The 72,089-nt window shown below is 32.8% G+C and overlaps 1 protein-coding gene across 3 annotated transcripts; it reads right to left on the bottom strand.

Moving 5' to 3' along the window:
* Positions 1-29,150: 29,150 nt before the first annotated feature.
* On the bottom strand, positions 29,151-60,191 carry LOC145292197 (uncharacterized). 3 transcript variants are annotated; one of them, XM_080138506.1, is made up of 5 exons: positions 60,019-60,191; positions 38,337-38,363; positions 36,439-36,756; positions 35,240-35,321; positions 29,151-30,186 (listed from the first exon to the last, which is right to left on the bottom strand). In XM_080138506.1, the coding sequence occupies exons 3-5, from the start codon at positions 36,741-36,743 to the stop codon at positions 29,545-29,547; spliced, it is 1,029 nt and encodes a 342-aa protein (XP_079994632.1). In that variant the 5' UTR covers positions 36,744-36,756; positions 38,337-38,363; positions 60,019-60,191; the 3' UTR covers positions 29,151-29,544. The 3 variants fall into 3 exon arrangements, with proteins under 3 accessions (XP_079994632.1, XP_079994631.1, XP_079994633.1); XM_080138505.1 differs by lacking the exon at positions 60,019-60,191 and adding an exon at positions 58,785-58,924; XM_080138507.1 differs by lacking the exon at positions 60,019-60,191 and adding an exon at positions 58,785-58,916 and having other exon boundaries at positions 29,419-30,186; positions 38,337-38,360.
* Between the last annotated feature and the right edge of the window lie 11,898 nt (positions 60,192-72,089).

The following is a 72,089-nucleotide window of genomic DNA, read 5'->3' as shown; positions in this document are numbered from 1 at the left end:
ACAATTTTACAAAAAAGACCTACCACCTTAAGGGGGGTAAAGGTAAGGCTCCCCACATAACCATAAAAGAAAGCCGCCCCCCCCCCCCATACAGTGGGAAAGAGCTCCCTTCCCATTCTGGGGCAGAGAAGGGGCAAGGAAAACTCTTAAACATAAATGGTCAACGGAGGGTATACACCCTGGGAAACTAAAAGTCTATATGGAATCTGCATAAATTAAAATATCCTGTTTAAGCGTATTGTATGACAGGGAGGGAAGGTCAACAGGTGGAAGAAAAATGGTCTACGCAGAGCATACCGCCTGACAAGCTAAAATCGCCTTTTTATATACGGCAGACAATCAGACTCTGATTGCCTGGACGGCGGGCTGAGCAATGAATGTGGAAGCCGGGGAACTTCTCTCAGAAGGAGGATGGGAGGCCCAGGGAGCCTTCGCTCTCCTCCTAAGAGAGGGATATCCTCTTACTCCCTTTGGAAAGAGATCAACCTTACACAAAACAAAAAATATGGGAAGAGAAGCCTTCCCGGGCCCCCCTCCCCCTTCTGGGAGGAGAAGTTCCCTGGCTCCAACGTTTTTTTTTTGGGGGGGGGCCTAAGCCTGTCCTCCAGGCAACCAAATGAAAAAGAAATTTACCCATCCCACCTTTGTAGGAAGTGTGCTCAGCCCACCTTCTGAGCCACTGTGAAAGTTTCCTTCCACCAAAAGGGAAGGGAACGAGGAAGGAAAAGTCTCTGAGAATCTTCATGCAATTTCTTTGACAAAGAAACTGTTTTCACTTGATTCCACACAAAATTTTTATTGCTTTTTCATCTATTGTCTTATATTAGGATTTCTTTATGCATGTTATTTTATTTAAGAGTACTAAATAGCTTTTCAGTTTCTTGAGACTCTTTCAACTGTCTGGATTCTGCAGCAACGTTGTGGAGTGATATGTAAAACATAAATTGGTACTTTATAACAATAGGTATGTAGAATTCTAACTCGCCAGTGTTGATCGTTTCAATTATTTACAAATTCACCAGGTCCTGGATATGACCATAAACTGTATCCAAACATGGGGCTTTGTGAAGTGTGAAGCCACCATTTAATTGCTATTGCTACCAGGTCCACTCTGATCTGGAGTAGTAGTACCTGTTAGGGTCCCAATTATGAGTTAAATAGAAACCAACATTAAATAAACAAATATATTCTAGGAAAAAAAAATGTCACTAGATTGGGCATGAAATAACCTGATATAGTGTTGATATGTCATAAAACAAAATGAACCAACAAATTCACCAATCGACACAATATCAACAAATGTATCTTTCTTTTCCTTATTCTGTGCTTATTTCTTGGTACTAAGCTTATCATTAACTAACCCTGACATTTCTTTTACTTTGTTTTGTGTATATATTTTATTTTGTGTAGAATAACCAAAAAGACATTTAGCTACCACATTTGCAGCGAAATGTTAGCATACATAAAATCACTGGTGACAACCCATGATGTTTTTTCTTATGAACACGAAATAACCAACACGCTTTCCATTGGTTTTTCATGATAACAATTTAATATTGATAAATTATAATAAACATGTCCATTACTTTTCTTTTTTTATCAATAAATATACTTGGTTGATAATTAGAGAACACAATGTTTATTGTAATAAAACTTGGGATCTATAACATCCAATTCTAAAAATTAAACTTTCCTTTCTCAATTGAAACAAACAACATACCCCACACTATGTTCCTAAAAATGAGGATTTTACTATTGCGTTTACATAATTTTTTAGCTATGTTTCTCTTACTTTCAGCATGAGATCATTTTCTACACGTGTTTCATGCATACCACACAAACATTTTACCTCTGACATTTTTAATTTTTTTCCAATTTCCTTTCATCATGAACATTATCATTAGTACAGTTTTCATTTAAAATGAAGCTGTACATGGTTACTATTACTTGGAAAGCAGATCTAAAAAAAAAAAAAAAAACTGTTTTCACTTTGAAAATTTACGATTTATAGATCTCGGATTTGGCCCTTCTTCACCTTTTATCTTACATTTGTAAATATTGTATATATAAACTTTTTTCTTATTTCTCCAATGTTATTTCATTCATGCAATTTCATAATCCACCAACATTGTATAAGATTCAATTCCATTTGACACTTGAAAACAACTTTTTATATAGTAAACAGCATTTATTTCTTTTCAGACATATTCTTATTTTATTTTATTTCCAGTACTATGTTTTATTTCATTTTGTGGACACTCATTTAACTCTCTGGGATGCTGCAGGGAACATGTAAAGTGATATATCAAACAAGAAGTGGTACTTTATGACAATAGGTATCTAGGATTTACACATACCAGTGTTGATAGTTTGAAATATTTACAGACTAACATTTTACACAATATAAACACATGTACCTTTTTTTTCTTTTCCTTTGCTTATTTCTCGAACCTAAACTTATCATTAACTAACCCGTAACTTTGTTTACTTTGTTTTGCGTATATATTTTATATTGGGTAGAATTAACAAAACTTAATTTCGCTACCATCATTATTTTTAGTGACATGCACTGTTAACATCAATAAAATCACTGGTGACAATACTTGATACCTGTTTCGTATAAGCACCAAATAACTATCACTATTTCGATTTGCTTTTTCATGATAATATGTTCATCTTGATACATTATAATAAACATTTCCATTCACTGGTCGTTTGCTTAGCTTAGCTTTACATCATTTTTTCACAATGTTTCTCTACTTGCTTTCAGCATGAGAGCAGATCATATTCTAAACGTTTCATGCATATCACACAAACTTATAATATTTGATCAACATTTGACTAACAATTTTTTGCCAATTTCCTTCAACATTCTCATTACCATTACTACAGTTTACATTTTGTCGTTAAAATGAAGCTGTACATGTTTCCTATTACTTGGAAACCAGATTTGTAAAAATCCCATTTTTTTTTCACTCTGAGAATTTTCATTATATTTCTTTGACAAACGATTTATTTACAATGAACTTCAGCACATGATTGTTACTGCTTTTTCCCCTTTTGTCTTATATTTGTTTTTCTTCATGCCAAATATTTTATATATCAATTTTTTGCTAATTTCTTAAATTTTATTTCTTTAATTCTTAGTCCACCAATATAGTATAAGTTTCAATTGCATTGAACGCAATGTTTTAGATAGTAAACATCAGCATATTTCACTTTTCAAGCACTTTTTCATTTTATTTCAAATACTATGTTTTATTTCATTTTGTTGACACTCATTTACCCCTCTGGGGTGCTACAAGGAACATGTAGATTGATATACCAAACATGAATTGGTGCTTTATAACAATAGGTATCTATAATTTTGCTTAATTCTCTAACCTAAACTTATCATTAACTAACCGTAAATTATGTTTTAGTTTTGTGTATATATTTTATATTGTGAAGAATAAACAAAAATTCATTTCACCACCACATTTGCACTGTTAGCATACACAAATATCACTGGTTACAATCATTGGTAGCTGTTTTTTAAAAACACCAAATAACATTCACGCTTTCCATTGGTTTTTCATGATAACAATTTAATATTGATAAATTATAATAAACATGTCCATTACATTCTCTTTTTATCAATAAATATACTTGGTTGATAATTAAAGAACACAATGTTTATTGTAATAAAACTTGTGATCTATAACATCAAATTGTATAAATTAAAGTTTCCTTTCTCAATTGAAACAAACAACATATCCCACACTAAAAATGAGGATTTTACTATTGCCTTTTAGATCATTTTTTAACAATGTTTCTCTTCTTACTTTCAGCATCAGAAAATATAATTTTCTACACGTGTTTCATGCATACCACACAAACGTATATGTGACCAACATTTTACCTCTGATACATTTTTTTCCAATTTCCTTTCACCATTGTCATTATCATTAGTACAGTTTTCGTTTTGTCTTTAAAATGAAGTTGTACATGTTTCTTAATACTTCGAAACCAAATATATCAAAAAATAATTTTTTTCACTTACAAAATTTTCATGATATTTCTTTGACAATCATATTTGTTTTTAATTGAATTCAGCATATGATTCTTACTGCTTTATCACCTTTTATCTTATATTTCTTTTTCTTCATGCCAAATATTTTAAATATCAAATTTTTGCTCATTTCTTAAATTGAATTAAAAAAATGGATTTTTTTATTCCACCAATATTGTATAAGGCTCAATTCCATTGAACACAGTGTTTTATATAGTAAACATCAGCATTTGTTTCTATTTTATTTCAAATACTGTTTCATTTCACTTTCTCGATAATCATTTACATCTTTGGGGTGCAACAGGGAACATGTAGAGTGATATATCAAACATGAATTGAAACTTTATAACAATAGGTATCTAGAATTTCCACATACCAGTGTGGATCGTTTTAAATATTTACAAACTTACAATTTACACACTATAAACAAATGTATCTTTTTTTCTTTTCTTTGCTTATTTCTCGAACCTAAACTTATCATTAACTAAACCTAAACTTTGTTTACTGCATTTTGTGTATATATTTTATAATGGGTGAAATAAACAAAACTTAATTTGGCTAATATCATTTGTAGTGGCATGCACTATTGACATATATAAAATCACAGGTGACAATCCTTGATTCCAGTTTCGTATAAGCACAAAATATCTATCATTATTTCGATTTGTTGTTCATGATAAAAATTTAATATTGATACATTGTAATAAACATTTCAATTGCTTTTATCTTTTTATCAATACATATACTTGGTTGATAATTAGAGGACACAACTAACCCTATACTTTGCTTTACTTTGTTTTGTATATATATTTTGTATTGTGTGGAATTAACAAAGATTCATATGCAGGAATCTGTTGATACATTCCAAGAATCCCAATGCGACCAACAAACTTGAAAGACTACAATTTCTTTTTACTATGACCAATAAGAAAGCTCAAGGACTAAGTTGTTGGACTCATCCTGATCACCATTTTAAATTATTGTTAACAGTAAGTTTAACATTTTAAGTACAGAATAATATTTCTTTTGATATTTATAAATTACTATTTTCTGTGACAGATGTTACTTTTTCAATATTGATTGTACCCTCTTTTGTGTTTTTACATTTTGCATACAATAATATTAAGCACACCATACCAAGACCACTATTTCACCATCTAATAAACTGCCTACCAAGACCAATGTTTTCAAGTGACAATGGAGAGTATTCATGTTATGTTTCACACTTTTATGTTTTGAAATATTTTGCTGCTTAATATCAAATTCAGCAGATGAGTTCTTTCTTATGCATCAAACAATTACATTTTCTGATATTCATTCAAACTAATTATTGAAAATCAATTTCATATTTTCTTTACTAAAATATTACTATGCTTGATTTCATCAAGTGGTGCGAATCTGTTTTTTACACTAACAATGTGCACATTTTTTGAAGAATAAAGTTGTTTTTTTTTAAGGTGGTGAAGGTGATCCGGGGAGTGTTTTTTTTTTTTTTTTTTTCCAAAAAAGGTACTTTTTACGAATGGGTATCCAAGAAACATTCAGTATTTTGTCAGAAATTAAGATTTTCATTGACGACTCTCAATACTATCAGAAATGACCAATCTACACAATACAAACTAACTGTTTTGTTGGCTTTTTATTCTAACTCCAAACTAACCCATAACTACATATTGCTTTTATTTTGCAAATTTGATTTCCTTTAGTTTATATTGTGTAGCTGAATCAGAAATTGATTTAACTTTTGTCATTTGTAATTAACATGCTTTCAGCGCAATTACTACAGTGTAATCACACATGATATACCAAAATAAAAACACTTCAGATAAAGTCTTCTTACATAGAATTCAGTTTCTTACATGACATCTGATGAAGTCAGTACAAACGTTACAAACTAATACTTGAAAAACAATTTGACATTTACTGTACTACAATATCATATTTGTATAGAAGTAGAAATCTGGATACCTATTCTGATACCTAATAAAAGAAAAGAACACTCTTTGGGGCGGATTTTGATGATAACAAGTCACTAATAAGAAATTATAATAAACATTGAAATAATTTAAGAATTTTACCAAAATAAAATTGCATGGTAATCACCCAATTTCTGCCACAAAATTTTAATTGGCAAAACTCATAAACAGAAAATATATATTTTCTAATTTCATCTTTTTTTTTTACATAATCTGATTTGATGTTTTCCTAAATATTCAAATCACTATTTTTTTGCTGCTTAATATCAAATACAGCAAATGAGTTATTTTTTATGCATCAAACAATTACATTTTCTCATTCATCCAAACTAATCACTGAACATCAATTTCATATTTTCTTCACTAAAATATTACTGTGCTTGATGTCATCAAGTAGAGCGGATCATTTTTTTTTCATTTGTTCACACATTTTTCCAATTTATATATATTTTGTCTAAGATTCCTAGCCTATGTCATTGCATACCAATCTGTTTATTAAAAGTTAAGGTTCACTGTAAACACATACGTTACACCAAAATAAAAACGCTTCAGATAATGTCTTGATATTCAATTAAGTTTCTCACATGACATCTTATGAAGTTAGTAGAAATGTTACAGACTTTTGAATCTCAAACACTTTCAATACTGTGCACTGATATTTTCTTTTTTGGAATATAAGCACATTCATGATTTTTTTTACAAACGCCAACAAATGTCACATTTTGTAGCAATGTACTGAAACAATTATAAAAATAGGTATCTAGGAAAAGGCCACTACATATGTTATAAATTCCAAATTTCCACAACCTGGCAAATACTGGTACACGCTAGCAAATTTAGATTTGTAATTACAGAATATGATTCTAATTTTTTCCTTTGCTCTTTATTCTAACACTACACTAAGTTTACTGTTTTATTTCGCTACAGTTGATATTGTGTAGAACAATAAGAAAATCATAGTGAACAATGCATTCAACAAAATTTCACACACATTTCTAGATACCTATATCTAATAAGTTCAAAAGAAAGGACACACTTAGGGAGGTATTTTGGTGGTCAAGTCACTAAATAGAGATTAGCTGGTTTCCCGGCATAGCCCAAGATGTAATAAAGATTGACTGAAATACATGTTCTAGCTGGTTTCTAGGCGTTGCCAGGGATGTAATATAGACACATTATGTTGTATATTACCTGTTCTCTTCTCCCTAAGGTAAAACAATTTCATGTACATGCTGTAAATTACCTACACTAGGGATAAAACATGAACAATACCAGTCCTAGGGTAGATAAAACAAATAATACATAGAGATGAAAGATTCCTCTCCCCTAAGAATAAAACATATATTCAATATCTGCTTTTGTTTTTTCATTGTTTATACGGTCCCGAGCAACGCCGGGTAGCCCTGCTAGTCTATATATATAAAAGCCAAACGTCTGTGTGTATGTATGTTTGTTTGTAACGCTAAAACTTTTGAAAGACGAAACCAAACTTGACAAATTTGGTATCATATCGAAGCCCCATCATCCGGATGACAAATATCGAAATTTCACGTCAAACGGACCACTAGAAGTTGGTCAACTGATCAGTTATCTTCGAGGGGGCCCCCAAAAAACCTGTCATTATCTATATATATAAAAGACAAATGTTTGTTTGTAACGCTAAAACTTGAGATGAAAGATTCCTCTCCCCTAAGAATAAAACATATGTTCAATATCTACTTTTGTTTTTTCATTGTTTATACGGTCCCGAGCAACGCCGGGTAGCCCTGCTAGTCTATGCTATAAATCTCGCCTGTCTGTTTAAATGTATGGATGTATGTATGTATGCCTAAAACTTTCGACAGAGGTGACGGATTTTCACAAAATCAGTATTGTTTTGAAGCTCGATCCTTTGGACGACAAATATCGAAAAATTGGCTGAAATTCCTCAACTGGGCACTTTTCTACAGGGAGGGGTCGTTTTTTTTTCGCCAATATTTTCGAAAGTCATCTACTTTTTGATTGTCTTGCCTTAATTTAAAACTTTGCCAATTCTGGTTTGGCGATGGATGCAACGGCAAAGATGCCAGGGTTTTTTTTTCATGTTCTTTTCCTCCTTTTTGGTACGGGTTCGAGCCTGCCTGCCTACTACCACAATTTTTTTTAATACTCAACACACACCTCCAAACACCTGGGCCACATTGGGCGCCTAGGCTAGTATTACTATAAACTCTCAATATTTAAAATACACAAATGATTCTAAAGACACATACAGAATCAAGATAGAAACACTCACACAGTATTAGAACATGAAAATAACTTATATTAATGTTAACGTAAAAACCACAGACATCTTCTGTCAGTTTCACTTTTTTAATGTTGATCTATAGGCCTACTTGTTTTAGAATCGAATTTGAAAACAAAGACTATATGTCAAAAGTTGTTCATGGAGTTGATATTAATTGTTCATTGCAGCTGGTGGTGACGGCTGTCCAGGTTAGGTGAAGTGAAGCAACTTATGTGTTATATCTGCAGTGAACGTGGTGTAGTGTCCCCCGCCCCCTCCAGCGTGAAACTGGTAACACTTTGTTGTAAAGAAATAGTCAAGATACTCGATACAATCATGTCATCTCTGCAGATGATCCGCTATGTGAACAAATTTTATGCTGCATTGTATTACTAAAAATAAACATCGGCTTCAAACAGCTGTAAACAATTTTAATACTTTTGTGTATACTCTTTATTTGGAATATGATTTGAAAATAATTTAAATCATTAAAAATATGTTAATATACATATAATATATATATAAAATTATTTATGTGCACATATATATATATTAACATATTTATGTGCATATATATATTAACATATTTATGTGCATATATATATTAACATATTTATGTGCATATATATAATATATATATAATATATATATAATATGATGATTGCAGCGTCTTGTCAGACGAGTGCCACTCCCTCAGACATTTGAAATCGATGATCTCAAATGTCTGAGGGAGTATCTATACAAATATGATGTTACAGAGTCTTAGCTTTGTACGACAGCTAAGTCTCTCTCTCGGTTCAAAATGTTGAGATCCAGCAACAAGCAAGAGCAAGATAGCCAGCAACAAATTAAACTGTAGACCAGCTTAATGCGGGTACTGGTCTTCCGCTTGATGGTTTTTTAAATCAGAGATTTGCTTCCCTTAGAAATGTTGCCTTCACCACGGCTTACGGGAGCCCTCTCTACCCCAATACACATATATACACACACAAATATACACGGTGCTAGTTAGCCGTTGACCCAGAAAAGAGTTCATTCGCCTTTATATATATATATATTATATATATATAATATATATATATAATATATATATATAATATATATATGATATATATATGATATATATATAATATATATATGATATATATAATATATATAATATATATATATAATATATAATATATATATATGATATATATATGATATATATATAATATATATAATATATATATAATATATATAAAATATATATATATATAATATATATATATAATATATATATAATATATATGTATAATATATATATATATAATATATATATATATTATATATATATATCTATATATATAAAAATGTAAATTTGGTTCGTTAAAAGTGAATAAAACCATATTTCTATGTTACCAATTTATTTGAAATTTTCAGACAACCCATCTTTAGAGTCGAAGGATGTTTTTATGTTATTAAAATAAATTTACCTCGCAAATTAGTAAAATATTAAATAAAATAAATATATTTTTTTAACCGTTAGTGTGAATCTGTTCTGTTGATAAAACTGAACTTCCGGTTCGATTCATTTCACAGCCACGAATTGACGAAAGATTTCATTTTCTGTTTACTCGATAAGTAAAAAAACAAAAAAAAAAAAAAACATTATTGTTTATCTGTTTATCTTCCAAATTTTTTAATTTACACATTTTTTCTTTATTATATAAGGCCAAAAAAAAAAGTTTGTCGCTTGCTTTTTGAGTTTTTTTTTGTTTTTCGATATAAGATTGGTTGGTAAAGTACAGTTTTTTTTGTCCGCACTATTTTTTAAATCATATTTCCAGGTTTAATTACAGTTTTATTATATGTTTTTTTATTCAATTGTAAGGTTAAAATACACCCTCCCCTCCCCATGTTTAGAATGGCTTTTTAAATATTAACGTTATTATTACAACACGGATCACTGTCTGCATGAGTACTGTACTTTCGCCTGACAATTTAATAAACAAAACATGGTACTTATGCAGAGAAAGTACAATAATAATATAATAATAGAATAATAACGTTATTTAGAAAGCCATTCTTAACATGGGGAGGACGTTTTGTTACTATTCTATACTTTCACCTAACAATTTAATAAACAAAAGATGGTACTTATGCAGAGAAGGTACCGTGCTGAAATAACGCTATTAAGAAAGCCATTCTTAACATGGGAAAGGGAGAGTGTTCTGTAACTATTTTATATTTTCACCTAACAATTTAATAAACAAAAGATAGTACTTATGCAGAGAAGGTACCGTGCTGAAATAATACCGTTATTTAGAAAGCTATTCTTAACATGGGGAGGGAGTTTTGCATCTATTCTAAAATATGAATGCTTTTTCTTTATTAAAGAAATTGGGTACTCGTGCACTTATTGATCCGTGCTGAAATAATAACTTTATTATTTAAAAAGCCATTCTTAACATGGGAGAAGAGGGTGTTTTGTAACTATTCTGGACTTTCACCTAACAATTTAATAAACAAAAATTAAACTTAAGCAGACAAGGAACAGTACAGAAGCATTAACATTATTTAGAATACAATTGAATAAAAAATAATTAAAAAAAAACTTTAATTAAACTTGGAAATACGATTTAAAAAATAGTACGGATCGGTAAGTGCATTAGCACCATAAATTTGTCTAATTCTTAATTTCTTATGTTATTGGAAAAAAAGAAAAGAAAAAAAAAAGGTAAATATGAGGAATTACTCCACCCTCGAAAATTCCTTTAAAATTACCACTCCTTTAGGTTTTCGGGGTCGCTGAAAACGAAAATAACCTTTATAATTAAGGCAAACGAGTAGTTTCCAAGATATAAAGAAATGTTAGTTTAAAAAAGTGAAGGATCACTTTTCCATAATAATTTAACGTAAAATAATCACCCACTTTGTGGCCACGATTTTTGGGGTGGGGGCTTTCTTTCTACCCTTGGAAAATCCTTTAAAATTACCTGCTTAAATTGGTTGGAGGGGTGGGGGGTCGGCCGCCAAAGCACCCCTCCCACACACACACAGAAAAATGCCCCTCTCTCAGTTGGCCAGAAAGTGGGTGTTCATTCAAAGTTAAATTTAAATTGAAAAGTGATCACCCACTTTTCGAAAAAGTAATTTGTTCATATCATGAAAACTTTCTTTTTGCGACGGAAACGGTTTGCAGATTCATTTTTAGTACACTGAAATCTACAATAAAATATTTCGTTATATACGAACATGAGACGGGCCTTAAAGTAAAATAATACCGGATTTTTGGGGCAGATTTGCCATTTAGTTGTATAATATCCTCAAACCAGGTAATCACTAAAAGGGACTCTTAAAAGTCCTTACCTGTATCGATCAAAATTTAAAACCACTGATTATATGTCAGCCTACATCACAGTAACATATATTGAGTGAGTTCCTAACAGTATTTTGTATAGTTTTTTAGTTTAAACTCATTTTCCCAAAATTTCCCCAAACTTAACGTGTTCGATACAGTCTGCCGCCATTTGTATTTGTCAAATATACCGATAAACACTGCATGTTTTTGAACTGATTAAACATTATACATTACATAAAAACACTACAATCTTATCCAGTTAGGTAGAACATTTACTTTTCTTGCCTTTGATAACATTTATTTGTTATATATTCATTTTTTGACAACTTCTTTGTATCTGTTAATACAAACCCTTTTCATTTAATGTAACGTTTAGTCAGCTCGAAAAACCGTGTTTATCGGTGTATTTGAAAGATACAAATGGTGGCGGACACTGTTGATTGTGTTAAGTTTGAGAAAGTGAGTTAAAACTAAAAAACTATACAAAATACTGTCACAAACCCACCGATTATGTCAGCCTATGTCATGGTAACATATTCGGTGGGTTTTTGACACTGTATTGTATAGTTTTTAGTTTTCAACTTTATTTTCCAAACTTAATGCATTCAACAGTCTGCAACCATTTCTGTTTTTCCAGCCGATTAAACATTTTACCTTACATAAAAACACTAAACAAGGTAGAAATGTAACTTGCCTTACCTTTGCTTTCATTTGTTTTTGGACAACTTTTTCGAATCTGTGTACAGTAAAACCCCCCCCATCACTCAAATATTAATTACTAACTCACATTTTTGTATACAGAAAAAAAAAAAAAAAAAATTTAGCGTTTCAACGTTAGCTTTATCCACTGATTGTTGGTCGAGCCCAAGCCATGATTGACGGTAATCCTGAGGATCAGGATCCAATTCTGCAAGGGTACCATTTTTTTCATTTTTTTTTTTTTTTTAGAGTGGATTGCTGTACTAAGAATATAAGAAACATGCATTTTCTCTTTTTATTAGAATTTTCCATTACATCAAATTGAGCCACAGCAACGCGTGGAAGAGTACAGCTAGTATCTTATAAAGGTTATTTTAAGTTTCTTGGACACAAAAAGCAGGTAAATCCCCTTGAACTACAAATCAACTGTAAGCTCTATTATTAATACAATTATTTTCACTTGAATCTAATTACCTCCCTTGAATCTAGTCTCATCACATGACGCCATTTGGAATTAAGCAAACAAACTGTATCTTCACACCAATTCTAAAATAATCATTTTGCCATGACTCTGCCATCAGAAACCAAACTAACACATTCATTGACTCAAAGTTCACATTCATAACTCTCTCCTTAATTAGAGAAAATAGTCTAGAGTCATAATCAGGCCAACATATAGTGTTTTGTACGAGGTGCCTTTATTAAGTTTCCAGACTTGATTTTATCTCAGATAGTATTGATGCAGCACTCTCTTTAGATCCAAGCATCCAAATACATTTGGGGATTTTAATCTTCCTCATACAGATTGGTTTGGTTTCTAGAGTTATACATATGCAGCTGGTAAATAGTTTCTCTATTGCTATTTTCCTTTCACAGACTATTGTTCTTACATCTGGGCTGGTGAACCAACCATCAGCCTCTCCAACTTAGACAATATCCATAAAAACGTGTCTAATCTAAAAAGCTGCAACTCCCATATTTTGAGCATTTCTGAAGAAAATAATAATGTATATATTTTCAGTATTTACTTCATTACTGTTCAATACACGAGTAGAACTAATGGATGTTTCATTCACAAAGAAATCATCATTTCAGTGGAGCTTACTTGCCATAAATATATTTTCATACTACTAATATATATACATAGGGTATGTTAACCGATGAAAGGTGGCAGGGAAAATTGAAATTGACGGTAAACCTCCAGAATATCTTGATTTTCCCATTGGTTGTTACACAGCAAAGACCAGAGCTTGTTGTGTGGAGTGAGGAAAAGAAGGTTGGAATCATGTTAGAGTTGACTGTGCCTTGAGAGGATAAATTTTGTAGTTGCAGAAGATAGAAAAGTAGAACGATATAGTGATCTACTGATTGAATGCCAGGAAAAGGGATGGAATGTGGAATTTTATCATTTGGCTGTGGGAGTTCGGGGATATGTTGATAGAAAGCTAATCAACATACTGTGAGAACGCTTTTGTTAGACAAAGAAGTGAAAAACTTTGTGACAGACGTACAGGAAGCAGTGGAGAGGGCATCGTAATGGATCTGGTTAAAAGGAAATGATGAATGTTGATCAGGAAAGTAACTGACACCAGTACCAATATAACCGCCACTTCAGAGATGCAGTAAAAGCAAAGTATCTTTTGGCAGAAGAGAGGACGTGTGTTGAAAATCTGTTTTATTTTTACTTCAAAATTGTTTAATCATTAAAAAGTAATCAATAAAAATAAAGAATTTATTTATCAATTTTATCGAAAACTGAACTCCCGTTATTAAAAATCCTTTTTAATTTCATTTTTTTTTTAAATTTTTGGTGTTGTTTATTGTTTTGTTTTTGAGGGAGCTGGTTGAAAAGAAATGATGAATGTTGGTCAGAAAAGTAACTGACGCCAGTACCAATATGACCTCCGGTTGACGAGGGGGAGGGGTACCACTTCAGAGATGCAGTAGAGAGGTAGAGGCCGAAACTGTCTGCTGTGTACAGTGAGCAGTGCGTACAAATTACTTACAAATATATATATATATATATATTTTTTCATGGAAGTCACCACTTATCAAGGCCCGGAAGTCACTCGGGGATAAGGGTTATTGCCTGTACAGTAATCAATGGGATAGTATCGTAGTAATCGTTAGTATTGGAGATTTGATAAAGTGTCTTACTTAAGGGGGCGGTTCATCAGGAATTTATTTATGTTGGACTTGAAGACATCCAAGTTGTAGGGAAACAGGCAGACGGAAGAGATTTCCACTGGCGTGCACTTCTAAGAAAGAAGCTTTGTTCATGGAATCTATGTTTTGGTTTTGGCACAGATAAAGAGTGGGGAAAATATATATATATATATTTGTAGTCATTGATATACAGTACTGTTTCGTTGTATCACAACTCATCAGTGCCGCTAGACTAGCACCTCTTCCAAGCCGAGGCTTGAACCTAGAACCATCGCATTGACAGTCGGCAGTTCTACCCATCAACTCACAGGAGCGGTGGCTGCAAACAACCTCACCGAATGTCTATTTTAAACAAACATCCGTCCACCACTTTTATAGTGCTCAAACCGCTTGTTTACAAACAGCGAACTTCACATTTTTTAGCCAATTAAATCGTGGGTGAGATTATTTACGATATGTATATTTATGTTTTTTTGTTTTATCTATACCAACTCGTACAAACACTCTAACACTGACATGACAATGTTTCGATTTGTAGTTATTAAAAACTAAGATCTCCTCAGGCGAAAAATCTTTCCTTTGTTTTAGATGTTTATATTGAAATATATATACATATATAAATTCAAGACATTTTTTTCAATTGAACAATTCTGTAAACTTAAAGTGAGTATGACTATTCACATTAATATTTATAGGACAATCTGAACCAGATAAAAAGCTTAATATTAAAATTATAAGTATTAATATAAGAATATATATATGTGTGTGTGTGTGTGTGTGTGTGTGTGTAAGACAAAAAGTCTATATTCCAAATTTCAAGATTTCTTATTTCTTTTTTTAAGCATGTTAAAATGCACAATTCTTGACAGCACCTGTTTCGTAGCTCAGAATCATTCATATAATTATTATGCCAATTTATGAATTTATTCCGCCCTTAACCCATCAGAAAAATAGTAACTCATTAAATTTAAAAGAAAATAAGGGAATATGGGCATGATTACAAAATCCGAAAATCGGAAGAGAAGTTGCAAATTATATATATTAGTGGCCTGACAAAGGCAAAGGGGAGACAACTGAAGTAGCAAAACTGAAGCTACCCACCAGGACACTATATATACAAATGTAGGTAAATTTGGGCATATTTTATTGGTTTGAAAATAAGTATTATAATCTTCAAAAAGCCTGCAAAGTTTCATGTAGTGAAAAAAAGCATTTCAGTATTCAATTTGGCTACGAGAATATATATATCTATATATATATATATATATATACATACCACCTTTTTTGACAATTTTATAAGTTCTAAATCTCAGCGACTATTAATCAGAATTTAACAAATGAAGGCTCGTTAGAAAGGTAATTACCTGAATTGTGTAGTGGGCTATGTGACATTTGCCTTTAAGGTCGCACATTAAGGGGATCACTCATCATCCAGAGCCTATTTTTGGCACTTTTTTACAGCCATAAAATGTTTCGGTAAAGGTGTAGTATATTTCCATCCTCAAAAAATCCTTAAAAATTACCATTATTACAGGTTTTCGAGGATACTAAAAACGGATATAATCTTTAAGAGTCCAGAAAACGAGTAGTTTACAAGATATGAAGAAATCATAGTTTCAAAATCACTTTTCTATATTAATTTAACGTAAAATGAGTACCCATTTTATGGCCACCTTTTTTGGAGCGTCTGTTATTTTTTTTAGGGGTGGTGTTTATTGTGGCCTCGTAGACCAACACAAAATCTACCTTAAAAACCTCGTTTACCGTGTATTTTTGGGTGTGCTGAAAACGGATATTACATTTAAATTTTTTGCAAATAAGTATTTTTCCGGGTATTAAGTAAAAATATGCGTACTTGCATGTACAACAATGGCCACCACTTATAACATAAAGAATTACACACACACATATATATATATATATATATATATATATATATATCCTAAAGGATCATCCGGTTTAATATTGTGGCTAATAGGTGGGGTAGATTTTTAATACTTATTGGATCATGTGCATTACTTATTGTTTGGTGAAATAGGAAAAAGCTTTTATTGACAGCATTTTGATTCGGTTAATAAGTTGTTCACCCTTACAAGATTAAGGCCAGAGGATGAGCTAGCCGAAACGTGGTGAAACAACAATAACTATAAAGATGAGGATAACAGTCTGCAAAAATAATGACTGCACAACTTATGAAGCCTCATCTCAAGGGATCCCAAAAATAAATTTTTTTTTTAAATAATAACTACACTAGATTAGTTATTTCTACAGAGTGTGCTATTAAATAACACAAAGACATTTTTTTACATTAGGAATTCTACAAATTCTGCACTTATATTGTTATTTGATGTCCAAACCCTTGAGACCTGCTGACATCTGTTATTTACTTGGTTGTCTTGTGGTGCTTTTATTTTTATTTTTATTTTTTTTTTTTTACAAGGGAGTCATCACTTATCAAGGACCTGATGGTCACTGGAGAATAAGAGCCAATGAGTATATGGTGGTCACCAAGACAACAGCATAGTGATTAACAATCAGTGATAAAAATTGGGTATATGATTATTCTACCTATAATTTCTGTCTAGATCATGTTAAATACATAATACAAGCAGCAACTGCTCAGATGTTTAAGTCCATAAAATAAAATTTTAGAGTACGATGACAATTCTAATAATATTCTTTGTAAATCATACATTTCTCCATTGTTGTGACTTTGATTTTGTCATAGATTTTGAAAAATATACACTTATAATTTTACTTTAATACCATCTCTATCTGTCTGGATGCTTCCAACGCTGCCAGAATCCAGGATATGGACAAACCGGAATACCTGTCCCAGGACAAGTAAGATTAATTTCTCAGTTTTTTTACTACTTTTATGTCCCTGAAAATTCAAATTAAGATTTAATAATATGAAATTTTATGTCTAGAATCCTTATTCCAATTTTTATCAAAATTCATTACCTGATTTTGATTATAAAAGTTAAGAGGTTTTAAGAAGAAATTGAAGTTTTGTGAATCTTGCTTTATAGCTGTCTAATGACTATTGATCTAATTTAATGCAAATCTGAAATATCTTATGGACCCCAATAATCCTTCAAAATACTTTAAAGAAACTGTAATTTGAGGGATATTTATTAACTGATGTCTAATAGCTATCATTAAAATTTCATAAAAATCAGAAACATCTGAATTTTTATGAAGAACTTCCCCTCCCTTTTTACCGTTTGCATATAAATTTAAAATATATTAAATATCGCAAATAATAAGATCCCTGCTCTAACAACTGTGTTTCCAAATTCATAATGATCAGTTAATTAGTTTAGGAATCAATTCTGTACATATGAATACAAACATTGTATAAGTGGAGATAGTAGAGAAATTGTTAAATTTTGATATTGAATGTTTTTTGTCATTAATTTAACAGAAAAGGAAGCTCAACATTTAACAACAAAGCAAAAAAAAAATGTCTTATTAGTCATTCTTGTTATAAGACATTGTTTTGCATTTATAAAAAATCAAAACCAAAACATAGTATTATCATTATTTATTATCACAGTTTCTGTTTAAAAAAAAGGAAAAAAAAAAAAACTAAAATGGTAAAGAAAAAAAAAACAACAAAATGTCCTTGAAATTCCAAATTTTGAATTAGTCAAGCCAAACTGACCAATCATTTTCTTATGAGAAAAGATAAAAGCCTTGCATTTTCCAGACTCAACTATTTTTACTAGATTGGTTGCATAAAAACCGTTTGAGGTTAATATTTTTAATCAGTTTTTAATCAATACATGGATTATTACAAACATTTAAAACATGTTTTTAATTCCTTTGACAGCATTTTTTATTCATTTGACAGATTGTACCAAATATGATGATTACGATAATGTCCATTTTACATGCTGCATGTGTGGGACAGCTTTTAGAAATTGACCTTGAAACTAAACTATATTATTGTCTTTAGAAATAATTTCCTTGGTTGAGGCAACATTTTTTTATAGGCCAGATACCTTTCCTAACAGTTCAGCTTTCAGAATGATGAAGACCATCTGATCATCCTAGGGATGATGGATGATATGCGCTGTGAGTTTTTTTAAGCGAAGCTGGATTGCGAAGAGCCAATTTCATTCTCTCGTCTCAACGAGCCTGATCCAGCAGATGGACAGCGTCAAGACAGCAGAAGGCCAGGTAGGATGCAGAAGCTGCCAGAGATGGTGACATCCTCCTACACACATTGCCTGGTATTGAGTTGGTGCAAAAATAATATCGTTTTTTGATGTTCAATTTATATATAAAACATTTATGCACCAACCTAATATTTGCAATACAATTTATAATACATCCAGTAATACCATAGGATCTGATTTTCATGAGAAGAGCATTGTGTCATACCCTTTCAAAGGTATTAAATATATCTAGAGCTACTGCCCTAGCCTCCCCTGCTTTACCTAATGCATGGTATATATGTTCAGAGATTACAGTTAGGGTATCAGCAATAGAATGGTTTTGTCTAAGCCCAACCTGTCGGCCGAACAAAAGTCTAGTATCTGTGAGGTGTTAGACTAGACCTTGATCACCTATCTGGTACTGGCCAGCCTCAACATTGCTTAACTTTGGTGATCTAACGAGACCCGGTGTGTCAACGTGATTATGCTGCATATCCTTCCTAATACAAAAACAAAAAATGAGGAGGATTTTTTTACCGAGACAACATCTCTAGATGATTTCCCACAAAAGAATATTAAAGTCAGTGAATTGCCGTTTAGTAAAGATGGTAAAAGTTAAATAAAAATTCTGATTAACTGAAATTCTTTGCTCACTACACCTCAAGACACAACCTCAACAAACTTATAAATAACTGAAAAGTCTTTGAGGCCATTTGATGGCCATCAAAATATTATCTTCTGTATTATTCAGACAACTGTTCTCATCTTTAGTGTTATCCTCACAACGTTTCGATTGACATCATTTCCAACATTCTTCAGGCGTATCTTGTCAAACTCAGGAATCTGCACGGAATTTCAAACTCAAATTAGTTAGGACTTCAACTCAGTCATGGCTAACGGAACAAGACAAGCGTATGCTACTGCTAAATTAAATAAAGGTTTCATTCGAAATTTCGTGTAGATTCCTGAGTTTGACAGAATGATTCCCACGTTCAGAAAAATATACCTGAAAGAGGTTGGAAGTTACATTCACAAATAAACGTTGTGCAAATCACACTCAAAATGAGAACAGTAGTTTGAATGATCCAAATAATATGAATAATCAATCCTCATCTCAAAAATTCAGAAACGTAGTTTTGGAACCTATAAGTGACTAACAGACAAAAATGCTTTATTATAATACGAACTAGTAAAAAGAAAAATCTCATTATAGATGACATATCTGTGTGCTTAATATTCAGAAAATAAAAATGTGGGAATATTATAAAGTTTGAAGAAATGTGACATAATTTTGGTTACAGACAAAAATCTTCATTTTTTTTTTTTTCCTTATAATACTCTGTACAATTATTATCTAAATATTAATTTACTTGTCCATAGTCCAATTTCACAAACAACCATCATCACCCCAAACATTGATGAAAAACGAACTACCTCCCTTTATAGTTGCTCTTTGTCAGTTAAAAATCATTTCCTCTCCAAAAATATTAACAAAAAAACAAAAAAACATGGCTGTCTGTTTACGGTTTCAAATTAGCTATTGTATTTTATAATGTAAAAAAAAAAGTTGTGTTGAGAGGAGACTAAGTTTTTTTTATTATAATTTCTTTTTAAAATAAAAAAGAAAAATGCTCAAGTGAATTGGCATCTGTTCTTTTATAATTAATATAAAAAAGTTATTCAGAAAAAACAAAACAACATAATGCGTTGTGTGTTGAATTTTCATTGAAAAAAAATCTAAATTTTTTAAAAATCACTTTTTTTTAGCTTTAAAAGATTTCAAAAGATTTGCTAAAATTGTTTTCAATTCGTTATTCATTTTTATTTATAATGTGTTTTAAAAATTTTCAACTACCGTGGAATTTCCATAGGTTATGCTAGTTATCACTATTATAATACAAACTAGTAAAAAAATCTGCTACTAGATTTTTAAAGGCTATGAGCATTGGGAAAACTGAACAAAACAAATGTGAAAAAATGACGCTTAAGGCAATACATAGCTTTTCGTATCTGTGTGTAATATTGTTTTCCTTTGTTACTTATTATTTCTCAATGTATAGAAGGTACACAGGTGTAGTTCTAATATTTCGAGGTATCATCTCTTTATCAAAGCTGCATGAGACTTCGTGTGTATATACGAGTTGTGTGTTCATGCCACAATGAATGGGATACAGAAGTCTACGGAAAAAGTTAAAATCTTTCTGCAAAATAGATTAGCTCTTAAATTCTAATTGTGCAAAACATTCTTCAAATGCATCAAGGGTGGTCTTCAGTGATGCACTGCTCTCATTGCCAATTTCATTTTTTTTTTTGTTTACAAAAGAATTACCACTTACTCAAGGACAATGGTTAATGAGTGTAAGGTGGTCACTGAGGCAATACCGTAGTGATCGTTAGTAGTGAAAATTGGGTAGAATTTGATTATTTAAGGGGATGGCTCAACAAGAACTTATTACATTGGACTTGAAGACGACCATGTTGTAGTCAGATGGAAAGAAAACAGGCTCACAGAACAAAGTTGTACAGGTGGGCAGTTCTAGGCAAGAAACTTTGTTCATGGAATTTATGTTTAGATTTAGACACAAATAGAGACATGGAAAATTGTTGATGATGATTGTAACTGGACGATTGCTTGTTGTGAAAGCTTTGCGAGGGAGAGATTATAAATTGAAGCCCAGGTGAGCACTTGTCATGAAAATAATGATAGAGCATAGAGAGACTCACCACATTTCTTCTGTGGGAAAGAGGTTGCAGGGAAGAGAAAAGGGCATTACGCTCTAGGTTTCGAAGATAGAGTGCTCTGAGCAGTTCCTCCTCAGATATGACAAAGGTTCTCCATTTTGAGATGCATTTGGTTCTTATACAGGTAAAGGATTGCATTGGAAGTGAGATACCTTCTGGAGCAGTAGAATGATGCAACAATTTTTACATTGACCTTGACAACAGATTTGATGTAAGTTTTCTATTTTAGGTCAACAGTGAAGATCAGTTCTAAAAGTTTGTTGAAGCAGGGTGCTTCTTCAAGATGAGCTATTCATATCAATTGGGACCAAGTGGGGATCAGAGCACTGATGGTGAAAAGCTAGGAACTTGGTTTTGGATGCTTTTAAATTACCCCCCACCCCGCAAAAATGTCCATTTAAAAAAAGATTTTCTCTCCTATTTTTAGAATTTAAGAGCCCATTTACTTTTTGTCTATAATTCTTACATCCTGCCTTGACTACTGGGCATGCTGCCAATACAGTAGAGGGAATGTAAAAATCAATTGGTCAAATTCTATAAGAATATATTGGTCATCCTATTAACTTTTCAGTTGACCCATGCAAATAAAACAAATTAAATATATTTTTGCATAAAATATTAAAAATTGTAGACCCATGTGAATAAAACTAATTACATGTCCATTAGAATTATAAATTATCTTATTTAATTAAATATGAAAGTTCCATGAATAAACATAATTTAATTTTTAAAAAATATTAATTTTTTACATCTTCCAATTTTAGAATGTTTCTTTTTATATTTGCTTGATTTTCAGGGAGGTGACGATGGTTTAGTGCTTAACAACATGGACTGACAACTTAGGAGTGCCAAGTTCGAATCCAGTTTGTTCCATAGAAACATTTTCATTAAGATGTTGGCAACCTTCATATGGTCTCTCCTGCAAATATCTGATGTATTTTCTAGAAAGAATTTTAACTAGAAAGATATCAGGGACACTAATAGAATCATCTTATTCATATGAAATAAATGAAGGAATCTTATTTTCAAATATTTTCAAAATACACCTGTAACAGAAAATTTTGAAAACACATATACGTCTTCTATGTTGATGACTGATAAAATATTATCTTTGTCTATATCCTGTGTTTTGAATGTCTTCTTCAAAAGCAAAAATTAGCATCACCTACTCCTCAGCCTGTCAAGATAAAAAAGAAGAAACTAATCATCTGAACAGAAAAATAACTGTCAGTGAAGATGAGGTAGTAGCTAGTTTATCAACAGTCTGGATGAAATAATTACTGATCATCGCTATCTTCCAGAACAAATATTTAATGTAGATGTAACAGAGTTATGTCGGAAACTAATACCAGAATATACTTATATCTAAAAAGAATACAAAATTATTTCAGGATTTAAAGTTTATTAGATAGGATATTGACTCTTCTACTTGGTGGGAATATTGCAGAATTCAAACTGAATCCTTTCTTAATTTACCATTCAGAAACCCCATTTATTAGGAGTGAACAGCAATCATAAAAAAAAAATTACTTCTATTTCAATCAATTTAATCTGATCGCAATTGGTAGAATATTATTTTTCCTTATAATTTTAAGACAAAGATATATTTTTTACATTTCAGTTAGTGAATGATTTAACTAATTATTTATTAGTATTGGATTGTTGTTAGTAGTCCACATGGCATTTCATAGTCATAATATATGCTTTTATATATATATATATATATATATATATATATATATATATATATATATATATATATATATATATATATATAAATGAATGAAACTGTCTGTGTGTGTGTCTATCTGAGTGTGTACATTTCCCTACCAAATAACTCTGTTAATTTTCAGTCTACAGACTTGAGATTTGACATAAGGGGTATTGAGATTTGAGAAAATCTTATTAATCAGTTTTCGACTAGAAATTTGGCTGTCAAGAGGTCAAAGTTCAATGTTTTGACTTTTGAAAACTTTATCAAACTCCTCTGCCAATTTTGGGTCTAAACACTTGAAATTTTAGATGTAGGTTCCTTGGATATGGATCAAATTTTTAACTTGATTTGAGCCCAAAACAATAAATGTTAAGGGGTCAAAATTGGGGTCAAAGTTTAAAAAAAATTTGACCTCTAAGTCAATTTTTGGTCTAAGTGTATTCAGACATAGGGCAAGCTTTTTAATTGGTTTTTAGCCAAAAATTTGGCTGTTAAGGGGGAAAAGTTCAAAAGATTTTACCTTTTTTTTTTTTTTTTAACATGGAGGTCACCACTTATCAAGGCCCGGAGGCCACTCAGGGATAAGGGTCATTGCATGTACAGTAATCAATGAGATAGTATTGTAGTAATCATTAGTATTGGAGATTTGATGGAGTGTCTTACTTAAGAGGGTGGTTTGTCAAGAATTTGTTTATGTTGGACTTGAAGACATCCAAGTTGTAGTCAGGTGGGAAACAGGCAAACGGAAGAGAGTTCCACAGTCGTGAACTTCTGAGAAAGAAGGTCTGCTCATGGAATCTACGTTTGGATTTAGGCACAGATAAAGAGTGGAGAAAATTATTGACAGTAGTTTCAGCCAGATGGATGTTTCTCGTGAAAGATTGGTGAGGGGGGAGACGAAAGATTGGAGCTCAGACGAGCACTTGCCATGGAAATAACCATAAAACAAAGATAGGCTTGCAACATCTCTTCTGTTAGAGAGAGGCTGCAGGGAAGAGAAAAGGGCATCCTCCACTAAGCTACAAAGTCTATTTTGTAGTCTGTCAAGGCAGGATAGGCTATTTTTAGCAGCTCCTGCCCAGATGTGGCAGCAGTACTCCATCCTTGGACATATTTGGCTTTTATACAGATAGAGAATTGCATCAGTAGTGAGATATCTTCTGGAGCGGCAGAAGGATCCCACCATTTTCCCAGCGTCCTTGGCAACAGACTTAATGTACGTGTTCCATTTCAGATCAGGAGTAAAGGTCAAACCCAAAAGCTTGTCAAAACATGGAGCCTCCCGAAGACGAGAGCCATCCATTTCAATTGATGCCAGATGGGGATCAGAGCATTGATGATATAAAGATAGAAGATTGGTTTTGGATGCATTAGAAGTAACCAGCCACCTCTTCCCCCACTGTGCCATGTGCTCAAGATCAGAAGAGAGAGAATTTGAGAGAACCTTGTCATTTACGGCCTTTGATGTGTTGCCATAGATGATCGTGTCATCAGCATAGATGTCAACGAATGATTTAAGTATTTGTTTTGGGAGATCAGGAAGAGAGTTGGGCCCAGGATGGACCTTTGCAGTCTCTAGCAAACTATTCAGATAATTTTAAGTCTAAACATTTGAAATTTTACATAAAGGGTATTCAGACATGCAGCAAGCTTTTTAATCAGTTTTTGACCGAAAATTTGACTACCAAGAGGTCAAAGTTGAAAGAGTTGACCTTTGCAAACTCTACCAAACTCATCCACCAATTTTAGGCCTAAACACTTGAAATTTTAGATGTAGGTTACCTGGACATGAGTGAAACCAAACTTTTTAATATATATATATATATATATATATATGTGTACATAAAATTATGAACAGTACATAGAACCCGAGCAAAGCTGGGCTGAACTGCTAGCATATATATATACATACATATACATATATACATACATATATACATACATATAATATATATATATATATATATATACAATGTTGCATTGCTTGGTGGTAAATTACACTTAAATATATTTTAATTTATGCAAATTTTGTATTTATCATTGTAAAATCAACACTATTGATTATTACATTGCACCCAATATATATATACTGATTTTAAATGTTAAAATAAAAATATGACTTGGGTGTCATCAGCTAGGATCAAAACCAAAACATTTAGTTCTCTAGTGGCATTTGCTACCATATGACTTAGGAGACACGGATATCAAAACTTAAAAATTAATGCAAGTAAATGTATTAATATATATTTACCCATGTGTAACGATTTCCAAAGTTTAAAAATAAAATGACTTGAGTGCTGCCATCTGTGAGAATCAAAACCTGCAAAGTTAAAATTTTTGCAATTCTGACTCCTTAGCAGCTATTTTTACACTTTTGACTCTTTAGCAGCTATTTTTACACACACAAACAAGGTTACTTTTATATATATATACTAGTAGTCCACCCAATATCGGCCAGTCATAAAATATGTTTAAATATGATATTGTAATTATAGAGCGAATCCTCTATTGATAATTATATTGTATGCAAAATACGAAAATGATTTTAAAAGTTATAAAAACATGACTTGTGCGCTGCCATCAGCTAGAATCGAAACCAAAAACATTTAGCTCTCCAGCCTTAGTCATTACTGTTTGAGCTATCGACATATGTATAAGAAAATATTATGAATTAAGTAACATTAACGTATAAATGTATATTTTTGCAAGCGTAGAAGTAACATGCGCATAAGCCTGAAGAATCTTAAAGTGGATGAAACACGGAATATCCAGTGTAGCTTAATCGCCATATACATTTTATAACTTACTACATATATATATATATATATATATATATATATATATATATGTGCATGTGCTAAAGCATTTTCATCCTAAATGCTATGCAATTATGCACAATGTAGAAAATATGCACAAATAGATCTGAGTGTAATAGATGAAACCAATCATCCAACAAGAAACCATAAAATGACTAATTAATTAATGAAAGTCATTTTTCAAAGCAATATGCAAATTAGTTAACTTTTATGAAGTCGCTTGCATATCTATGACTGAGTATGTAAAGTTCATTTTAATAATTTTTAAATAGAAAAATTAGGTCTGGCAATCAAGCTAAGATCAGAGTGTGGTATCTGTTCTGATGCTACACTTAAGTTAATTTGTCTTTAGTCAATGGAGGGGAAAACCCTTGTATACTAAGGCAAATTTTATTTTCGCCTACTTCCCAAGCTGGTTTTTTTTTGGGAAGCTGATTTTCTCCCACATTAAAAACGAGCTTGTGTCACATATTGCTCTCATGGGAAGCAATTAAATAGCAATAGAAAAAGCAGGCTTTTAATATCAATGTCAGTGTAACAAAAAAACTCAACTTTATAGATGTATAGATAGATAATTAAATATATTGATTTTTAAGAGGGTGATGTAGTTAGCAATATACAGACAATTTATAGAATACTAATAACAATGCAGAAATATATCAAGTTGTACGAAATCTAAATTATTTGGTTCACTAGAGTTGTGTGTGTGAAGTTGGAATGTCACAATATTCGGACTTGTTCCGCTCATGCTGCAAAAGTCAACGTTGAACTCAACAAGGCATATGGAATGATTATAGGCAACCTGAAATCAACCAAACCTGCCATATGTCTGCAGATTCGTTATGAGGCGATAGCAAAGACAGAGTGTGGCAAGCAAAGTAACAACAATTGCCATACCCTATATGGACATCAAGAGGTGCTGCAGCAACTACCATCCGTCAAGAGCTTTGCCAACATCACAGACTTTGGACGGATAACACTTCTTCCACTTGTGTTCGTGGAAGGAGTCTGTCAAAGACAATAGCAAGGCTCTTCCGACACTGAAAGATCTCCGAACAGGCTCTGAACTCCCCTGCAAAGAGTGGGTAACACTCAATTGGGCTCGAACAAAGGTTGCCAAAAAACATGGGCAAGCTACACAAGTAAGGCTATGTAGAGGACGCTCTGTGTTTCTTTGGTACCAACGTGCAGACTATCGCACACATCCTCACTGACTGTCCCCTGAGTAAGACATGCGCGAATGCAGACGTGAGGAATACCTCAAACAATGGATCTTGAGATGGAGCAAAATATTATGATGATAATCACAATATTTTGGTGAAATCTTTCTCAACTCTTTAGTAACTTGAGATAAAGGGTACAGAAACACTTGAGAAAAAGGAGATTTACCAAAAATTATTACATTATTCTGGCTTCATGCATACAATTCTAGTGAATAAAGTGAAGATTGGAGCCAAGTAAGATTTTTTTTTAAATAATTAAAAAAACAATCTCCTTGTTTTTCAGCTTTGTTTACTACCCGATATATTTCTACGTTGTTATTAATTTTTTATAGATAGTCTAAATGTTTATTAATTTTTGCTTTTTTTCATAAATTTTTAGTTTTTTTTGTGAATAAATTGTTTATATAATTGTAACATAGCACAGATGTGCATATGTAAATGCATATGAAATGCGAAATGATGTGAATGTAAAGAAAAAGGTTATAAAAACGAAAAAGATCATGTTAGAGAGGTGGATGAGGTTTGAGAGCATTTTTAAAATGATTATGTGAGGGAAATCATAGCAATAACACAAAAATAAGGAAATAAATGTTATTGCACAACAAAAAAAGTGAGTTAAAGTTTTTTTCTATTCTTTGTCTACTTTATGACTGAGGCTACAGCGTGTTGGTTCCTGGAAAATGTTACACAAGTATAAATACATAGATTGGAATTTCTCCTAAAAAATTAAAATCCAAGTGTACTATTTTCTGCTAGTAACTTTGTCCCTATCTAATGTACATAACATGAAAATGTGTGAAATTTGAATAAAACTGAATTCTTTCTTAAAATTTTATGTTATATCATAAAGAAAGAGATTATTAAAAAAAATTGATATAAAAATTATATTTATAAAATCTGTAGAAATAGTCAATAGATTTTTTTTCTACAAAGTATTTGTCAGGTCAATTCAAAGAAAGATAACTTTTATATATGAGTCGAGTTTAACTAACACCATTACAATGAAACAAGTTTTCTACCAAAATAATGTTAGATGAATTGTGTCCATACATAAAACGTGACACAGTTTAATAACTTTCTTGAGTTTCAGAATTTTTGTGATGAAAATTGATAAATTGTATTATTTGGACTGTTCTGACTACCGTTTTCATTTTGGATGTTATTTGCACAATTTTGCGGTTGATATAATCTCTGATAATCTTAAGTTGCATTCCATACAGATTTCCAAGTTTGACATAAAGATTCCAAAGCGCAAAAAGATGCACTTGAAGAAGGTCAAAGGTTATATTGATCAAAAACATGATAAGAATAACAATCAAGATGTGAATAATCTAATCTATAAAACTCACTATGTCTGTCTGTCTGTCTTTTTTTTTCAAAGTGCATCTCCTCCAACTAACATGATAAGGAGTAAAAGCATACTCCATCATTGTACTGTGATGTTGAAAAACTTCCTATTCTAATAGTTTCTTCCCTTCAACTGTTCGACTTTGAAATTCCCTCCCTCTTTTCTGCTTCCCTAACTGTATTAACATACAAAAATTTACACGTAATGTGAACAGATATCTCACTGCTCAACTCTCTACATAGAAGTGAATAAGAGTAAAATATATATTTTATGAATAAAATAAACGTCAAATATATATTTTATGAATAAAATAAACGTAAAATATATATTTTATAAATAAAATAAACGTAAAATATATATTTTATGAATAAAATAAACGTAAAATATATATTTTATGAATAAAATAAACGTAAAATATATATTTTATGAATAAAATAAATTAAAATATATATTTTATAAATAAAATAAACATAAAATATATATTTTATGAATAAAATAAATGTAAAAATATATATTTTATGAATAAAATAAACACAAAAATATATATTTTATGAATAAAATAAACATAAAATATATATTTTATGAATATCTTATACATTTCTATTATATATTTTTTAATTTTAAATATAGGCGAATTTCTATATTTTCTTTTTCCATAAGTGTCTTACATGTGTTTCATTGTGCATATAGCTGATACTGCTATCACACAAATCATCAGAGACAGATAAATATTAGAAACAGTCACACATAAATGGATACTATTTTTAATATTTATTTGTGTCTGATCATTTGTATGATGGCACTATTAGCTATATGCACAATAAAACACGTGTATTCCACAGATATTTCTTCCTTCAAGGCTGTCAAAAGGCTTAAAAATATTATTTTAATATTAGAATCCAAATATCGATTTATCTTTTTGCCCATCGTTATTCTTGTCATTCTTTTTGTTTTTAAATTATATTTATTAAAATTTGGAAATACTTTCCAACACTGAACCAAAGATGATATACAAAAATAGATCTGATATCAGAATACTACCAACGTGGTTGAATATTGTGGCCATTGTAGCAGAAGAGATTCAAGCAGAACAGAGTGCCGGCCTTGAAGCCCTGGATTGTCTCTTGGTGGTTAACGGGAGCTTGGCACACGGGGCATGACACGAGAGACATCAAAGTCCGCAGGCACTTACGACTGATGGTAATGTGCCGATCCTCCTCCCCAAGGGTTGGGAAATCGAGGGGCACAGAATAACCATTCTGAATTTTGACATTATTGTTCCCTAAGCAGGAAACGTTTGTGTTGCGATTAGCTGAACTTAAATCCTTCTGTGGGGATTCACAGCTAGAGTTCATAGTTGGGGAGAACTGAGGAACTACAGAAGAGGAAGAAGGTGGTACAGTTTGCGGTCCGGTGGATGGAGGCGGATTGGGTTGAGGCAGATGTGGTGGTTGTGTGTTTGCCGGGTTGCTCACATCGGAAGAAATACTGAAGCAGTTGTTTACAGGTGTCATGGTGATTGATCGATCATTTGTTTGGTATGAAACATGTGTCGGAGGTTGAGGGATATAGTTCTCGTCAGAACGTTCTTGCTTGACCCACACAGGTGGCAGTAGACCATGGTGCCCAGATAGTTGCCTGTTTGGATCAAATGTATTGTCCAGCAATTTCAAAGATGGCTGAAAAATCAAAGAAAAGATGAAAACTTTTAATGAATTTGATTAATCATTTTGTTTTATGACATACCAACCATTTTGCAATTATTTAATACTGAATTCAATCATTTTGATAAAAGATTGTATGCTTTAAATTCTTAATATTTTATTTCATAACTTTTGAGATGAGGATTGATAATTTGTATTTTTTTGAGATGAGGATTGATAATTTGTATTTTTTTGAGATGAGGATTGATAAATTGTATTTTTTTGGAGATAAGGATCAATAATTTGTATTTTTTTGAGATGAGGATTGATAATTTGTATTTTTTGGAGATGAGGATTGATAATTTGTATTTTTTGAGATGAGTATTGATAATTTGTATTTTTTTGAGATGAGGATCGATAATTTGTATTTTTTTGAGATGAGGATTGATAATTTGTATTTTTTTGAGATGAGGATCAATAATTTGTATTTTTTTGGAGATAAGGATCGATAATTTGTATTTTATTTAGATGAGGATTGATAATTTGTATTTTTTTGAGATAAGGATCGATAATTTTGTATTTTTTTGAGATGAGGATCGATAATTTGTATTTTTTTGAGATGAGGATTGATAATTTGTATTTTTTTGAGATGAGGATCAATAATTTGTATTTTTTTGGAGATAAGGATCGATAATTTGTATTTTATTTAGATGAGGATTGATAATTTGTATTTTTTTGAGATAAGGATCGATAATTTTGTATTTTTTTGAGATGAGGATCGATAATTTGTATTTTTTTTAGATGAGGATTGATAATTTGTATTTTTTTGAGATGAGGATCGATAATTTGTATTATTTCAAATATTCGGATCGCTATTCTCATCTTGGATGTTACTTTCACAACGTTTTCGATGATAACCCTAACCCCAACTTTCTTCGGGTGTATCTTTTGGAACTTAAAAATCTTTGCATTTTTTAGAATATTTTGACTACTATTCTCATATTATATATACTAGCAAAAGTACCCGCCACTGACTGGGTTCAAAAACAGCCTACAGAAAATGGACTCTGATTTATGAAAGTATGATAGGTTATGTAAAAGGAAGGGTTGTAAATTTGGGTCGAATTTGGGGGTATCAAAACCAAAGCAAAATATAATGAAAGTAAAAATATATTAGATAACCGCCATAATTTTTTATACCATACCTGTTCACACTGAAACACTTATCACAATATTCTGTGGATCTATATTAAAAAACCTTGTTAAACTTTGTGATATATTTCCATTCTATGGAGGTCAGGCGCGAACGAACACCTCATAATTTTATTATACCATATTTCTTCAGACTGAAACATAATTATCAAAGTATACTTATGCAGATAGATATGAAAAGTCTTTATTAAAGTTTATGCCTATTTCCATTCTATGGAGGCCAGGTGCAAACGCAGACCCAACAATTTTAATATACCATCCCTATTTAAGTTAAAACATACTTATCAAAGTATTCTTATGTACATCTATATCAAAAACACTTGTAAACGTTTTTTTTTAATTTTTTAATTTTTTATTTCCATACTTTGTGGACCAGGTGCGAACGCAGACCCCACAATTTTAATGAACCACTGTTCTGCCAGATCAAACATACCCATTCCTGTGTCTCGATACATCTATCATTATATGTAATCAGTTTTTTAAAATAGTCAACCATATAGGAGCCTATTCGTGACCAGACACACACACACACAGACATTCAGCTTTATATTATAGATTATATTGGAATTTTTTGAGATGAGTAATTTGTATATTTATTTTTTAAATAGTGAACTGTTATCCTCATTTTTATACTTGCTATTTCATCATGTTTCAAGGCCTGTAGCAGAGTTGATAGACGTGTTGAATCTCTAGGGTTCCAGGTGAGCATTGTCGGTTTCAAACCAGGCTATAGATTTAGTTGGCCAAAACTTAGTGAAACAACTACAACTATGGAAGGCAATAATTACTAGGGATACAAGACTCAGCATCCCCGTTGCAGTTAATCAATTGAAGAAGGCCAGAGGATGTGTTGGCTGAAACGTGGTAAAACAAGATCTATGAAGATGAGGATAACAGTCCACAAATAAATACATAAATATATAAATATACAAATAAATATATATATAAATATACAAATAAATAAATAAATAAATATACAAATAAATAAATACATAAATATATAAATATACAAATAAATATATAAATATACAAATAAATAAATATATAAATATACAAATAAATAAATATATAAATATACAAATAAATAAATATATAAATATATAAATACATAAATATATAAATATATAAATACATAAATATATAAATATACAAATAAATAAATATATAAATATACAAATAAATAAATATATAAATAAATAAATAAATAAATATATAAATATACAAATAAATAAAGATATAAATATACAAATAAATAAATATATAAATATACAAATAAATAAATATATCAATATATAAATACACAAATAAATAAATACATAAATATACAAATAAATGAATACATAAATATATAAATATACAAATAAATAAATACATAAATATATACATACACAAATAAATAAATAAATAAATATATAAATATACAAATAAATAAATATATAAATATACAAATAAATAAATATAAAAATATACAAATAAATAAATATACAAATACATAAATACATAAATATACAAATAAATAAATATATAAATATACAAATAAATGAATATATAAATATACAAATAAATAAATACATAAATATATAAATATACAAATAAATAAATATATAAATATACAAATAAATAAATATATAAATATATAAATATATAAATAAATAAATATATAAATATACAAATAAATAAATATATAAATATACAAATAAATAAATATATAAATATACAAATAAATAAATATATAAATATATAAATATACAAATAAATAAATACATAAATATATAAATATACAAAAAATAAATATATAAATATACAAATAAATATATAAATATATAAATATATAAATATACAAATAAATAAATACATAAATATATAAATATACAAATAAATAAATATATAAATATACAAATAAATAAATAAATAAATATATAAATATACAAATAATTAAATAAATAAATAAATATATAAATACATAAATATATAAATATACAAATAAATAAATATATAAATATACAAATAAATAAATATATAAATATATAAATATACAAATAAATAAATATATAAATATATAAATATACAAATAAATAAATACATAAATATATAAATATACAAATATATAAATATATAAATATTTAAATATACAAATAAATATATAAATATACAAATAAATAAATATATAAATATATAAATAAATAAATACATAAATATAAATATACAAATTAATAAATATATAAATATACAAATAAATAAATACATAAATATACAAATAAATAAATACATAAATATATAAATATACAAATAAATAAATACATAAATATATAAATATACAAATAAATAAATATATAAATATATAAATATACAAATAAATAAACACATAAATATATAAATAAATAAATACATAAATATATAAATATACAAATAAATAAATACATAAATATACAAATATATAAATATCTAAATATACAAATAAATAAATACATAAATATATAAATATACAAATAAATAAATATATAAATACGTAAATATACAAATAAATAAATATATAAATATACAAATAATGAAGATGAGGATAACAGTCCACAAATAAATAAATACATAAATATATAAATATACAAATACATAAATATATAAATATACAAATACATAAATATATAAATATACAAATAATATAAATAAACTATTCTCATATTATTCTCCTGTTTTGGCTGATGTAACTTCCAAGTTTCTATAGGTGCATCTTTTTGAACTCTAATCTATACGTAATTTCAATCAGAACCTTCCACTAAATTGACAAGGCTAAATTATTCTCATTCCATCAGCCATACCTGGATAGAAGTGTCAAGTAAATTATAATTGTATTCTTAGTAACGGCTGCACTAAAACTTGAATCATCATTTTCCACAAGACTGTCACTTAGAACTGATTATTCTCTAGCACTTTTATCCTTTGCACTATGGGGCTTGTGGAAAGAATTTCAGGTCAAATCTTGCTAAAGAAATTCATCCAAATAATACAAATTATTAATTCACATTCTTAAAAATTCTGAAACATTAAAACTCTTTGTCAAACTTAAGAACAGATATGAAGATTTGCACTGAAACCTTGATTTAATTCATCTAAGTAGATTGTTCTTGTCCCATTAGCCATGACTGGGTAGAAGTGTTTTGTGCTATTCTTACTTCTTATCAACTATAGTATGTTCAATCCTTGTTACAAGTGATAATAACATACAAAGAAATATATATAAGAAATACATAAAAATTAACACTCCAATTAGTGATGATTGATGGAACAAGAATAAACTACTTCGATAGCTTGAGTAAAGGATTCAGTTTAAGTCCCTCTCCTCAAATAAAACAATTTAGCAAAAACAAAAGAAAAAGTTGTTAAAACATCTTAACTTCTCTAATACTTGAATAATTTTCGATTTTTGTCCAGAATTCCTCCTACTATATTATAAAACAAAAATAAAAAAAATCTGTGTCATTTTAAAGCATTTAATGGAAATTTGTAGGCATTACAACATAAATTGAGTAAATATGAATTATTGTTGAGTTATCTCTCTTGTTTTTGGATATTTATTTTTGCAAAATAGTGGGTGAGGCAGTCAGTCTACTGATACTCATAAAATTTGATTTTCTTATTTAAAAAGTAAACTACTTGATCAATTTATATGATTTTTGGAATATGATATTTTCGTTTCATCACGGGTATGTACATCAGACAGATTTTTCTTTATTTTTGTATATGGGAAATTCTGGATAAAAGCCTAATTTTCCCCAAGACCAAGCAAATTTCTAGATTTTCTCTCCAATAAATTTGCTCTATGATGTTCTTAACAATTGCAAACCATATACTAATTGTGTGAAAAACTGGATTTACTTACCATGAGATGGTGTCTAGTCATGTTTATCGAATTGAGTGGCTCCGGAGGACGCGAATTCTGATTTGGGTAAGCAAATGGGAAACTGTAAATGTAAAGAAAGAAAGGAAAATGGTTCTTAACTTGCACTTATAATGAAACTTTTAAGTAAAGAAAATGCAGAAAAGTCTTTATGATGTACATACCTATCATGGAACGAAGATGGCATATTCCAAAAATCTTGTAATTGGATCATATAGTTTTTTTTTTATTTAAGAACATCAAATTTTGTGACTTGCTCGATGCGAGATAAACCAGTCGCCATATTTGATTGAATTCAAAATTCATCCCTGGTTATTTCCTCATTAACAACTGCTCCAGAATCAAGATCTCATCAATTGCTGCTAAAAATACTTAATTGTTAAAAATCGTAAAATTTGATTTTCTTAAATAGAAAAAACTACTCGATCAATTGTTGTGATTTTTGGAATATAACATGTTGTGACAAATAGATTGCATCGTTAAGGTTTTTGTTATTTTTGTTTACCTAAATAGGGGCAAATCTAAAGAAGCTTCTAAGCTCTTCTGATGGCCAAAAGTACAAAGTAAATTTTAAAGTTCTTTGACAAAGATTTAGTACTAGGTAAATTCTTTAAATTATCTTTTCTCTCAAACAACATCAACATAATGTTTTGTTTCAAGGAATTTTTTCTTCGCAGCAAGTTTTTATAGTTTTGAGATTGCTAACAGAACTAAATTCCCAACTAAGTTGCATCAACATCCAAAGTTCTGTGAATCTTTTAAACGATTGACAAAGGAACCAGATAGAACTAATTTGGCTATTGCACATGGGAGCACAGCTTACTCCTGCTTAAAATCAGTATGCATCTCTACAAAATCAGGTACTGGGTTTGGTTTTCATTGAACTAGCACGAAAAAAATGTACAGCATAGTCTTTTTTTAAAATTTTTTTATCTTGTTTTTGCTGGGGATGGGGCATCCAGACATTCACCAACTATTTCAGACAACCGAGAAACTATTATAAGAGTCTAACCATCTCTCCCTTTAAATGCAATTGTTTGTATTTCTTTTACACTTGTTCTCTGGGTATATTTGCTCAATAGTTTTTAAAACATAGAGGCTAAGCCTATAACCTTTGAATTTAATGAACCAATTTCACATCTGACTAAAATTAGTAGATATGATCACATCACAATACTTACTTCATGGAATCGGTAGACTGTGGTGGTAAATGGCACTGAGGGTTGTAGTTGGAGGTGAACGTAGGAAAAGGCTTGTTATTCACCCAGTCAGGCGGCGGTGGTGGAGGTTCTGTGCCACCCATGTTGCTCTTGTTGCGTTTGGCCTTGTATATTCTGCGATTGTTATGCCGTTTCCATTGTTCTTCACCCCAGTGTCTACAGATGTTGCACACATTGTCTTGACTACAAGTGCGGCATGATGCACATAACTTATGATTGTCCCAACTTGCAAAAAGGTGACCACATTGACCTCGATGCTGAGGCATCAGGTCACTGCCACTATACAAAAAAACAAAAACATGAACTGACCAAAATGAAAATGAAAGAAAATACAATGATGTTTAGAGATAAGGAACATTGACAGGCAAAACTGGAACAATAGAAGGGAGAAAATAAATCAGTTTGATTCAAGAAGTTACTGAATGATCTTGATCTACTTCTATCTACCTTCTACTGTTATATAAAAGGAGGTTTGCATATGTGTGTGTGTGTGTGTACGAGTTCGTTCCCTATGAACTCTGGAATGGCTGGGCCAATTTTTAAAAACGTTCACACAAAGGTACTTGATGTGTTTGATGGGAGTGTTCTTACATAGGTTTTGTATCAGAATGTGTACAGCAGATATCAAAAATTGATAATTGAAAAAATATGATTAAAGAATAAAGTCTAATTTTGACTAAAGTTAACACTTTTATACAACCTAACATCAGAAGAGTATTTGAGAAGTTTTATCACCGCACAAGCAGAAAGGTCCAGCCATTAAAATCAACTGTAGATTCTTTTGAAATGAATGTTTCTTTTTAGAGCACAACTGAACAATGATACTTGACTCTTGCATTTTAAACTTTAAGTGAAGCCATTGTTCGCAGATAATTTTATATTCTACATACAACAATGTGATGCCTATCGAGGTTGGATGTCGAGGATTTTTAGGACACTCCACCATTTCGCTTCTTTCGAAAATAGGCATCACTGGAAGGGATTTTAAAAAACAAAAATGTCGCCTGCAAACAATTGTTAGACAGGCGTCATGCTGGATCTGGCGCAATTCGAAGACATTTGCAAAGAGAGCATAATATTGTCCACTTCTTCCGTTCTCGGGCTGCTCTGGAAAAAAAAAAAAAAAGGGGGGGGGAGGGGGGAAAGAAAAAGAAGGAAGGGGGGAAAGGAAGGAAAAAAGGGGAAATTAAAGAGAAAAATAAATAAATAAAATTTAAATTAAAATTAAAAAGTTAAAAATAAAAATGAAAAAGTTAAAAACAGCGTTTTTCATCTGCTTGAATATGCCAGGAAATTTGTTTATATCCTATTTATTGCTTTGCCCAGCAGCAATAGCTGCTGGTAGCGCCAGGGGTGGCAGTCCCGCTTTAGCCACCGAAACTGTGTCATCACCTCTGGTTAGCGGCTGATGAGGGCAAAGTAAAAGCACATGTGGTCACATGTTGTATGTAGAATATAAAATCAACAGTAGATTCTCTACAGTGCAATGTAGACTACAATGCATTGTGGACTAAGTCACTGCAGGGGGGGCATGTGAAGCTTCCTTCCAGTGCACCACAATAGGTCTCTACCTACAACAGGCAATCAATCAATTTGATAGAAAAATAAGTGATTTCACTGATTTTGATGACAATAAAAGTGTAGGAAGCGTGAAACATTAATCAATTCTTATTCAATTCCAGGCAACATCGGGTCTCCCTTCTCATATACAAAAATTTTAATCTTTAAGAAATTTAGTGGATTAAATATTAATATATATATACGTGTATGTATATATACTTTAATTTTCAATTTAAATTCAAAAGTAAAAGTTAGGAATTATGAACAGAAAAAAAGAAGAAACGCAATAAAGCACTTACCCTAAATGAACAAAGTCGTCCGTTCTGCTAATGAATTCCCATTGAAAAAAAAAGAGAAAAAATAACGATAACATATACTAATTTTTATTATTTAGAAATAAAAAATATGAATAAATAAAACATGAAATCGAATAAAAAATGTTTTTAATTAAATTAGTTGCATTTAATATACATTTAATATACATTTAATATACAAGGTTGTTCCAAAAGTAAGGCCTCTTACTTTTTAAATCAAAAACTAAAACGTTGAAGAGCTATGAAGCTGGAAGTGGTACCATTAAAACGAGCAGCCTTTTGTGTTCCAGAATTTAATTTTCTACATGGTCACCACCATTCTTAATGCACATTTGCTATTCTCTTTTAATGCCTCAGTCGTAAAAGTATGGAGCGGACTTTGTCACTCACATCTTTGTCACCACTCTGAAATCGACAAACTCATCTCCTAACTATGCTGACATCAACTGCATCCAATTCATAAACGTTCAACAGGTGTCGGTGAATGTTGATCAATTCAATTTTTTCTGCATAAAAAAAATTCAATGACGCATCTCTGCATCTGACAGACATTCATGACAGGAGTTGCATTCTTGGAGCTCACACTATCAATATACGCAACAGAGAGATTAAATTTTTAGGTCATGAATGCATAAGTTCAGTCATCATAACAATGCAACTTGCAATCATGTTTGATCCATTCAGGCGGAATAAAAATAGGAATCATTACTTTTGGAACATCCCCCATACATATGAAAACGTTATTAATTTTTCTATTGTAATTTTCACGTATGGTATGGTAAGCGACTGAGTCAAGAATGTACAAGATGCCTTCGATAAGTTTCCAGACTTTTTTGTACAGTCATTTCAAATTGTTGTAAACTCTTAAAAATTCAGTATGCTATTGCTATACATCTTATGAGATGACTGACCAATTTTTATGATTTCAGGTTCAAATGAACAGCTACAGCAGAAATTGGAATTCACCCTAAATCCTGATATGCCAAAGCTAGTGAATTGCAAAAATGCAATCTGGACGTGAAGACACTTTAGAAGAACAATACACAATAAAAATGCTACAGAAACGTATAGAATGCTTCAAACTGCTTTTAGACCATCTTGTATGAATTGAGCATCAGATTTTGAGTGGCATAAGAAATTCAAGGAAGGCAGATGAAAGGTATGGGAGGAGTAAGGAAGTCAGAACACTAGAGTTGATTGGCCAAATAAAGAATTTCATGAATAAAGACTGTTGTGTGTCTATAGAGACAATAAGTGCACAGTTTGATGTCAGTGTGGGAACTGTGCACACAATTATTTGCGATGAGATTAGATGCAGAAGATTTGCGCAGAGTTTGTCCCAAGAGTACTCCATCCTTGTCATAGACTATTTCATCAAGACATCAAGACAGTTCATCACCCTCCCAATAGTGCTTCCTGTGACCTTTTGTCATTCCCTAAGCTCAAGGAAAACCTTAGAAGCTGTTGTTATGAGACAACTAAGGAGATGAAAGAGGCTGTGACAAGGGTCATTGACACGCTCACACAAGAGGACTTCATGAGGCTTTTCAGAAGTTGTTAGAACGGTACAACAAATGCATTGCAGCTGGGGGGGATTACTTCAAAGGGGACTAGAGTTTCATGTTTGCCCATACAAAAAAAGTATGGAAACTTATTGAAGGCACCCTACAAAATGGTGATTCTAGTAATCTGCTACATAAATCTCAAACGTCGGTTTGTGTGTGTGTGTGTTTGTATGTCTGTTAAAAACTGTTGTCAGTCGCATCTGACTGAGTCGAAACCATTACCATCTGAAAGAGCAATGCCTTGTTGGCATATGGGCAAACACATTTACCAGTAACTTTTTGCTTTCTTCCCCTCTTTTGTGTTTCATGTGTGAGCCCGGCTGCCTGCTCATGTTTTTTTTGGGGGGTTGCACAGGCACTCTCTGCTATTTTGATTGGAAGTAAGTTATTTTTTATTTTAGGGGGGGGGGGGTTTCAGCGCAACAAAAAGTGCTCAATATCCAGAGAATAACTTCTCTCTGTAACCCTTCTGCTAAAATATCTGGTGGAGAGGTTGTCATATACTTCCTTTTTTGGGCAAAAAAAAAAAAGTGTTTTTATCTATTCTTTTATTTTTGAAATTGTTGTGGGGGGTAACGACGGAGTTGACATATAATAATGAAAAACAGTTCAATATCTATGTGTGTCCAAACAGAACTCCATGTTGACTCGAGCAATGCCCAGTATCCATGTTAGTAAATACATAAATGCAAGTGTGTATTTTTGTTTTTTTCTTCCCTTCTCACTTATTACAACATGTCAGCCAAAGGAAATTAAAGAAAACAAAGAATTTGAAAGTGCCACATCAAGATTTTCTTTTGAGAATTCCTCTTGATTTTTAACTGAAATAGTAACAAAAAGATGAAAAATTATATTTTGTCTGTGATTTAAGGTCGATTACTGTTTTACATTAAAAAAAAATATGTATACTTTCATTTAATTTCTTTGATTTGAATATTTAGTCCTGACCAATATTATTTCTTAGTCATAAATAGAGAAAGAGAGAGGATGAATATTTATCTAATTATTTTTTGTTATTTAGCAATAATTTCGTTATCTATTTTTCAATTTGATTTTTTGTTTAAACATTTTTCATTCTTATTATCCTTAAATAAAAAAAAATAAAATAAATACTAATTAAATCGTGCTAGAATAGAAAAAAGCAAACAAACAATTCCTCTTACGAAACTACACTTCTGGTCCTCTATAAGAACTTTTAACTTTACTGTCAATTTTTTCTTCTGTAATAATTCCTTTTTTTTTACTGGATTTCTTCCTTTAAATCATTTATATATACTAACTGGACCTGCGGAAAGTTAACAACGTCATTTTTTTCATGGCCATTCTGTGGATGTTCAGTGTGATATTATTGTAGCCTTTTTGTTAAAACAGAAAAAAGTATTTATCTAAGTAATCTGGTTAATGTAGTGCCGGAATATATCTGGTAATTACGGTTTATCTCCAATATTCTTATATGAGACTGTGACCTATTTCCATTGTATGGACGTCCGGTGCAAACAAAAACTCGACAATATCATTATGTCATCTTTAGACAGAACAGATACTACCCTTGGATCCTAGCTAGAAGACCAAGAAGGTATAATTTAATTTCACATACGGCCCAAAAGTGATATATTTTTTTTAATTTAATTTTTTTTTTTACATTGTGTCTTCAGTGATCGGGAGATCCTATTTATTAAAAAAGGAGGATAGAAGGTGATAACATTCAATGAACATTAAATTAGCGTATTTACATACTGATTTAATGTTTGTAGTATGTCATCACCTTCTAGCCTTCTTTTTAATAAATAGGATCTCCCGATCAAATAAATTATAATCTGGAGACTGTGACACACGTGTGTACGTTAAAGGTACTATGGTATTAATATATAGATTATTTATCATTATTATTATTATTATTTAGTAGTAGTAGTAGTAGTAGTAGTAGTAGTAGTCACTAGGAGTTCTCACACAAGTCATCATTAGAGATTACTCTTTGATAATAACCAGTGGCATTTCCTGGAATCTGGGTGACAACAAGTCTTCCCAGATTTTCAGTACTCTCCACCTCTTTCGATAACCTTTGCAAATGACTGTGTTATCACAACAGTCGCTTACCATTGATTTTTCACTGGCAATAACCATTGGTTTTTCAATGGTCAACCTCCTTAGGGTTCCAGTTCTCTTCACATTCATCCAGTGGTTATTTGGTTAGTGCTCTTTCTCCTCAGTCTTTCCATTGTCATTAAACCTTTACAACTATTTCATGTGGTAACAAACGAGACTGATATCTTGTCGTCCTTGTTGTCTCATTATTAGTCAAAACCAAGTAAAACTTAGAAAAACTTCATATCTTTTATTAGTTGCTTTAATGACAGTTTTTTCTTTGAAATTACTTGATTTCAGGTTATGTTTTCCTGTTTTTGTAAGCACAAAAAAAAAAAAGAAATTGCATTCAATTGTAGCATAGAGATTGTAGGAATATGTCACATATTCTTTTCTTTTTTAACCAAATTTTGCATAACATTTATTAAACTTGTGACATTTGTCTTTTTCATGTCCATGTTCTTTTGATGATGTTGTTGAATTATTAATTGATATTTTAACCTTTTCAGTTTTTCTTTTTCTATTTTAAATTTGTGAACTATTGCTTATATATAATATACTAGCAAGCCCCCTTCAGAAATATTGTAAGTATTAAATGTAATGTTAAATTCTTAAAAAAAAAAATGAAGTAAAAAATGGAAAGAAACTGATTCGTGTATGCAAGTATTATGTTTTTATTTAAACAGTTTACTTCTTGTAAGTAAAAAAAAATACTCAAGCTGAGATAAAAACCAAAACCTAAAGACAGTGAGTCAAGTACGATAACCAGCTTGCCATGATCTTTAAAAAGTGTTTTCAAACCTACTTATTCTTAACATAAGGAAGCTGTCATGTTTCACAACCATGCATGTGCAGTCGTGAAACTGTTGAGAAACAGATAAAAATCTGATGACTCCCACGTACAAATTTTTTCATTTTTGACCACTTAACAGCCCTTTTTTTTTTTTTATAGATATATAGATTATATATATAAATATTACATGTATAAAAAATAATTTACACCGTTTATTTCTTGGCTATATTAGATTAAAAAATGAGAAAATTTTTATGTAGAGACGACATTAATATAGCGAACATAATAATAGTGAAAAAAGGTACAACTTTTCCGAAAAAAAACAGATAATTTTTTGGACAGATACAACAGTTCATGCATTATTTTGATAGTAGAAAACGTTAATATCATTTAAATTTTGCTTGTATCTACCCAGCATTGTTAATTATGTTAATTAATTAATGAAGCAGTATGTTAATTTTGTTTTTGTTTAGTGTTTTTTTAAGCATTCTGTTATATATATATATATATATATATATATATATAAGTTATTTGTTTTTGCGATACGTCTTGAATGAATTCAATTATTTACGAAAGTGCATTTTTACCTAAATGTGAGTTGGGAATAATTTTCCCTTTAACCAATTTGGTACCCCCACATGGGGAGCGGCATATATATTATTTTATTTTTAAAATATAATTATCTACTGACACGTGTTTCATTGTCTACGACTCATCAGAATGGCTGAATCTAGCAAGATTCGAAATCAGGACCCCATGGTAAGAAGCCTAAACCCTTACCCCTCGTCCACCTCGCTCACTGTTTGGATATACCGCGATTTACAAATAACATATACGTAAATCGCAATATATCCGAACAGTCAGCGAGGTGGAGGAGGGATAAGGGTTTAGGCTTCTTACTATGGGGTCCCGATTTCGAATCTTGCTAGATTCAGCTACTCTGAGGAGTCAGACGACGAAACACATGTCAGTGGATAATTATATATATATATATATATATATATATAACTACTTCATTTAATCACATAAATTAATATATGAAAGTATAAATTTATGCGTAAACTTTAAGTATTAACTTCAACAGTGCTCAATACGTAGGTAGAGCTAGGTAGTAAGTTATAAAATATATATGGCGATTAAGCTACACAGAATATTCCGCGTTTCATCCACACTATGATTCATCAGCCTGATGAATCCTAGCGTGGATGAAACGCGGAATATTCTGTGTAGCTTAATCGCCATATATATATATATATATATATATATATATATATATATAATATAAAAATTATAACACGGAAATTACATAATTGTCGATGCAATAATTTATTTCAACCTTATGGTATTTTCAAGCATCTAAATCAGACAATTACATTTTTGATACTTCAGACAATTACATTTTTATCTTATTGCTCTGTTTACCACATTGAGCTCTCATACCCGGATTTCCTCTGGATTTATTCCATTATAACACTATATATATATATATATATATATATATATATATATATATATATATATATACATACATATATAGATAGATAGATAGATAGATAGATAGATAGATAATTGATTTTAATCAGAACGAAATTAAAGAAAAATAAAACATACAAAAGTGAAATGCGTTTTTTGTTGGTTTCCAATGTATGTTATATGCGTTCAGAGATAACTGTTAGGATATCCACAGTCGAATAGGCTCACCTCAATCCATACTGTCGATCATAAAAAACTTTAGCATTAGCACTATCGCTAGTTGGATGAATGATTAAAAGATTTTAGCAAAGAGTGGAAAAAGATTGATGAAGTGATAATTTTGCGGGTCAGTTCTTTCACCAGAATTCTTGGACACATGTACCACAGAGGCAAATGTTCAACTATCAGTGATTCAGTATAATTGGAGAGAACAGGGCCAGTTTAGCAAAGCATTTCTTTATTACTATAATAGAGATAAGATCCGTCCCACTTCTACCCCGTTCTCCCTCCCGATTTATCTATTTTTTCACGTCTCCTAGTAGCTCCACATCTAATAAGTGACTGACCTGTTTGTTTTCAGTTTCCCAGAAAGAAGTAGGCATTCTAACATGTAGACAACTCACATGCTAATAGCCATTTTATTTGGTTTTCAACATTTATTTTGGGGTATTTTTTCTAGATTCTTCTATTCCCCATCATTCACTGCGCATATCCGTCAGATTTCATTTGATAAAATTTAAGTCTTTTTCACTTACAAAATGAACTCTCTTCACATCACATATTTCATCGAATGAATCGAAAAAATAAAAATTATATATACACACATGTAAATATTCATCTTATTTTAATAGAAACATTTGGGATTTTTTAAGTAGGATTAACTCCATGGTGTGGTACAGCACAATCACGTTGACACACTGGTTCTTGCCAGATCATCGAAGTTAAGCAATGTTGAGCCCGGCCAGTACCAGATGGGTGACCATTTGGGCAGGCTAGGCGCTGTATGTACCTTTTGGGAAGGTTGGTTGTGGGGCCAGCACCCTAACCCCGTAAAAAGAACTCAGTCGCTACAAAAGTATCCGCAAAGTTGTAGATGGCCTATGCCCCTTAGGGGTTCAAGGCTATGGATGGATGGATAGATGGAACTCCATGGTGTGAATGTGGTATTGTGGTGAAAGGTGTCGACTAAAAATAATTTTAAAAATTCGTTGAAAATAGAAAGATCTTTGACGCCCCACCCCATTTTCTTATGGCTGCATGCCTAAGTCTGTTGTTGGTTATTTTATTCAGTCTAAGACAACCATTATTTAATTGTATCATGAACCAATGTGTAAAAACTAAATATATAAAATCAGTTCCACATGCTTTGGAGGTATGAAGGCATTTTTATGATATCGCATACTTGGGAAGGGGTGATGACCAGATCATTGTGACTTCTGTCCACAGTGAGAAATTTGGGCGGGAATGGTTTGTAGAATCCAAAGTAAAGTTCAGTGCAGCCTTATAAATTGCAGGCGACTTTATTGTGGTTGGATAGCGAGAGAATTATAGATTGCCCATTATTCATCACACTTATAAATTTTCCTGAAATCATGAGTTCTTAATTCCTGCAACTCAATGCGTTTTTAGGTCATCTTGGGATACCTGTTCTTAATTGTGGTTTTTACACTCTTACAATGATTTCTTAATGCTATAATTTTTCTGATTATTTGTATTTGACTTATGACAGTTAAATCTATGAAAATTTTCCTGTCCCTGCGCAATGGAAGCTGCAGAGGTTTAAGTGAACGATATTTGTACACGGATCAGCAGTCGAGAAAAGATATCAGTCCTTAGGGCATCTCTGATCTGATTTTTGATGGATTCCCGATCAGCCCATTCATAGTACCTCATCGTTTTCAGTAATCGGTTTTCAGTTTGGAGTCAAAAGTTTAGTGTGATTACCACCATTATCACAAAGTGATCTGTATTTCTGGGTAAACAATGGGCATTCATCGTACAAGCCTTGAGCAATGTCATCAAGAATAGATCAAGAAGTGAGACTTGCTGAATCTCATAACCTGGGAGGTGAGTCGGGAATGAAAAGGAATGTGCAATAGAGAAACTGTGCTCTCACCAGCTGCATCGGCATAGCTCGAGAAAGCAAGCCAATTACTGTGGTGAACATTAAAATACCCAAATACATGTATTTGGATGCTTGGATCTAAGGAAAGTGTTGCATCTATACTATCAGACACAGCCAGGTACAATCCTGGGTGAAAGGAGATTGGTAGAGAACATATGTAAAGTTAACCTAAAGCACATGCAGACCTGATCATCTGGCATTAGATGATGTTCACTAGAATATTGAACGTGTGCATATGTTTGTCAGTCCTTGTGACTTGTATCCAGTCATGTTAAAGATTGTTTTAAAGGTGATGTTTAATGTGGAAAGAAAGTAAAAGTTTACTAATAAATTTTGTTAATTTTCTTTTGCTAAGAATTTTAAAGTCGAAAATGACAGTTTAAATGCTTCAAAATTCCTGTAAAGTTTCAAAATGTCACTAAGTATTCTTTTTTTTTGTGCTTGTTTACATTCATTGATGATTTTTTAAATCAACGCATTTCACGTGAAAACATTACATAAACTACGTCAATTGCTTTATTGTAAGTTAGAAACACTTGTTTGGCTGTAAACACTATCAATAATTTCCCGCACTCTTTATCTGTGCCTTAACCTAAATGTAGATTCGATGAACAAAGCTTCTTTCTTAGAACTGCACACTTGTGCGACTCTTCCGTTTACCTGCTTTCCAGCTGATTACAATATGGTCGTCTTCAAGTCCAATGTAAACAAGTTCTTGATTAGCCGTTCCCCTTAACTAATCCAATTTAACAAATTTGCACTTTACTATGATATTGTCCTTTTGACTGATGTGTGCTCGTTAACCCTTATCCTCGAGTGGCCTCTAGGCCTTGATAAGTGGTGATTCCTTTGTAAAAAAAAAGAAAAAATAGTAAAATATCAATATTTCACTAAATATACATCATAAAAAAATTAAAATCATATCATCAAAGGTCTGCTTTTATTTTATTCAAATTCATGCAATTTCCACTGTCCCATCGCTTTATTGCAGGTCTCTTAAAATATTGTTTTAAGTCAAAAATACTAATGTCTAATCATGAAAATTTTATTTTTTATTACATTTTTCTGTCAAAGAATAATAAACAAGAGCACATCCAAGGTGTTAAACCTCAAATGAATCAATTATTTATCGACATATCCACCATTTTTTTAAAAATAACTTTAAACAACCTTTTGTCCACCAAGAAAGTCCATTGTTTGATCTAAAAAGGAGTTATGGCTCTGGTGACATCAACTATTTTCCTCCACAGGGCATCCTTTGAAGTAAATTGCTTTCCTCCCTCATAAGCCCCTCTTTCCAATATTAACCAGAGATGTTCAATGAGGTTAAGGTCTGGAGAACACGGTGGCTAGGTCATGGAGGTTTCCCTAACAAAACCCATAGATTCAAGGAAGGCTGCAGACCTAGCAGAATGAGATGGTGCATTGCTTAAAAATTATCTGAAAGCAACGTGACAATGGTAGGTCATCTATCCATGGTGACAAATGATTATCAAAAAAAGCTGTGTACGCATTGCTGGTAAGTTTTACGTCCTCTGGCATTCAGAATGGTCCAACCAACTTATCCTCAATGATTACTGCCCAAAACATGATACCGTCACCTCTTTGTTGGTGTTCAAACTTTGGCCCGTGCATCCAGACTATCAAGAGTTGCATGGGCTTCATCTGTAAATAGGACATGGAAATCCATTTTCATGTAATTCTATACCCAAGCCATTCATTTTTCCCTGTGTTCTTTGCTCAATGGAGGCATTGGAAGAGGTTTGATATTCCTTGCCAGCATATTCAACACATTGCATCGGGTCTGCCTGGATCTTGGAGTAATTCCAGCGCTTGCAAAAATGAAAGCATTGGTGCTGTTTGGGTTTCAGTTGACTTCCCTATGAATTTTCCAAATATCACAATCTAAAAGGTTTCTCCAGTTCCCTTATTCTTTCTGGATTTGGTGTTGGGGGTTGTTCACGAATGAAGCCAAGGTTCTTGGATCCCTTTTCAGCTCCGTAGCTGAATCTTTGATGAACAATTTTTCTGAGAGTCCAGCAACAATCCTTTGCTTTTCGATAATCTTCAATCGCCCATTTTTTAGCATTGTAAGAGATCTACAATAAAGTGATGGACAGTAAAAATTCTATGATAATAAATAAAATGCCATAACTTTGTGAATATTTCATGAATTTGAATAGAATTTGGGAAAATAACTAACCTTGAAGCAATCCCTTGATTATACAATTTTAATGTTCTTGCAACTTATATTAAATAAAATATTAATATTTTACTGATCTGCAATAAAGCGATTGACATAGTTTACTAACATATCATGAAGAAATTAGTATGAATTCCAAAAAATTATAAAGAATGATCCAGTAGCAAAATAATTACAAATAAAATTTACTAATTTAAGCATTTACTAATATCCGTGGGCTAAGAACTAACTTAGATGATGTTGAGTCATTTCTCCTTGTAAACACCCCGGATATCTTAGCATTAAGTGAAACTAACCTTCACTCCTCGATTCCCTCTAACCACTTTAACATGCCTGGTTATCTCTCACTCTACCGTAAGGACTCGGACAGACATATGCATGGGCTTGGAGTCTATATTCGTAACACCCTCCCTCTGACTAGAGAAATAAAACTAGAATCAGAGGACCAGGCCTTTATGTGCTTCAGACTAAATATGCAACACAATATTACCTACTTGTATTTTCTCTACCGTTCTCCCTCAAACCAAGACTGTACCCTAATAAACAAAGTCTATGACAGCATAGATATAGCACTCTCCCTCGATACTAGCGCACAAATACATGTATTTGGTGACTTCAATGTCCACCACAGTAACTGGCTAGGATTCTCTAATCACACAGACGTAGCTGGTAGTGCAACACATAGCTTCTCTATATCCCATTCCCTATCTCAGTTGGTTACATTTCCGACATGTTTCCCAAACCAGCAAGATCAACATGCCTCACTTCTAGATCTCTTTCTGACAACGGTTCCCAATGACTGTACAACAAATGCCCACAGCCCACTCGGGAATGCTGATTACACTGTGATAATGGTAGAAATCAGCCTAAATTCTCGCCCTAAAACTGAAGACCCACTACTCAAAACAACGAGGTATTACAAAAAGGCTGATTGGGAAGCCATCAGGGAGCTCATCAGAGATGCCCCATGGCAAAATATCTTTACTCTTCCAGCGGAACAGTGTGCAAATGAGACCACTGAATGGTTCAAAACTGCAATTGAAGCACATATTCCCGCACGGAAATTCTATAGCAAGCCCCACTCTCCCCAATGGTTTACTTCTGCTTGTGCAGCTGTCATTTGTCAAAGGCAGCACGCGTTCCGCAGATTCAACTGACATAAATCCAGCTCAAATAAACAGAAGTTTATAGAAGGTAGAAATAATTGTAAGAGAGTGATAGAGATAGCTAAGACTGATTACTCTGAAACGACTAGAAAATGCATCGAAGCACAGAAATTAGGAACCCGGGATTTTTGGAAAATCTACAACAGCGTAGTAAACAATGGACAGTAAACTATTCCCCCACTATCAAACAATCATGAGGTTGCTTGCACGGCAACTGACAAGGCTAATCTGCTTGCTAGTCAGTTTGTCTCAAACTCCACACTGAACTCGGTACACCACTTACTCCCTGATTTTCCTCTGCGAACAGACGCCACACTAGACGATTTGAAAATCACCCCTTCTCAGGTACATGCTATTATAAAAAACCTAGACACCTCAAAAGCATGTGGACCAGATCTCATCCTGGCTGTGCTATTAAAAGAATGCTCTGCCGAGGTTGCTCCAGTTCTGTCCAAACTTTACAATAAATGACTTAACGAATCTTGTTTTCCCGACTGCTGGAAAACCGCCTCTGTGGTACCAGTCTTCAAGAATTCTGGTGAAAGAACTGACCCACTAAATTATCGCCCCATAAGCCTCCTCTCGCTTTTCGCCAAAATATTTGAGTCCTTAGTTAATCAAACCCTAGTCCAGCACCTAACAGCTGCTAAACTCCCGACTGACAAACAATATGGATTCAGGCAAGCCCGTTCAACAGCAGATATCTTAACTGTAGTTTCTGAACGTATATACCGTTCATTGGACAAAACAGGGGAGGGTAGAACGGTGGCCCTTGATATATCTAAGGCTTTTGACAGGGTATGGCACGATGGTCTTCTAAGGAAAATTAGATCATATGGAATCACTGGAAGAATTCATAATGTAATTAAATCCTTCTTAAGTAATAGAAAAATCAAAGTTGTCCTCGATGGTCGTACATCCAAACAATATGACATAAATGCGGGAGTACCTCAGGGGTCTATCCTTGGACCTCTATTATTCCTGATATTCATAAATGACCTCCCTGATAAAATTGTTTCAGAGATGGGTATATTTGCCGATGACACCACTTTCTATAACAGATATGAGGGGAAAACAAATGAACACATATCCAAGGAAATGGCAGAAACACTAGAGGATGACCTCCAATCTGTAGTGGAATGGGGACAAAAATGGTTGGTCACATTCAATGCTGCTAAGACTAAGCTTGTTTCCTTCAATAACTACAAGAAACCTTCTCTACCACCAATAGCAATGGCCAAGAACACATTGCCTGAAAGTACTTCTTTTAAACTCCTCGGCCTAATGTTTACAGGGAATATGAACTGGAATAGATACATTGAGAGCATTGACAAGGCTGCTGCAAGGAAGGTTGGCTCCCTCTACCATGCTAGAAAACTACTTACGCCTGACAGTATCTTATACCTCTATAAGGCCACCATTCGCCCATGTATCTGGGCTGGTGCATCTGCTCCTTGTCTCTCGCTCCTGGACAGGATACAAAAGAGAGTCGCCAACCTGATACTGTCATCTAGGCTTCAGCCTCTGTCCCATCGACGAGATGTTGCATCCCTCTGCCTGTTCTACAAATACTTTAATGGTGAATGCTCTGACGAACTGCAAACACTTGTACCTCCCCGACGTAACTACCCCCGACAAACCCGACAAGCTACTAAGTCTCATCCCTTTACATTAGAGATCCCTAGATGCAAGAAAGCCTTTTACTCCAATAGTTTCTTCCCCAGAACTGCGGGTCTTTGGAACTCCCTTCCGGGATTCTGCTTTCCCAACTGCAATGATATGCAGAAGTTCAAGTGTAATGTTAACAAACATCTTTCTACTCATCTTCCTTCATAATGACCCCGCTAATTAAGTCCTTAATAATAGCCCCCTGCTTCAAAGTGGCACTGTGCCTTGTTTGGGGTGAAAATTGAATTTAAAAAAAAAAAAAAAAAAAAGAAAAAAATTAGAATTTATCGAATTATCGAGTTTTATCATTAGTTTTAATGTAGAAGAGTTGTACCACCTATTTAATATGACAAACAAACCCTTGACAAATTGACTTAATTAAGGATCTGCCATCTTTAAGCTGTAAGAAATTACTCAATTATCATACAAGCCCTAACTGCCATTGTATCGATCAATTTGATTGGTCGAATCTAACCAGACATGTCACATGCTCTTTGGCGCCAATTTCTATTTCCTTTTCAGATTTTTCAGTTCGTTCTAGACCAGCGAAGAAGGAAGGACTCATTTTTATTATGTCTTCTAGGAAGAGAGACTTGGGCGCTAACATTAGTGCCTTCTATGCTTCAGATCTCAGCCGTGGATGAAGTATAGAACATATTTGTAAAAGCCTACAAATTAGGTTTACTTATAAGACAGAATGGCTACAACTGCATTACAGACTTTTCTTATCATTGTAAAGTTTTCATCTTCAGTATGCAGCCTGTTTGCGTTGCTACCAATTTTTTAGGGCCATGGGGTCCAATGGAACACGGCTAATTTCATCCTTCCCAGCAACAGACTACGACAACATTGCAGAATGCAAAAGGACTCAAACTTTATTGAAGCAAACTACTAGCTCCAAGTTGGACACAAGATGGGCGCACTATTTTGCAATAATATCCTGTGTACTAATAAAGTTTGTCTCGAATTTTACAGGTAGGGTTTGTTGTTTTGTGATTGTCTGAACATGTTAGATGAAATTTCCACCTTGACATAAAATAATTTGTACATGTTCAAATTGCAAAATAGTAATAAATATTGCCAAATATTGCAAAACAGTCCTTGCAAAATATTGCAAAATAATAGTAAATATTGCTAAATAGTAATTACAAAATATTCTCTATTTGTAATTTGCAATTGCAAATTAATGCAAAATATTGAAAATATTGCTAAATAATACAAATGATTATATAAAAAAAATTTTTTATTCACTATTTGAAATTCTTAACTTGTATTTAAGTTGAAAGAAATTGTTTTTTTTTTTACTTTATAAACTGATTCATAATGAAAAGATTTCGTCACGTTGTGTTGCTGCTTGAAAAAAAAGGTATAAAATTTTAAATCCTTTGATAAATGAAGAGTTGAGAATTTTTAAAGTCAGTTTAAAGTCTTAAGAATTCGAAGGGAATTCTGAAGATTTACGTGGTAATTCATTCTTTCTGTCTCAACTATCATAAAATATTATCTGAATTGCTAAAAAATAAACCCCAAAAAAACAAACTGTCATTTATTTAATTTGAAAATTTTACCCGTGGAAACTATTGGATTTTAAATGTGCTCTAATTGAGCGCAAAAAAGTTTTTTTAAGCATGTAGTGACCACCAGTAAATTTAATTACTTTGCTGGTAATACATGAATATTTTAATGATTAAAATTAATTCATTGCTTTAACTAATTGAATTTTCGCTCATCGCATGAGTTTGAATATTTTTTTGTGTTAAATGATATTTAATAGTTCTTTGATAAAATTATTTCTTCACGTTATACTATTAATTATTGATGCGCTTATCAGTCTGCTATTCTATTTTTTTTTTTTTTTTTGCTATCGTTCTAAAAATCGCCTGTTCATATATATTTGCTTGATTTTATTTATTTTGTGAAATAATAGTTATATCCATTTTAGACATGAAATCGTTCACGTTCCCTTTGAAGTTTATATTAATTTCGTATAGTCAATTTTTTCTTGGATTCCTTTAAATTACCTGCTGTCAAATTTGCTGTCGACAGGTCAGTCCTGCCATTTCAAGTAGCCTTCAACATGGTTTCTAAGGAATTACTCAACAAAATAGAAGCGAAAAAGCTCCATGCTCCATATTTCTGGCACTTTGGAGTGGTTGGAGAATTCATCCTTGAGTATGACTGATTTTCATAAATGGTTAGATGAACTAAATGATTTATTCGCCCAACTGATTTTAAAATCCCTGTGAAAGAAAGGTTAGGATTGTGCCAGGATTCAGCACAATTTGTTTCCAAAATCAGGGAGAAATTGACAAAATTTTCTAATGGCAGAAGAGATCTTGTTGACTCCTGCCAACCCGTATCACGTCTTCCAGTTAGACTGGATCTTGAATGTCCAAACTTCAGTGGAACCTTATCGACAGATAAATTCGAATTTCAAACATTTTTAAGAAGGTTCAAGTTCTGTTCCTCAAATTTAGAGAAAGCAGATAAATTACTTTTCCTAAAGACCAAATTATTAAGCCAGGCTTTTGAACTAATTTCTGGGTTTGATTCTACTCATGTAAACTATGACAAGGCCTTAGCCTGTTTAAAAGATACATTTTTAAATCTTTTCTTCATCAAAAATCAAGTTTTTGAAGAGATTATTCCTCGTGGTGAATGCAATCATTCCCTAAAGGAATTTAAAACATATCTTGAACGTGTCAAGTCAGACTTGTATGAATTGGACAAGTCCTTCGGAACAGATTTTTTCTCACAGAATGCGACGTCTGGAGATATTTTTACTCACATTTTGTTTAGCAAATTCCTCAATGTAGTCCACAGGGAAATCATGAATCGGACTAACAAACATTTGAAGAGAAAACCAAGATGGTGGATCATTCTAACACCAAATTCCTTAATGCAAAGAAGGATTCAAATACGTCCAGAGCATTTAATAGCAATGACAGAGTTAATAGAAATTGCAAATTATGCAAATCTACTGATCACCATATTAAAGACTGTCGTAATTTTAAAACCTTTGAAGTCTCAAAGGGCGAGAGATCTTAACCTGTGTACTAGGTGTTTGGGTGAACACTTAGATACCAATTGCCAAGGAGTTAAAGGTTTTTCCTTACCCTTGCAACAATTGTGGTTTGAAAAACAATTTTTCAATTATGTGTCTAAAAGCATTTGTGGCACGGACAACATTGTCAGGATTTGAAAGTTGCATTTTTCCAGTCCTTAAAATTTCTATGAAAGTAAAAAATCAACTGAGTTACTTCTACTGTCTCATAGATACAGATAGCCAGAGGTCCTTTTTATAACAAGCTATTTTGTCTCAATTGAGTGCTAGGGTTAAACATAAACCCAAGGAAGTTAACATGCCTGTAAATACTCTCATTGGGACCGGTTCCTTAAATCTTCTGGAATTTGATGTGTCCCTTAAATTGGGGTATCAAAACCCCTTTCCTTTCTCCACCTTATTTTCCAACGATTTAAAGTTGAAATTCAATGTAGATAATTTTGATGAGATTACTACTAATCTAACCAATAAAGGTTTCCATCTTTTTCCTGGTTATAAACAATTAAACCACTGTGATATTAATGGCATTATTGGGTTAGATCTTATCCAGCGGATTAAGAATTTTCGTGTGGTTGAATGCGTTGTAGGTAGTGCTTGGAAAATTTCCAAATATATCATACCATTTGGGGAAGGACATTTTTGTCCACTAATTCTGAGGGAGAAGTTATCTCCCTTCGACAAGGTTGTGAATTTTCTACCTTCTCGTCAGTCTTATTTAACAGTGTCTTGAATCCCTTTTGACATACGAGGACACGCTTTAACGTTTCCCTGAATCTTCAGTTGAACGAGGAATAGAAATTTTTTTCCCTTGATTCTATTGGGATCGATGAGAGTAATAAGTTATGTTCTCATGATGAAGAAATGATAAGAAACTTTGAGAAGTCTATCAAGTATTATATAGATCTGCCTTGGGATTATGATAAACTGTCTCAAGTTGATTCGAATTTTGTTATCTCTCTAAAGGTTATGGAGAGAGTAGCATTGAACATATTAGATAAAATTCCCAACTTAACATAAAATAATTTGTACAAAACACAATATCTAGAAACCTAATTATAACTGATATATTTTATATATATATATATATATATATATATATATATATATATATATATATATATATATACATCTAACATCATCTACTGGATAATTTTTCATAATTTTTTGCATCAATACTAATTTCGCCATGCATGTAAATCTATATAATTATAAAACTCAAATGACCTTGTAACGAGTGTTGTAACCAATATCCAGTTTACTACTTCCCGTTGCACATGTGTACATAAGCAAAGAATCAACACGACAATAAAACATTGTTTTACTGTGTATGTTTTCAGTGTCCAAATTGTTTTTGTTTTCGCGTTTAAATATATCAAAATTTGAATTTAACTAAGTATTATGATATCTGTTCAGTGCACATTTACTTATAATTACAGCAAACCAGTTATAATTCAATGGCTGTATGTTTTTTTGTTTTTTTTTTTAATAAACAATTTATATTCTTTTTTTTCTGATTATATACTTTCATAGAAATGTTTCTGTTATATCACAAAAATCTGTTTTTCTTTACGTCACGTGTCATGCTCATAAATTAATTCCTAAGCTAATGTACAATACTGACCCAACGGGTCACGGGTAGTCTAGTATGTAATAAAGTTATCACATGAAATGTGTTGGCTTTAAAGATGACCAATGTAAACAAGCACCCTGCTTTTGAACTTATGAAAAGATTAAAATGACCGACTTGTTTACGTAGCAACGAGAATGCGTTGTTGTGGATTTAATTTTTTAATCAAGTTAATTTTTCAAATAAGTGTGTTTTTTTAAAGTTCGTTTTATTGTGTTCTCTGCAATCATGACGCGTAAGTTACGTAAAGGCGAGAAACAAACACGAGAAATCGTCAAAATAGTATTGACATCGAGATAGATTCATTAATCGATTTTGAAAGCAAGGGAGACAATTCCAATTAAATTATCTCCCTTGCTGCTAAGCAAAATTCATAAATAAAACAATTTAAATGCATTTGCTTGTCTAACTTAAATAACATTATTAGAAGATTCAGGTTGGAAAATACAGTTTAAAAATCGTTTAAATTTATTACGTGTGAAATAGAATATAACTCGAAAATTTCATGGTTATCTTTTATAAAAATATGATTTTTTAGGTTTTCACCTTTTTTTTTTTTATTTCAGTAAATATTCAATAAGGTGCTTGTCCAGAATTTTCCCTAAATAAAGAATCCTTATGATACTTTGTACATATCCGTATTAAAAAAAAAAAATCACGTAAATTGATCTAGTAGTTTATATATATATATATATATATATATATATATATATATATATATATATATATATATATAATAAAGCGATTTCGAGTTTTTCCAATGCCTCCTTCTTCGGCTTTCTAAAACTTACTGAAAACGATTTCCTTAAAAATAATTGATTAAATTAAACAAATAAAACTACTTCAATTCATCAATTTACGTAATTTTTGGAACGTGATATTTTCTTTCCATCAGGTATACGTTTTCTTTATTTTTCTATTTTAATATAGAGGAAATTGTGGGCAAGAAGCACCAATAGTAAAAAAAAAAAATAAATAAATATATTTATCAAAGTTACATAGAGACGAAAAGCAAGCACAAAAGCTTATATGATATTTTCCTTCATAAAAATTACAAAATATTAAAGTAATACATTTTAGAAAAATAATATTCTTTAAGTTTTTTTTATTTTCACACTGCCAGAATTAGTCTGCTAGATTTCCAGATACATTTTTAGACTAACATTGACGTCTGGTATTTGAATTATTTTGTACTTTTGGTATTCATCTTTGTTTATAATAACCTCTCGTATCTATAGTTATCCTATTGTGACTTGTATATGTTTTTAGCTAAATTTTTACGACGTGCCCCAGCGTATTATAAACACCCCAACCTCCCATGTTAAGAACGGCTTTCGGAATAAACACCACCACCACCTAACCTCGAAAACCGTTCTTAACATGGAGAGGTTGGGGGGTTTATTTCGAAAGCTGTTCTTAACATGGGGTGGTTGAGGGTGCTTGTACTACGCTGGGGCAGGTCGTAAAAATACCTGTTTTAAATAAAAGTATTAAAATTTTAAAAATCCTATTAAAAAGAATTATAAAATTCAATCCACCATGCGTTTCGACTTCTTCGTAAACGAGTCAACTATTTTAATATTTTAATAATTACTTTGTGATTCTTTGAAATGGGAAAAGAAGTTGGAAGTATTCAAACTGCCGAATAGAAATTGATTTCTCAGGAATGAATTTCTGGCTTTAAAAGGCTTACCAAACCCTCATGCATTAAAAGAGCGAAAAATTGGGAAGCAATTTCTGTCCAATGAATAAATTAATAACCCAATGATACCTTAATCATTAAATTTAATTTTTAAAATCCTGGGTAACGCCGGTATGCACAACTAGTTTTCGTACATAAAATAAAACGAAGATTCGGTCAATAAAATAAAACAAATATGAAAAACGATATTTACAGTTGTGTAGTACGTATACAGCGTCCCAAATTATTTCCAAAAAAAAAACGTCCACTTGACTTGCAATTTTTAATTTACATTGGAATTTTAAATGCAGTAGCAAAGTAAAAATATTTACAAAGATTAAATGTAATATCGATTCTTTTACGTAAAAATAATTTTTGCATACAAAGTTTTTTTTTTTTTTTACCAAGCTTCAAATGTGGTTTTCAAGTTCAGTTTAAGTCCTTTTTTCCTTCTATTATTGACTTTTTAATTTTTCCTAATATTAAAGTTAGCCAAAAAATATTATAGTTATCTTTAAAGAAAATCGATATTAAATCTCTATGTATACATATATTTTCTTTTTTTTTCTTTTTTTAACTTTATTTTTGCAAATGCATCCCAAACAATTGTGAAAATAGAATTTGGGACGCTAAACCCGTACATGACCGAGAGGAAGCAGGCAATATTTTTAATTTGATAAAAAAAAACACAAAAATTACAACAACAAAAAAAAAAAACAAAGTATTTTAGAAAATACACGAATTAACTGTTTTGGAAATTAAGAATGTAAACGAAATAAATTGGCAAATGTGTTAAAGACTAAAAAAAAAAAAAAAAGATAAAAACGACCTGACAAATCTATTTCGACCGGTGCGTGTGTGTTATGACGTCATAAGCTAAGTATAAACATTATGGCCAAAATAAAAAAAAAAACGATCACAAAATCCAACAAACTGACAATATCAATCCAAAACAAAGCAACAAATATGAATCTATGTGATACCCCGTTTCAATGTGTATCTCTTTGGGTCAACAACAGCCTTCAATTAAACCATAACATTTATATAGCCTTTAGCTATATCGCGTCGAGAGCACTGCACTGACCGGTCTGATTTTCGGCAATGTCCGAACGTGAAATAAAATTACAAACAAGAATTAGTGGTCAAAGAAGAAAGGAATGGGGGCAGATAACCTCGTGTTAAAAATGAAGGAAAATGCGTTCTAAATATATTTTCCTTTTTTTTTTTTTTTTTTTTTAAATCAGTTTAACATTTTTTGTTTGTGCTAAAAAGTTTTTAAAAACTAAAAGTATATCAGGTAAATCTAGAAAACGAAAGCCAATCGAGTCGCTAAAAGTGCTTGAAATATATATATATATATAATATATATATATATATATATATATATATATATATATATACATATATATATATATATATACCTCGACTCTCTTGTGCTAACCAAGCCTAAAGTGAAATCATACTGGCACTGACCCGTTTGTTCAGTCACAAAAGGACGACCTTCCAAGCATTACCTCCTCCTCCTTCGGGATTAGTTTACTACCAATAAATGCTAACAGCAATAAACTACCAATAAATGCTAACAGCATATTATACAACTATACAAAGTGCCCCTTCTGGGAATCTTATGCCATAATGAAGTTGTTGAATCTTAGGGGGGGGGGGCATCTTCCCAGGCATTAGCTCCTACTTTCGGGATTTGTTTATTTGGCAGTTGCTTCTCTCGAGGGGGGGGGCGGTACCGATGGATCTGATCGCAGCATTTTTGCATCGATCCAGAGTGTTCCTTTTTTGTGTGTGTGGGGGGGGTTATTCCCTTTACCCCCGAAAAACAGAAGCTCTTTGGATTCCTGTCACACCCACTTTTCTCGGAAGAAAACTATTTCCAATTAATGATCATATTATGCTTTTATGTTTTAGGTAAAAACAAAACGAAAATGTAACGCTTTTTAACGCACAGGTGCTCGAATCTCGATTATTTGGGCAATTGTCCAAAAACTAGTGTAATTATAAGTGTCATACCTAGTTTTTGTTTGTGCATGTTTGTAAAAAATGAGATTTTGTTTACGGTTTGTTTTTACAAACACACACACACACACGCACACACACACACACACTCTCTCTCTCTCTCTCTCTCTCCCCCTCTCTCTCTCTCTATCTATCTATTTATCTATCTATCTCTCGTTTTCTTTTTTTTTTTTTTACTTTTCTTTGTACCTTCTGATATTCCGCACAGCATGGGACTTTAGAAGTATAACAGACGCAGGAGCTCGACAGTAAGCGTTTTACTTCGCACCAATGTTAGGAAGGTCCAGCAACAACGAACAGAGATTTCTTTTTTTGCATCCCCCAATTTATTCACGCTACAATGCCTCGTGTAATTTTGTGCCATCATCATCATCATCATCATCATCATCATCATCGTTGTCGTCGTCGTCGTCGTCGTCGTCGTCGTCAGTATCATCATCATCATCAGCAGCAGCAGCATCATGTCATGGTCTCACCCCTCCCCATTCCAATACCTCCAATAACACCACCGACCAATCTGCTGCTGCTGATCCTGTTGTTGCCGACATAACATAGAAGAACGGGAAGAAATCTTTATCATAACATTGTGTAACACCCCCTCTCTCCCCTCTCCGTCTTAATCGATTATTTATTAAAAGAAAAAAAATCCAATTGCATGAAACTGAACGAATTTTTCACAATCCTACTAAAAACAATTTAAATATGAAATTAAATCCACTACAATGCATTTCGCTTTCTTCATAAACAAGTTAGCCAATTAATTACCTGTTAAAGAAAAAAATGAATTATTTCATAACTCTTTGAAATTTAAAAGAAATTTTGAAGCATTTAAACTGTTAATAGGATTTTGTGGTCGTTATCAAAATCCGTCTTTAGGTAACTGTCATGCCCAGTGGTGCATCGGTGTGTATTAATAGATATTGATAATTCGAACACGTGTTCGAATTACAATCGAGGAGCTGTCATGGCGTATGTTTTATTGATAATGCGCATACGTGTTTTTACATATGAAAAACAGATTGGCGTTCCGGGAATCTAGCACGAAAGTGACGGAATTTTGGGGTCGTCACCAAAATCCGTGTTTTTTTTTTTGGGGGGGGGGGTAACAAATTAAAAGAAAAAAAAAAAAGAAACATGTAAAGCCAATTTTCCGGAAATGGGAAACTAAAGAAATAAGCAAATGAAGTACAGACCGGAAATGAGATTAAATGATCCGAATTTTATTCAAAGAAAATAAAATGTTATGATTGCTTTTATTTTCCAAAGCTCGGGGTTTAAAAACCCAGAAGGTAACATATGTAATAAAAAAAAAAACAAATACAAGAAAACAACAATTCTTACATGAAAGGAAGGCTGAAAGGAAAAGAACATTCACAAAACTGAAAATAGTTTTTAAGTCTTTAAATTCAGTCTTTCTTTCTGAGTTGCAAAGTTCTTTTAAAGATTCTCGTTTCTTTCTTCTCCCCTGTCCTTTTTTTCAAAACAAACGAAACCTTCAAAAGGTTTTCTTTAAAAGTCTCTCTCTCTCTCTCTCTCTCTCTCTCTCTCTCTCTCTCTCTCTCTCTCTCTCTCTCTCTCTCTCTCTCTCTCTCTCTCGCACAAAGTATAGAGTGTCCGAAATGAAATTCCTTTTCTCAGAAAAGGTTGTCTGGTTTCTGGTTTCTTCTTCTTCTTCTTCTTCTTCTTCTTCTTCTTCTTCTTCTTCTTCTTCTTCTTCTTCTTCTTCTCTCGAAATAATATTCCTTTTCTCTGAAAAGGTTCTTCTTCTTCTTCTGAAATAATATTCCTTTTCTCTGAAAAGGTTTGTCTGTCTAGTTCTTCATCCGTTCGAAAGGGGATGAAGAAAATAAATCATTGTTGACGAGTCTCTCATTCAACAGCTTGAAATAAAAATGGTGACAGGCTCTGCCACACTTTTTCTTTGAATGGTGTATTTCGGAACACCAATTTCCAACTGCTCCAATAAAGGCTCTCTACCTTTAGTGAAGTGTTTGAAGGAATTTACGTCGGTCTCCATACGACGGAATCCCAGAAAAGAGACTTGCTCTTATGAAGTCTTATCCAGAACTGATTTGAAAAGGGGCGCAAGAAAAGGGATTTCTGGGACTCCTTCACAGCAGCCAATCACCATCAAGAAATGATAATGGATGCTAAGAAAAAGGAAAGACACTAAATAAAGAGAGAGAGAGAAAGGAGAAATGTCCATGAGGACTTAAATGACAAAAAGGGAGAGAGAGAGAGAGAGAGAGAGAGAGAGAGAGAGAGAGAGAGAGAGAGAGAGAGAGTAACACACGCATGCACACACATTTGCCAGCTGAAAAATCTTTCAGTTCAAACGACTGCTAGACAATGGGCCAAAATGAAAAGGGGAGGGGGTAACATGAATGCTACAGGCTAACCAAAACGGCTGACCCCCACCCAACTTCCCTTTGTACTGCTGAAGGCGACGACATCAATAAAAAAATAAAATTCCGACAAAAGATTAGGCAATATCATTACATCCCTCTTTCTCTGAAACAAAGATCATAATACTAGGTCTGTAAACGAAACAAACATAACAAATAAACAGAAAGGCTAGTTCAGGGTAGATTGCCTGAACAGCTACAGTAACAATAACTTCAAAATAAATAAATAAAAAGAAACGACAAAGAAGCAGTAGAAAGAACAAATAACTAGACCTATCATCATGAGTCACATCTTCTGCTTGGTGCAGACCCATGTGACTTATTTTTGTGCCATTCTTTCCGATCCAGTGCAAGTTGGTTGATGGACGTTCAACTGTTGAGAGATGTCCAATCAAAAACGTTTTCTCTTCACCTTCTTCTTGGCTTTCCTCTGCCTCTTTTGCCTTTTAACATACATCAAAGCATAATTCTGATAGGCCATTTGATATGGCCAAAGTTCATGGTCCTGGTTCTAGTTTTTCATAAGCTGTTCAATCTTATTTTAGAAACTAGTAAAATTCCTTCTAATGTCAAAAAAGCATTAATCATTGTTTTGTACAAAAAAGATGACAAATCCGAATCTGAATGTAAAAACTATAAACGTTTGTTTAGCCATGTTTATAAACTCTTTATAACTATCATTGGCAACAGAATTGCAAGTGATCTTTATTCCTGTCTCCCTATTTCCCAAGTGGCCTATCAATCTGGAAAGGGCACAGTCGAACAGAATTTTACCCTTAGCCAATTGATTTTACAATTGAGTTTAATAAACCATTATACATCATTTTTATCGATTTTACAAAAGATTTCGATAGTATCAAATGAGATAAACTTTGGTCAATTTTAGGCAAAATCCCTCTCAACAAAAACTACATTAATCTTCTGAAATTACTTTACGACTGATTACAGGCTTTTATAAAAACTGACATTGGGTCCATAAGCATCAAAAAGGACGTCAAGCAAGAAGATATGCTTTCAACAATTCTGTTCTGTGTTGCACTAACTGCTGTTATACTTAAGACAGAAAAGACTTGCCAAAGCAGGTTTCCTATAGGTGGGCAAATCCTCTCCAACCTCTCCTATGCTGACGACGTCGCTCTTGTTAATGAATGCACACATAAACTTCAAGTTTATTTTAATGTACTAGCAAAGAATGTAAAGAAGATAGGAACCTCATAGGGGATGTCCTTTTCTCTTCCCTGCCACCTCTTTCTCAGAGAAGAGATGTTGCGAGTTTGTCTCTGCTTTATCATTATTTTCATGGCAAGTGATCGACTGAGCTCCAATCTATAGTCCCTCCTCGCCAAACTTTCACAAGAAACACTCATCTACTGAAAACACTATCAATAATTCCCTCCATTCTTTATCTGTGCCTAAACCTAAACGTAGATTCCATAAACAAAGCTTCTTTCTTAGAACTGCACACCTGTGGAACTGTCTTCCGTTTGCCTGCTTTCCAGCTGACTACAATATAGCTGTCCTTCAAGTCTAATATTAACAAGTTCTTGATGTGCTGTTCCACTTAAGTTAACAAATTTACCAAATTTCCACTACTGACGATTACTATATTGTCCAATTGACTACTGTACACTCTTTAACCCTTATCCTTGAGTGGCCTTTAGGCCTTAATAAGTGGTGATACCTATGTAAAAAAAAAACAAAAAAAAACAATGTATGTCTACAGTTAAATCACAGTTTAACTTAAACATGACTATTCACTATAAACCCATCAAGCAAGTCACCCAATTCATTTATTTACGACATAAACTGACTTTCAACAGTGATCATGAGATCACAGTGAAACACAGAATCAGGATGGGTTGGGTAGCTTTCCTAAAACACAGCATCATTCTAAAATAAAAAGAGTGCCAATAACTGTTAAAATAAAAGTTTATTTCATTTATGTCCTCCCAGTAGTTTTAGTTTCAAGTAGACTTGATTGTATCACATGGATTAAACAACTAGCCAATCGCATTGAGATGTTTCAAAATCATGTTATGTGTTTCATTACAGGACATTGCCTGATCAAAAAAAAAAAAAAATATTCAGCCTCCGTCAAACTACTTCCCTACCCCCTCTATTTGATAAAATCAAAAGTAAAACCCTTAAACTTTTTGGCTATGTCAAACTAAACCCAGAAAGTAATTAAGTCCAATTTTATTAAAAGAAATAAAAGCAATTGCTTTTATTTCTCAAAGCACGGTTAGACAGCACGGACTTGGAGTCTATATTCAGAACACCCTTTCTTGATGAGAGAAACAAAACTAAAAACAGACGACCAAGCCTTTATGTGCTTCAGACTTAACATGCAACATAACATTAGTTACTTATATTTTCTCTACCGCTCTCCCTAAACCCAGGACTGTACCCTAATAAACAAAGTCTATGACAGCATAGATACAGCACTCTCCCTCGATACTAGTGCACTGCACAGGTACATGTATTTGGTGACTTTAATGTCCACCACAGTAATTGGCTTGGATTCTCTACTTACACAGACATAGCTGGTAGCACAACACATAGCTTCTCTATATCTTATTCCCTGTCACAGATGGTTACGTTTCTGACACGTTTCCCAGACCAGCAAGACCAACATGTCTCACTTCTAGATCTATTTCTGACTACAGTTCCCAATGATTGTGTAACGAATGCCCACAGCCCACTTGGGAATACTGATCATGTTGTGATGATGGTAGAAATCACCCTAAATTCTCGACCCAAAACTGAAGAGCTATTGCTCAAAACAACAAGGTATTATAAAAAGACTGACAGGGAAGCCATCAGGGATCTCATCAAAGATGCCCCACGGGGAAATATCTTTTCTCTTCCCACTGAACAGCGCGCAAATGAGACTACTAAATGGTTCAACACAGCAATTGAAGCACATGTTCCCATGTGGCAATTCTATAGCAAGCCTCACTCTCCCCAATGGTTTACTTCTGCTTGTGTAACTGCTATTGCTCAAAAGCAGCATGCATACCACAGATTTAATTGACATAAGTCCAGTTCAAACAGACAGACGTTTATAGAAGCTAGAAGTAATTATAAGAGAGAAATAGGGACATCTAAGAGAGAATATACTGAAACCACCAGGAAATGGATCAAAGCACAGAAATTAGAAACCCATGATTTTTTAAAAATCTACAACAGTGTAGTAAATAATGTGCAATCAACAATTCCCTCACTATCAAACAATCATAAGGTTTGCACAGCAACCGAGAAGGCTAACATGCTTGCCAGTCGGTTTACCTCTAACTCCACATTGGACCCAGTAAACCACTCCCACCCTGACTTTCCTTTGTGGACAGATGCCACATTAATGATCTGAAAATCACTCCTTCTCAGGTGCATGGTATTATAAAAAAATCTAGACACCTCGAAAGCATGTGGACCCGATCTCATCCCGGCTGTGCAATTAAAAAAGTGCTCCACCGAGGTTGCTCCAGTTCTCTCCAAACTTTACAACAAATGCCTCAACGAATCTTGCTTTCCTGACTGCTGGAAAACTGTTTCTGTGGTATCAGTTTTCACAAATTCTGGCGAAAGAACTGACCCATTATATTATTGTCCCATTAGCCTCCTCTCACTTTTCGTCAAAATATTTGAGTCCATAATTAATCAAGTCTATCATGTTACAACTGCTAAACTTCTGACCAACCAACAATATGGATTTAGGCAAGCCCATTCTGCAGAAGATATCCTAACTGCAATCTCTGAACGTATGAGCAGTAGCCCAAGATATATCTAAGACTTTTGACAGGGTATGGCATGATGGTCTTCTCAGGAAAATCAAATCATATGGTATCACTGGAAAAACATAATTAAATCCTTCTTAAGTAAGAGAAGAATCCAGGTTATCCTCGACGGTCATACACCTAAACAGTATGATATAAATGCAGGAGTACCTCAGGGGTCTATCCTCTGAGATGGGTATATTTACTGATGACACCACACTCTATAACAGGCACGAGGGGAAAACAAATGACCACATATCTAAGGAAATGGCAGACACATTAGAGGAAGACCTCTATCTGTAGTGGAATGGATAGGAATTCATGAAAAGCAAATGTTTATTGTAGGCAGACAAATTTTCTGCATAGGGGTATATTCACGGCCCCAGTAGGGTTCAATTTTCCTTTTTAGCACAAAAAATGTTTGAAACAAAAAAACGGCAATTATTTCCTGTGAGACCTGTGGGAAGCAAAATAAACGCAAGAAATTGAACACTATAAAATTGCGAGAAAGAACGAGACGAACACTTTCAAATAATATGAAATAAATTTATTAAAGATAGGGAAAGAAAGATTTAACGAGAAAAACATGTTAGAAGTTAATGGAGTTGGGGAATAACTTTAACATAGAAACTGAAGGAGAATTCCATAACAAAAAAACCAAGGGTTAACAGCAGACCAGACTCCACGACCACAGGAAAAATTCAGTTTTCGGTTCGTCAGAAAAGAGAAACAAAAATTACTCACGATTTTTTTTTTCTGTTTGTTTTGTTTTGTCCATTTTCTTTTAACACTTTGTAAGTGATACATTTAGTCCGAATGAATCCTCTTATCAGAGAAGAAGTTTCAATGCCGAGCGACACATTCAGTTCGATTGGGTTCCCGCATGGGAGAAGGAAATTCAAACAATAGGTTATGAAATTCAAACAATAGGTTATGAAATTCAAACAATAGGTTCACAGATTTTCAATCTGTTTCTTTTTCATTCTCTTTTTAATACATGCCTATTGGCATCCGTTTTCGATACTCCAAAATAGCTTTTTTGAGGAGTTAATTAGGGTATTTCCATAGCTAAGCGTTCCAGCTCGCTTTCGGTTGGGATATTTTTTTTTCCGGCGTTGCCAAATTTGAAACCGTGTCATGTTGCTTTTAAGGGTCCAGAGAAGCAATGAGGCCGGACTCTGGTCAAAATGGGTTAGGGAGAGAGGTTTCAGCACCTGCTTTTTTCCTTTCTTTGTTTCGCATCTCGATTCTAAAAATAGAATTGACGAAATGGTCTTTTCTTTCTTTGTTCTGCTTTTTGGCACTAAAGGAACTTGAAACCAAACGAGGTCACGAAGTGTGTTGACCGGATGACTTGTCAACTCGCTTTCATACTGGAGGAGGTGGGAAGTGTTAAATTTGGTTGAACGTTTTATTCAACTCTCTCTTTCTCTCTTTTTCTTGTGGCTGATGAAATTTCTAGCTGGTTCTTTCTTTGGTTTCCGAGATCGGATCACAGTATAACAACTGTTCTGCCGTAATATTTCGCTTTTTCTGTCCTCGGTCGGTGGAAGAGAATTTCTTTAGACTGATTTTGATACTGGGTTTTAAAAGGGATAAGGAATTAGTGGACTCTCGCTCAGTTCGAATGTACAATCAAATGTTTATCCTATATCGCTAACAGATAAAGAAAAAAATATTTGATGTCAAGGTGGCCGTTTGTAACACCACCAATAGCAATGACTAAAAACATATTAGCCGACAGTACTGTTTTAAACTCCTTGGCCTAACATTCACAGGGAACATGAGTTGGAACAATTACATTGAGAGCATTGCCTAGGTTGCTGCAAAGAAGGTATGCTCTCTCTACCGTGCTAGAAAGCTACTTACGCCTTAAAGTATTCTATACCTCTATAAGGCCACCATTCGCTCCTGTATGGAGTACTGTTGTCATATTTTGGCTGGTGCATCTGCTACTAGTCTCTTACTCCTGGACAGGGTTCAAAAGAGAGTCGCCAACCTGATAGGTCCTAAACTGTCATCTAGGTTTCAGCCTCTGTCCTATCGACGAAATGTAGCATCCCCTTGCCTGTTCTACAAGTACTTTAATGGTGAATGCTCTGACGAACTAGAAGCACTTGTCCTCCCTCGACGTAAATACCTCCGACAAACCCGACAAGAAGCTAAATCCCACCCCTTCACAGTAGAGATCCTTCGGTGTAAGAAGCCTTCTACTCGATTAGTTTCTTCCCCAGAACCGTTAAACTTTGGAACTCCCTTCCGGGATTCTGCTTTCCCAACTGTACTGACATACAGAAGTTCAAATGTAATGTGAACAAGCATCTTGCTACTCATCTCCCTACATAGTATCCTTGCAACTTATGTCCCCGATAGTAGCCCCCTACTTCAAAGTGGCACTGTGCCTTGTTTGGGGTTTCCATAATGGGGTACAAGAATGCACTTGCTAAGGACAACACTCGTGTCATTTATCAGTGACTTTATAGGTTGCTCTTCTTCCGTGTTAACGTTATCCGTCAAGTTTGTATTGGCATTACTGGTCGAGTCTGTGTCGATGTTATCATTTGAGTTTGTAACAACATTTATTTTTTTGTAACAACGACATTTATTGTCTCATTCACCTGCCATGCATGAGTTCTCTTTACGGCTATGGCGTCACCCACATCTCTAACATGATCGTCTTCTCCAACATGTTCTCACTCTTTCCATAGTCATTTTCCTTACAGTGATATCATTTCGCATTTCATATGCATTTACATATGCGCGTCCGCGTTCTGTTACTACAGTAAACAAATGTGCGTATGATATAATCCAGACTAACCACTTTGGAGAAGGGGCGAGGGGCCTCAATAGACAAACCAGAGACTTTCATTGACTTCTAAACACAACACCTGACGAAACACACACAAACACTCAATCAATGCACAGGTACACAAATACATAGACATATATACATGTGACGAACATGCGCAGAAACTCCCAAGAATGTTGTGTGCATGCTTTCACTGGACACCCCTTGGGGCAGGAGAATAGAATTGCTGAGGAGCGATATAAGAACAACACTCGAGTCATTTGTCAGTGGCTTCTTCCATGTCGACATTATTGGTCGAGTTTGTATTGGCGTTATTATTTGAATCTGCGTCGATGGTATCGGTCGAGTTTGTATTGGCATTACTAGTCGAGCCCATGTTGATGCTATCATTTGAGTTTGTATTGGCATTACTGTTCGATGCATGTCGGTGTTATTGTTTGAGCCTGTATCAGCGCTGCTGTTGGGTGCGTGTTAGCAATTGTTCCAAGTTGAGAGTTCTCTTCCGTTTTCTTTCTTTGTTTTTTTTACACAATACCTTCTCTCACTCCGAGCACAGGCAGACTAATAAACACATGTAACGCTGCGATTACATACATAAAAAGGAAAGAAATAATCCGGGTTGGCAATATTTTCTTTTTTAACAGTCTCGTCTCGACACCTCTTAAAAGTCTCCCGCCATCGTCCATCTCGCCTAGTGTACACTTTTCTTCTTCCTCTGACCGCATGCCGGCCACATCCGACCCATTCTCGTCCCCGACTTTACACGTTTATTTTCTTTGACGTCGATTTTCTTTCTAGAGCATGTGATATTCTTTTTTCTTTCTCATTTCGCATGCACTTCCTAATTTGCATAAGTGCATATTTCGGCTACTGCTGCTGCAAATCTTTTTGCAAGTGAGCCATCTTTTGCTGCTGCTGATACTATCCTACACACTCACATGCACTATGTTACGCACACGCACACACAAATCTTCATGTGCATTCAGTTACACATATGCAAATGCATACGGTGGTGACAACCGAAACAAGCATCAATTTCGTCTTACACTAAAAACAACTCTTTCCCTCAGAAACGTTTCTTGGATACTTTGAACTATTATTCTTTACAAAGATTATGTTTCATTATCTTAACACGTTATCAGGAAAAATTATTATTTTTGTATTTAATAAATTAATAACTAAAAGATAACATAATTATTAAATTTAACTTTCAAAATCCTAATAATAATAATAATAATAATAATAATAATAATAATAATGACAATAATGATAATAACAATAATATTAATGATAATGATAATATTAATGATGATAATAATAATAATAATAATAATAATATGATGATGATGATGATGATGATGATGATGATGATGATGATGATAATAATAATAATAATAACAGAAGTCATCCTAAATATAGATATGGAGGTTATCAGAAACGAATGAAAGAACTATGGGACGTGTCCAGTGGCTACCATACGAAAGAACAAAGAATTGCGAACCAAGCAAGACTGATACTTAAGAGAGGCTGGCTCTCTAAACTGGAACTAACAGAAATACAGTGAAAAATAAATTATGAAACTGAACAAGAAGCATCCCCCAATGGAACTGCACAGAGAGAAACCCCACAAGTGGAAGCCTCACAAGTAAAAACACAAGCGGAGGATCTGCAAAGACTGAACTCTACAAACGTGGAAATCGAGAACAATGAAACAGAGCTAACAGAGGACGAAGCAGATGAAATAAAAAAAATAATAATACAGTTCATGAACGAGGAAAAAACAAAGCTCCCATCTTTAAGAAATTAAAAACAGAAACAGAGAAAGTTAACAAGCTCCTCTCACACATCACAACAGGTACAATCACAGGCTTAAACAATTTAATTTACGCAGGCGCCAAGATGGTAAGTATGAATTTAAAATCAAAAAAACAAGGAAAAGTGGATCGACAAAACCTGGATGGGAAATGAGGCAAGATATCCAAATCAACGAGCATAAAATAAAATAAACCAAAACGATAAACAGGAAGAAAGCGATGTGGAGAAGATGGAAAATTGGAAATATGACTAGCAGGGAGAGACTAAACAAGAAACGTGAAGAATTGAACCAAAAGAATAGAAGCAAAAGAAAGGATATTGAGAGGATATAGATACAAATCTGAACAGTGCAAGCAAAACAGGACATTTGAAAACAATGGAAGCCAATTCTACGAAAATGTGAACAGAGGAAAACAAAAACAGAATGACCAAACACGACAGAAACAAAACTCTATTGGAATAAGATATGGGAAGAACGACGGGATCATAATAAAGATGCTGAATGGCTTAAAGGCATGAAAGAAGAGTTACAACAAATAGAAGAAGGAACAGTGAATGAAATCAGCAAGGAAACCCTTAAGAAAAGCATAGGAAAAATGGCAAACTGGAGAGCACCAGGGCATGGCAGGATACATGTATACTGGTTCAAAAAATTCACAACATTACATAAAAGCCTGGCCCAAAACCTGTATATAGGAAGCAAACATGCCAGATTGGATTACAAAACGTAGAGCCACACTGATACAGAAAGACACAGAGAAAGGAATAGTTTCCAGCAACTATAGGCCCATCACGTGCTTACCCACTATGTGGAAAGTACTAACAGCACAACTGAGGGAACAAATCTACCACTCCCTGAATAATCATGGACTTCTCTCTGAGGAACAGAAAGAATGCCAAAAAGGAAAAAAAGGAACACAAGATCTGCTGACCACAGGGTGAATATCGAAGAAAAGGAAAAACAGAACAAATACACAGAGCTAGCCAGAGAGCTGAAAGTGATATGGAAGATGAAGAAAATCAGGATAATACCGATAATAGTAGGAGCACTAGGAACAATTCCGAAAAGCTTTGAAAAAAGACTGGGAGAAATTGGAATCATAGGAATGGCTGAAAAAATACAATAAATGACAATAATGAAAACAGCTGAAATAATAAGAAAAACCCTTGAGTGCAGAGCCACATGAGCGGGCCAGACAAACTGCTGCAAATACAAAATATAAAGAAACGTTACATGGAACAAAGAACATTAAAGCTTCATGCCTATAAGTTTTCTATCCCCTCCCCCATCTCCTCCCATTGCCCCATCACTGTCCCCCTTCACAAAAGAGTGATGCCAAATAGCCGAGAAGGGTCGAAGAGAATGTAAAGATAGAGGAGAAAGCGCTGACCAGACTTTTGCTGAACAAATGCGAAGAGAACTGGGACTTTGGGGAGGCTTATTGCCACTCAAATTCC

The sequence above is a fragment of the Euprymna scolopes genome, chromosome 13, assembly GCF_053919585.1.
Source record: "Euprymna scolopes isolate OS-2025 chromosome 13, ASM5391958v1, whole genome shotgun sequence".
Classification (NCBI taxonomy): Eukaryota; Metazoa; Mollusca; class Cephalopoda; order Sepiida; family Sepiolidae; genus Euprymna; species Euprymna scolopes.
This window is presented reverse-complemented; position numbering and strand designations above follow the sequence as displayed.

Bases quoted from the DNA above. Each gene is read 5' to 3' on its own strand.
- LOC145292197 (XM_080138506.1), bottom strand. From the start codon at position 36,743: ATGCCTCAGCATCGAGGTCAATGTGGTCACCTTTTTGCAAGTTGGGAC. The intron at 35,322-36,438 runs GTAAGTATTGTG...TTACATTTACAG, and splicing joins CAGTCTACCGATTCCATGAA to TTTCCCATTTGCTTACCCAA. The intron at 30,187-35,239 runs GTAAGTAAATCC...TTGATTTTTCAG, and splicing joins TGACTAGACACCATCTCATG to CCATCTTTGAAATTGCTGGA.